The sequence below is a fragment of the Lepus europaeus genome, unplaced genomic scaffold (genome assembly GCF_033115175.1).
Source record: "Lepus europaeus isolate LE1 unplaced genomic scaffold, mLepTim1.pri SCAFFOLD_66, whole genome shotgun sequence".
NCBI lineage: Eukaryota > Metazoa > Chordata > Mammalia > Lagomorpha > Leporidae > Lepus > Lepus europaeus.
Genome location: NW_026909534.1, coordinates 692,330 through 763,433, shown reverse-complemented (window position 1 = coordinate 763,433; position 71,104 = coordinate 692,330). Strand labels below are relative to the sequence as shown.

Here is a 71,104-nt window from a genome sequence, read left to right as displayed (position 1 = left end):
GAGAACTTCAGAGGGGCCATGGCATCAAGTTGACATGATCATGTCTGTGAATGCCCCTAGCTGTGACACCAGTAGAAAGCTGCACATTTGGGAGACACTGCTGGAAGGAACCTCTCTGATCTTCATCTGTACTTGGGCTTCTTTTCTGATCTGCAAAGTTGGTGGGTTTTTTTTTTAAGATTTATTTATTTTATTTGAAAGATAGAGTGAGCGAGAAGGAGAGGGGGATCTTTATCTGCTGGTTCACTTCTCAGATGGCCACAATAGCTGGGGCTGGGCCAGGCCAAAGCCAGGAGCAAAGAGCTTCATCCAGGTTTCCCATGTGGGTGGCAGGGGCCCAAGCACCTGGGCCATCCTCTGCTGCTTTCTCAGGTGCATTAGCATGGGCTGGATCAGAAGCAGAGCAGCCGGCACATGAACACGTGTACATATGGGATGCTGGCACTGCAGGTGGTGCTACACCACAAGGCAGGGCCCACTTGCACACTTCTTGCTGGGGTCTCTGAATCTGCAGATGAAGGAAGTCTCCTCCCTGCAGCTCTACAAAGAGATCAGAGAGGTTCTCTGGGAACTGCTGACACTGCAGAGGTGGGAGCTATATGGAACGCTCCTCCTCAGAGCTCAGAGCCCAGCTGACTTATTAGCAGCTGAACACCTGAATGCTCGTGTCTTCCAGTAAAACTGGAATGCAAATAGTGTGTTGACTTGAATCTAAGTGACCCAAGGCCTTCAAACACAAAAAAGAGACTGGCATCTGGGAGGCATGAGTCAGGTTGGGAGCACTGGCAAGCCTTTTCAGTGGTGCTGTTCCCCCAGTGACACACATGAGCCTACCCTTCCCAAGATCCTCTCTCAGGAAACAAGGCCAGTGAGACAGGGATGGCCTCCCACCTGCCCGTGCATTTATTGGGAAGGCACAGCACCCATCCTACATGCACTGCCACACCAAAAGTGCCCTGGAGGCCAGCCTGTGGGAGAGTCCAACCTACTCAACACATCCTTGAAGGAGAGCAAACCCACTGTATTCCCAGGTGCACGTGCTTGTGCTCTTTGGGGTCGATCATTAACATGATGCCCAGCACATCCCTTTATGCAATCAAAACAGAAGAAAATATGCATCACTTCTTTCACATCATAAGGACTTGAAAACCTAAAGGGGAAATTTTTCACTGGGACTTTTTTTGACAGGCAGAGTTAGCGAGAAAGAGAGACAGAGAGAAAGGTTTTCCTTTTCCATTGGTTCACCCCCCAAATGGCCACTACAGCCAGCATGTTGAGACCAGTGCGCTATGCTGATCCGAAGCCAGGAGCCAGGTGCTTCCTCCTGGTCTCCCATGCAGGTGCAGGGCCCAAGTACTTGGGCCATCCTCCACTGCTCTCCTGGCAGTGAGCTGGACTGGAGGAGGAGCAACTGGGACAGGATCCGGCACCCCAACAAGGACTAGGACCCGGGGTTCCAGTGCTGCAAGCAGAGGATTAGCCTAGTGAGCCGTGGCACCAGCCGGAACATTTCTTAATGTCAGTTAGGAGTGCAGGGCCCATGGGTAGGGGAGCGCCACATAGATGAGGTGTGCCTCCTGGTCACAAACCCTGCTGATTTGGCCTTGCTGATCAGTTTCTGCCACCTGAAACTCAGGAAGGTAAATGGGGAAATGTGTGAGTGGTGCCATGCCTGGACCTGAGTCACTATCCCAGCATCTCCCAGACTCTTTCCTCCCCACTTTCCTCATCTGCCCTGTGCTGCCAAAGCCATCTGCATACTCACAGTCTGGGTTTCCCAGGAGGTATTTGCTGCTCTGCTTATTCCTACCTGAAGTCACATCTGGTGTCGCAGGACAGTCATTGCCACAGCAACCAACTGTGATGTCACAACAGAGGGGGAGCAGGGTCTAGTGGGAGGGAGGGAGGAAGAGACAGGGAGTGGAATCTGCAGGCCAGGGTTGCTGAGCTGTGAAGCCATGGCTCTGGCTTACAAGATTTCGCAGTGAGAAAACCCTAGGAGTAGGCTGCTCACTGCAGGGTCAGTGCTGCCACAGCCACAGTGTGGAGCTATTGTCAGGTGGGCTGTGGTGGGAGGTGGCCAAGGTTTTTATTCCAGTTCATTCTAAATCTGTGCCGTGAGTTTCTGCCAGAAAAATGCATTCAGTGCATTCCAGAAAGAACTGATTTAGGAGATGGGAAAACATGTCCTCCGAGACCAGAGAAGGCATGTTTTCAGCGTTGCCCTGGTGTCCATGTTAGAAACCATGTTTGTGTTTTTCCAGAGCTTCCATCGCCCGCAGAGCCACTAACATCCTCAGGCACTAAGTACTCCCGAGGCAGGAGGCCAGGCGTCAGACTTTTTTTTTTTTTTTTTTTTTTTTGGCTCAGACATCCAGCACACAAGACCTGGAAATTGTGACCTGTGGGAATCAAAAGCCCCAGCGTGCATCCTGATGGGTGCAGGGACTAACTGGGTGGGTGGGAGCAGGGAAGGTAGCATACCAGTTAATGCCATGCAAGGTATGTAATCCTGATTAAATGAAAGAGAGCACTCTCTGGTGCAAGCAGGCTCCAAGCATGGTAATAAAGAGAGCTGGCATTCCCTGGCCTTTTTTCTGAGCATTCTTGCCATTCTGAGAGGAAATGGCCACACTGGAGCATTAGTATATTACTGAACTTCAGTGTGGGCTATGTTTTGTATTTGGGAGGTGATAAAGACTCCCCATAAACCTTTATTATCTGTGAACCTAGTTGTTTGCATTTGCAGTAAATAACTGTTTTCTGTAACTTCTTGACATAAACATTTTTTTTCCCAGACGGTGGCCATGGTTTCCAGAAGGTGGTCAGAAAAGACCCCTACAGGAGCCTGCTATGCTTGTGATTTGTGCATTTAATGTCTTTCCCCAAAAACGTATCAGTTACCCCAGTCCTAAGAGGGAAGGCTGAAAGGAGAGAAACCAATGCCCATAGCCAAATCATGCCTTACCCGATGAAGCCAAACCAGTAGACGTGATGGGAGGGCACAGAGGATTCGATGCTGGGGCCCTGGATTTCTGTTACCCCATTATCAGTTGACCAACCACCCAGCAGCATTGAGCAGTCCTGTCCGCTCACTTCCTAACCTATTGTGCTGTGTATTACAGGACTGATGTGTGAGAGTTACCTTAAAGACCACTGCCAACTGGTTCACATGACCTTCCTGCCATCGCCGCCATCCTGGCATTCGTCATGGGAGCCATGTTTTCCAGCATCATTGTCTACTGCATGTGCAACCACTGGTACAAGGATGGGGCCTCAGGGCAGCGCAGGGACAAGGAGCTGGTGCATTCCCACCAGGCCTTCATGAGCAGCGTCACCAAGCTCAGTGGCCTCTTTGGGGACTCCCAGGCCAGGGAGCTGAAGCTGGAGGCCATCCTCATGCTGTTCTTGCACAATGGCAAGCTGGCCATGCCCAGCAGCATGGCCAAGGTGCTCATCAAGGCTGACCAACATCACCTGGACCTCACCGCCTTGCCACCCTGGAGTCCACACCCTTGCTGCAGCAGAAGAGGAAGCCAAGCTGGGGCAGCAGGGTGTGGGAGTGGAGCCAGAACCTCATTAACTCCTGTACCAAGGTCATGGCACCCCTAGGCTCACCTGTGATCCCTACAGACCTGCCACTATGGGCATCATCACCCAGCCTCATCCCCAGGGTGGCGGTGCTGCCCATTACTGCACAGCAAAACTACTAGCATGAGTTCATGGAGCAGCCCAAGATGAGTGAGGTGGTCCAGGGGGTGCTGGAGGAGCAGGGAGCCACACTGGAGTACAAGACCATCAAGGAGCACCTGGGCAGCAAGTGTCCTGGCCCCCTGGTGAGCCTCCTGGAGCACCTGGATAGCCTGCTTCTGAAGGGTCCCCAGCATGAAGCCTTGCTCAGCCTCCCAGGGGCATCTCTGTTCCAGAATGGGCTGAGCAACTGGCTAAAGATGCACCACTCCTCCTCCTATGGCTACCCCAACCAACTTGCTCATCTGCAGCCACCAACCTGCCCCTGGCTCCCTCCCCACCCCACAGAGGACAGACTCCATCCATGGTCAGCCCTGGGGGACAGTGGCTAGGCAGCCGGACCTCAGCAGCTACAGCTTGCTGAGCAAACCAGAGTTGAAGCGTATGCCCTCTTTAAAGCCTGATGTGCCCCCCAAACCCTCCCTGACCTCCATGAAGCCCAGTGATGTGTGTACATAATCCCAAGGGGAGGGGTCAGGAGTCCACCAGCAGGCCCAGAGGTGCCCCCAGCAGCCAGGAGGATGCACAGAGCTGAGGCCGCAGGGCCTGCCTCCCCAGAACATGGGTACACAGAGAGCAGGGCAACATGGCTTGGTGGTGAAGGTTTGCCACGGCAGGACTCACCTCAAACCTCCTCCTCATCTTTTCCCCACACCCTGCAGCAGGTGTCATCCACAAAGGATGCTGGCATCACAAACATGAGCCAAAAACATGCACCCACTCATGCTCTGTGCACACCACACAGTACACACACATGAACAGGAACTACAGAGTCTTGTCTGTGACTGCACAGGCTGTTTCCAACAGATACATTTTTTAATCATAAAAATCAGAAAAATACCAAGAAAAGAACTCCTTGATGATTCTAACTTAGACTTTAACCCTGGCAGAAGCTCCCTGTGCACAGATACTGTGAAAGGCCTCCCAGTGTTATAGCTCTCTGTTCTAGCTCATAAGTGCCTGCTGGGTATTGATGTCATATATTTCTGCTCCTCTCACTCTAATGAAATAATGTGACTGTTAATGCAAGTCACTATTTATTGTTGGCCCTTTTTCTTTTTCCCTAAGGAAAGGACTCTTCCACATATCATCCTATGAACAGCTCTTCTCAAGCTCAGTGAATGTTAAACTATTTAACATGAAATCCATTAATTGGAATAATTGAGTTTCTTTACTTTTACAATAAATTCACTGAGTAGATATGTTGTGGATTGAATTTGGAGGCTGTGTTTGGAATGTTTGGTCTGTAGCTACAGGAAAAAGTTAAGAAAGGAATAGTTGTTAAAACCTACCACTTAATTTGCTGGTCAGGTCTCCTCTGGCCTATAACATGCAAAAAACCCAAAATAATGAGTTGACAAGTCCTTCCAGATTCAGACTTCAAAAGCAAGCAGGAGAGAAACTGTTGGAGTGGCATCCAGTGCCCACTGCTGCCAGCCTTGCTTTGCCATGGGTCCCTGTCTCTGTGGAGGCACCAGCTTGTGGGTCACTGCTCATTGCACCATGCATTTGAGACAGCAAAGTCCACCGACAGTGTGAAGCAATGGTATACCAGCTGCTCTCTTGCATAAGCGAATGATCTGATCACACGGGATTCTTGTGGAGTGACATCTCTGAATAGTCTGTTTTCCACATGTAAATTTGTGCCTTATACCCTGAGTTGTGTTCACTGTGAACTGTCCATATGATCAGCATTCCCCACCACCACCAATAACCCTTTTGAAATAAATGCAGGTATTGACACTTCCTCATCCCTCCAGTCCCTTGGAAGACTGGAATCAGACAGAATAAAGGAGAATGCAGGGGTGGTGGTTGTGATGTGGCAGTCTGGGCATGCCAACTCACCCACCCCGAGACTGCCAAGCATGGGTCCCTGGGCTGTGGGTGACAGATCCCCCTCCCACCTCCAGAGCCCCCCCATCCCTTACATCCTCAGATCATTTCAATCAGGCCATGTTCTCATGAGCCAGCAAACCCCCCTACCAACTGGCTGGAGACCATGCCATGTACGGTTGGGCAGGTACCTGGGTGGTGTCTCCAAGCTGGGTGCCATGCATATACATGCAATGCACACAAGGCAGAGAAATGAAAATAGACATGGTGGGCCAGCCTCTGCTATGCTCACCAAGGGGCCCCAGTGCATGGCCAAGTACCACAGTGAGTGGGAGACATTGCTGGGAGAAAGAATTTGTTTTTTAGTGTGTGTGTGTGTTTATCTTTTTGTTGTGGTGGATAGAGGCACAGCATGGAGTGTGTTTCCATGCCACTTGATTTTCATTTGTTCAGCAGTGGGGCAGGGGGCTTTTGTAGTCTCTTACTAGGAACGAAGGGTGCTCTGCAGGCCCCAGGCACCACTGTGGCCTATAGTGTGTAGTTGATAGTCTTTGTCTTTTATCTCCATTTTCATCATCTGTGTTGTGGCACAGCAGCAGCTCACGGGCTGCATCTCTGCCTTGCTCAACATGCCTTTATCCTGGAAGCCCTTCAGCTCCTTCATCCCAGCCAAAGCTAGGCCATGGACAGGAGCTCCAAACTGTGCAGTACAAGCTGGCACTGACCATCTGGTGGCCTTTGGTACTGGTCTGTTGCAGAGGTGACAGGGCCTCCCAGGGAGGTGTCTGCTCAGATGGCACAGTACAACTTCTAACTGCCTTGTCTGTGGGGGACTAGGGTTGGAGTTTCTGCAGAGGTCTTTGCTGTTGCCCCTGCACGGTGGCTGTCCCTATGCTGGGCATTCTGGAGGCCCTGAGCTGACATATGGGTCCTGAGTGTTTTTTGCAAGTGCTGGGCCAAGTCACACTGTCTGGTCTCCATTGCTCAGCCTTTTAGTGCCCCAGAATCCCCTGCCCAGCTTTCACTGCAGAAGCAAAAGCTCTTCCAAAACAAACAGACATTCAACTGGTGCAAGAGTCAGAAAGACACCCAGTGTGCTAAGGAACTGAACCATGTGATTAAGAACAGCACGTCTCTGGACTGGGCTGTTGGCCCCAGGAGCTAGGGCCCCACTTGTCTCAGGACTAGGTGGCGGCAACCCTGATCCAGAAGTGGCGCAGGAGGGCTCCCATTTACTGATTGGGGCCACCAGACAGATGGGGTCTTTAGCATTGCACTGGGAGGATCACAAGTCCTTCTCACTGACTCCCCTGGGGGGTGGAGGTGGGCCCATGACCTCTCAGAGGGTGAAGGCTGAACTGATGGGCATTAAACGTGGCTGGACAGGAAGATGTGCAGATGTGCCTCCAGTGAATGGAAATGAAACCTGAGAAAATGAAGAGAGGCAGCTGCACACATACACACGTGCACCCACGGATGCCACTCAGTGCCAGCCCTGCTGTGGAGGTCAAAATGTGGGTTTGGCAGCTGCTATCCCTGGCAGCTGCAATCTTCAGCTAGGGTGGCCAATGACTTTCTTACTCATCCTAATCAGCCTCCCAAGAACCATTAGTATTTTTTTTGACAGGCAGAGTTAGACAGTGAGAGAGAGAGACAGAGAGAAAGGTCTTCCTTCCATTGGCTCACTCCCCAAATGGCTGCTATGGTCGGGGCGCTGCGCTGATCTGAAGCCAGGAGCCAGGTGCTTCCTCCTGGTCTCCCATGCGGGTGCAGGACCCAAGGACCTGGGCCATCCTCCACTGCCTTCCTGGGCCACAGCAGAGAGCTGGACTGGAAGAGGAGCAACCAGGACAGAACTGGCACCCCGACTGGGACTAGAACCTGGGGTGCTGGTGCCGCAGGTGGAGGATTAGCCTAGTGAGCCATGGCACCAGCCTGAACCATTAGTATTCTGAGAGCAGTCATTGCTCAGCTAGCGGTGATCTCTCTCGGCTGCAGCAGCAGGGAGAGCAGGTAACTGTGAAATCAGGAGCATTCTTGAAGGGTGGTTTCCAACAACAGGAGAAAAAAACAGATAAAGGTGACCTCAGACACAAATGCCAGGATACCAGCAGATAAGGGACACAGACACAATTTGACCCCCAGGGGTTTACTAGGACAGGAAAGAATAGATAGAAATCCAGGCTGGCATCCAGTCACTCTCTTTCCGATGCACAGGTCACAGAGTGGTGAGAATACAGGCCCAGCTCAAGGTCATTTCTCTGGTGCAAGGACTGGACACTTAGTACATGCAGTCCCAAGTCACTGCAAAAGCATGGATTTCAGAAAGAAAATGGAAAGGGGAACAGGCCCCTACACAGGGGGACAGGGCTTCCAGTTGTCACTAGCAACAACAGTTTACATCAACAGCACCTCCAGTTTGCATCTTAATCTGCTCCATGGCGCTAGTGCCAGTGGAGCAGGCAGCACAGACACGAATGTCCCCACATTTTTACCTTCACTGGAGGCCAAGCATCTCCAGCTGGGCAATCAGCACAAATAAACCCAAGATGTTGAGACACCAGAGTGAGAGGGTGACAGGAAGGACTACATGTGTGAAGCAGCTGCTGGCTTTTCATGCCAGCCCTCTAGGCCACTCTGCCCAAGGAGCACTCCGGCATCATTGCCGATGGACACGCTGAAAGATTGAGCCTGGAAGAGCCTCCAGTGGGAGATAGAGGCAGAGGTAGCTCCTCCCAGCTATTCCTCCTCCACATCTTGGCCCCACAATCCCTGTCACCACCCCACACTCACCCCCTGCAGTCTGTCAGCCGTGAGTGCCCATGGCAGAGATAGGCTGACCATCTCCTCCCTAGTGTCACCACATGGAGTTCCTGCTCAGATACCCCCCACCCAGCACTCAACACACGACCTCAAGAAGACAAAAGCCTTTCACAGTCCCAGATATGCCTGCTGGTCAGTATGGGGACATGGAGGGCATCTACCAAGGCAGCTGTGGGAAGGAGCACATGTGCACTCTGTGAAGAGAGGCACTGTGCAAACAGCTGCCTCCCTCCCATCTCATGGGTCACAGTCAAGAGCCTGCAGTTAAAAAGGAAGTTACATATTCCAAAGTGTGCACTGCATGGGCTGTACTGTTCTGAAGATCTGCCCTGCCTTTGCAGGGGACATGACAGTGATGTGTTGTGGGGGGTGGGGAGAAAGAGGCAGAGGAGCAACATGGTTGAAGGTTGATATAAGTGTGGCTGCTTTGAATTCTTACTGATGTTTAATTTTGTTGACGAACTGCAGCTTAATCCCATTCGGCTTCCATGGTGAAGGGAAGGGCTGTGGTGACCTCTCTTGCTTGGGGAGAGGAGATGATGTGAGACTGGTGTGTATGACTAGAAGCAGCTACATCTAGCCATGTTGTCTGACTCTAATTTAAACAGTATAAGTTAGTAGGGCAAGGTTGGCGCGGCAGCCAAAGTAAGCAAGGTGAAAATTACTATGTGTTGGAGCAACTGCATCTCATTTTAACTGGGTGCCTGCAAAGCAAGATCAAAACCTTTCCTTGTCACTCCATCTGCAGGGCTTTCCAAACAAAAACCAAAGGGATGCTCTTGTAATTGGGAGACAGTGACCCAGAACAGTCCTAATGACTCAACTGGGGCTCACAGAGCCAGCTCCGGCCCCAGCATGACTCACCGTAAGGTGGGGGCTCCTGGTGACCATCATCTCTAAGGTGGTAGCCTGGTGTGGCTTCCAAGACAGCAGGTCCTGTTGTGAGTCTGTGCGCCTGGGTTCCAGTTAGAGCTGGCCTGGCCATTTGGGCCAGCAAATCCAACTCTTGGCACCGTGTTGTCTACATCTGCAAAAAAGCCTTGGTGAGGAGAGGAAATATCAGCAGTGGGGAGCATTCTACCAGTGCTGGCAAAAATGTACTGCACCTGCCTTCACCACATAGTGCATGGACAAGCCCTCAACCTTTCAGACATCACGTTAAAGGATGTGAGCCCCCATCCTACTGACCATGAAATGTCTTTCTCTGTCCCCTATTCTCCTTATCTGTCAACAAAACATCAAGGCGGGCCTGGGGATACAGAAGCCTTGCTGGGCCTGATAAAGAATTCTGGTCTTTTCCACAGGGGTGGCCATCTCTACCTGATGCCCACTCCAGGCCTGGGATCTCTGAACACTGTCACTCAGTCCCCTTTGTTCCCAGATGTACAGGGTCTGGGGAGAACTGGCCATTCCCTCCCTGATCTCCATGTCCCCTACCCCTAGGGCTCTTCTGCCTGATTGGCCTCATCTGTGATCTCTGGGCAAGACCCTCAGGTCTTGAGAAGGTGGCAGAATGCACAGCAGAGAGCACAACTGGAAATCCACCTGCTACCTTATTTCATGGTGCCTGTGACCAGCAAATGGCACCTGCACTCCTGAGCTTATCTGTCTGCTATGGCAATTTACTATTTCCGTTTTTAGTTTATTTATTCACTTTTTTGTTGATTTGAAAAGGAGAGAGATAGAGATAGAGATAGAGAGAGAGAGAGAGAGAGAGAGAGAGAGAGAGCCTCCATTTGGTGCTTTGTTTCCCCAAACACCCACAACAGCAGGGGCAGGGGCAGGCCAAAGATAGGAGCCAGAAACTCAACTGGGATCTCCCATGTGGGTAACAGGGACCCATGCACTTGCGCTATCACCAGCAGCGTGTGCATTAGCAGAGAGCTGGAGTCAGAAGTCTGGAACTCCATGTGGGTCCCTCACATGGGTGACAGGTGCACAAGGATTTGAGCCATCACCTGCTGCCTCCCAGGGTGTCTACTGGCAGGAAGCTAGATCAGAAGCAGAGACAGAACTAAATCCCAGGCATTATGAGATACAAGTGTCATACTCTGCAGGTTCACCAACTGTACCACAATGCCAGAGCTGATTCCCTCACAACTGTTTCCCCAAATGCATCTGTGTGCTCCTCTGTCTGGGCCTGGAGAGTTTCCATCTTCAGCTGCAGGTGGCCCCAGGGGGGAAGTGCTGCTCCCTCCATCCTTAGCCTATTCCTGCCTCCTGCCGTGAGTTCTTGCCACTCCTTTCAACAGGAAGACTCTGTTTTCACTCCGAAGCAGCACATGGAATATAAGGGCACATCTCATGGTGCCCAGAGACCTGGTTCAATAGCTGTCTTTAAAGATGAAGAAATCACAACCTGAGAGTTGCTTGCCACACACTGGTGGCAAAAAGGAGGTGTCCCCATTTCTAATCCACCGCACTGCCAAGACCATCCTCTATTAGCTTCTGAAAAGAGTAACTCAGAACATGCAGTCTGAAATAGACAAATTCGGAGTGGGCACTGGGCACAATCAATAAGCTGCCGCTTGGGATGACCACCTCCCATGTCAGAGTGCCTGGCTGGAGTCCCATCTTGTTTCCTGCTGAAGTGCACCCTCAGAAGCAAATGGAATGGCTCAAGTCTTTGAGCCCCCTACCACCCATGTGGGAGACACAGATTCAATGCCAGGCTCCTAGCTTTGGCCTGGTCCAGCCCTGGCCATTGCAGGCATTTAGGGAATGAACCAGTGGGTGGAAGATCTCTATGTATCTGTACATCTGTCTCTTTCTCTCTCTTTCTGTCTTTTGGATAAAATGGGGGGAAAAAAGAGGAAAGAAAAAAATGAAAAGGAAAAAAGGTAGAATTTGATCTACCTCTCAGGTGACAGCCCCAAAGCATGTGGTGCAGTGTTGGCAGATGGCTCCACAGGCTCAGTTTGTGCCATCCAGCTTCAGACTCTAATTGGATTCCAGGAGCTTTTCTAATTGTGCCAGTCTCTCAGTGAACAGGAAGGGCAGAGAGGCAGTGGGTGCAACAGACCCAGTAATTTTTACTAACTAACCCAGGAGCCACACAGAAGGAACACTTTCACTCACATCCCACGGGAAGGCACAGAATCCCAGAGCCACACCAAACAGCCAGAGAAGCAGGGAAATGAAGACTTTGGGCCATGTGCACTGATAAAACTCAGCAGATTGTATTGCTTTTAAAAGGAATGCAGAGTAAAGATTACACATACAGTCTGAAGGTATAAAACCTCTAGAAGAAAACAGAAGGAGGAAGATTCCTTGACACTGACCTTGATGATAACTTTTTATATAGGACACTAAAAGAACAGGCAACAAGAGCAAGAATAAACACATGGGACATTCAATTGAAAAGCTTCTGTACAGCAATACAACCAGTGAAAAGAATGGAAAATCAACTGTGGAAGAGCAGAATATACTTGCAAACCATATTTCTGATTAATATCCAAAATTTATAAGGAATTCACAAGACTCAATAGCAAAAACTACAAATTGAATTTTTAAAACTGGTAAAGGATCTCATTCCAAAGGAAATCTAAAAATGGCCAACAGATCTATGAAAAGGCACTCTACATTGATACTGATCAGAAAAACTCAAGTCAAAATGGCACAGTGAGATGTCACTTCACATCTGTCAGATCACCACTGCTGGGAAGGACATGGAGAAGGTGACACTCCACACACTGTGGGTCAGAATGTACATTACTACAGCCATCATGGAAAACAGGATGGAGGACCTTCAAAAGTGACAAGCAGATCTGCCATCCAACCCAGCAGTCCTACCTCTGGGTCTGTATTCGTTAGCTTTTCACAACATTTCACAACACCTGACAGGAGCAGTTTCAGAGAGGTCAATTTCAGCTTACAGCTCAGGGGGCCACAGTCTGAGGTGCTGCACCTGGGGGAAGCTGAATAAAGCAGATGCGGGGCAGAAGCGCACTCATGGGGCAGGCCAGGGAGCAGGGGCTGGAGCAGGCTCTTCCTTCAAAGCACACGTCTCTCTCCAAAGAGCCACATAGAGTTGATCACAGGACTCCAGCCTCTCATCCTCACCCACTCTGATCACTTTCTAAGGCCTCCGCTTCTGAGATCGAAATTGGATTGAACACAGTGCCCGTAATGCATTCATATAAGTCTCTGGGGATCAAGAGTCCAACACATGGGTCTCTGGGGGACACCCAAATTACTCCTCAAACCACAACAGGGTAGGGGTCCCAAAGAAGTGAGATCAGGGTGTGGAAGACTTATCTGCATCCCATGTCCATTGCAGCACCATCCACAATAGCCACAACACAGAACAACATAAGCCTCCATAGATGGATGAATGGACAAATTGTGGTGTGTGTATAAAATGGACTATTACTCAACTATTAAAATAATGAAATGCAGTCACTTGAGACACAGGTGAATGTAGACGACATTATGCTAAATAAATTAGGCCAGACACAGAAGGACAAATACTGCATGACCTCACCTACACATGGAATCTAGCAAAGTAGCTGGCACAATAGCAGAGACTGGATTGGTGGTTGCTGGGGTGGGAGAGCCAGGGAGATGTTGGGCAGAGGACACAAACTCTGTTACAAGAGGAACACGATCTGGATGTGTCGACTTGGTCATAGTGACCAGTATGCCAGATCATCGTGTTGTGCACCTTGAGTGTAGTCAGCCTGTGTCAGGAAACCAGCATTGTACCTTCCTCTGTCTCACAGGAACACACAAGACATATGGTGCTCCTGACCTGCACATGGTCTGGGTGCCCTCTCCTGGCACATCACCACACATTGCAAAGCTCTGCTCCCTCTTTAGATTATAAGCATGACAAGAGCAGAAATGGTACCTTTTTCACCTCTATACTTCCATGTCTCTCTGAGCCTGCCAGGTTGGAGGTGCCCAGAGCACCATTTGCTACATCAAGCTCTCATTATCAGATGACACATGGTGAGGAGCAGTCTCCACATGGCACCAAAAGTGAGCCACTCCCCACGGAGTGTCAGCTGCACACTCAGCAGGGCCAGTCCCTGCGCCAGGTTTCCTGGGCACCAGGCCACTGTATCCTCCCAAGAACCACATCAGATAGGTTCCTCTGCCATGTCCATTCAATAGATGTGGCAGCTGCACTACAGAGATGTGAAAGCTGCCATTCCTACCATGAGGTCACCCCGCAGCCAGTCCTTTCCATCTCTGTCTCATCGGCTGGCTTGGGGCTCGGACATGTCAGAAGCGGCCTCGGTCATTCCCCCACCAGGGGTGGGATCCCACCAACACTCAGGGCCGTGTGCCCAGGAACAGCTGGGGCACAGGAAGCCAGGCTCTCATCCTGTTCTCTGGTGGCTCTCACTGATGAGGTGTGCAGGCTGCAATGCCCACATCTGAAACTCAGGGAAAACCTGCCTGTGCCCTTCACCTTCAGCAGATCCCCAGCCCAGTGCACACCCAATACCTCAGCCCTTTGCAAAACCACAAGATGAGCTGGCCATGCTGAGACCAGGACACCCATCAGAGGTGACCAAGACTCTGGTGGATTCCACCCTAGGGTAGCACTGGGGACCCCAGGCCCCTCGACTCTGTACAGACCAAGCACTCACACAAGCCTGATATGTGAGAGGGGAGGCAGGGATGGAGAAGAGGATGGACAACAGAGGGAGGGAAAGAGGGAAAGAGGATAGGAGAGAGAGGGGAGGGGAGAGAAAAGATTGTTTCCCTTCCTTAATGCTCTGTTGTGTAAACACTGATAAGAATCTCCTAAGACTACTTCAGCAGTCAATGCAATTTGTGTGTCTTGAAGGGAAAAGACTCAGGATTTGCAGGGAAAAAGACAGCAAGATTTGATTTCACAGACACTTCAGAAATGATTACATCGTCTCACCAGTTTTCAACAAATATAATCTGTGGCATTCAGCCTGTGAGACAGGTGCACTGCCTTGAGCGCAGCAAACTGCAAATTAAGTTTTTCTTAATGCTGTGCAAATCTCCTATGAAAAAATCTTTTGTGAGTTTTGATGTTTCAAACAATTTTACCAAGAGCAGAAGACAAAGAATATATTTTCACACTGAGCTAGTTTCCTAGGAAACACAGAAAATGTAATCGATATCTCTTAGAGGAAATTTAAGGACAAGGACTCCTCTTTGCTTATTTAATTTTTTCCAGCAGTGTTAATAACAGCCTCTGACTCCCCTGCAGTGGGAGCAGACCATGGTGCTGGTGCCCTGTGACTGGGGCAGAGGGTCCTTCAGTGAATCACGTGCCTGCACCACACAAAGAAAGAGCAGCTGAGTCTAAGGCAGCCCCCAGGATGGTCTAGGGGAGAAATTTCAAAACTAGGATCCGAACCTCTGGCTCTCCCATGGCGAAACACTCCTACACCACAGCTCAGATCCAGGAAGAAAACCTGATGACCGTGCCTTTTCCAATGGTAACCAAATTCATCTGCCTCCAGGTCCCCAAGTGCCCCTGCTGTTTATTTCAGCCTCTTTCATGAGCTGGTTCTTCCCTGTCTCTGTAATTTGCCTGCATGTGTGCGCTGATTCAGCAGCACTCATATTAACAGGGGTGCAGGAACACAGGGAGCCCAGGAACACAGGGAGCCCAGGACTGGTGGTAGGGAGCCTGAAGGCAGGAGAGAGGTCTGGGGGTGCATGGTTGCCTGCACCAACACCTGGGCTGGTCCTACTGGCCTGCACTCCGTTTTCCAGAGGAAATTAAAACCAGCAGGGGGAAGGAACATCTGGCAATGTGGGAAGCAGTTAAACCTGATTATAAAATAAATAAAGCATCAAAGCTTCAAGTTCTACTTATGCAGAAATCTGGGATAAAAAGTGAAATGTTGAATGAGAGAAGTCTGGGGCCCCTGTGTAGCTGGGCAAGGCTTGTCAGGGAAGGGGGCACAGCCTCATAGGGAGCTCCTGGCTCTGCAGGGACTTCAGCCAGGGTCACAATGTGGTGCTGGTGGTAGGCTTGCTCCTGGCATGAGTCCACCCCCTGACTCCATGGCCCAGAGATGGGGAGAGTCAGGGTGTTCACCACACAACTCTACAGGCACTACACTGCAATAGGTGCCCAGGATGAGGGGGAGCCAGCCCATCAGCAGTCCAGGTGGGAGCTGTGCCAGCCATACCAGCAGGGGCAGGGTGGGCTGCACTGTGTCCCTGCTGGAGGGACACCACAGCCCCTGCCCCAACACATTTTCCACACAGGTTGAATGGGGCTGAAGTGAACCCACAAGAGCTTGAGTAGACACAGCCTGGGGGGAACTGCAGGGTGGGGAGAGATGAGGCATCCTCCCCCATGCCCCCATCCCCCGGCCCTGGAACTGTGCTGTGCCCAGGAGCCTCAGGTGTGGAGGAAGTCTGGATGCTGAGTTCACTGGCCTTGTTCTCCACAGCATTATCTTCAGAAAGTTAAGGCTCCCTTTTGTGTATCCTTGATGGGACTACATGACAGTAGTTTTCCTGCCTTTAGCTAAGAGGTGACTGACCAGGTGACCCAAGACTTCTTCGAAAGTCTGGAGGACTGGAGAACTGAATGCAGGGGTTCCCTAGGCATGCCCTGCAAGGCAGCAGCCCGAGCTCCACAGCTAGAAGCTGCTCTGGAGAGACGCTCAGCTGCCCACAGCTGTCAGGAGTGGGAAGCACAGGGTGAGAGAGGATGCCCAGGTGGGAGCAAGCACCAGTCCAGGACAGGTGGGGGCATAGGCAGTGACATCTGGCAGGGAGTGCAGCCAGGGGCCCAAACTCTTGAGGCAGAGTCAAGATGCAAATGGTTAGATAACACAAAAACACTCAGACCTGGTGGGAGGAGGAAGCAGGTATCACCCAGGGACATCTCAACAAGCCCCTTGCAGGGCTCCATTGGCCTCATGGGGCCCTGGAGCCCAGAGCCAGAAAGTCAGAGAGCAGGGCCTTCTCTATGCATCCAAAAGCCCTTGGTCCCATGCAAGCTCAGGTCTGGAAAGTGCTGTTATTGACGTACTGCAGGTGACCACTACCAATGGCCCCTCCACAATCCCCACTCCTGCGGAGATGGCCCAGGCTCTGCACTCAGCCTAGGGACTCACAGTGGAGCCCAGGGCTTGGCTGCGGGGCCATCAGAGGAGGCCTGAGAGCTCCCCTCTGCTCCTGGAGGCCTGTGCAGGTGCAGGCCACACCTGCCTCTTCTGAAGCTCCACAGAGAGGGGCAGAGGCTGAAAGTGGGGCTGCTTGCAGCAACAACCTCACCTTCCTTTGCCTCAGTTTACCTGCTGGAAGAACAAGGAGAGGGCCAGAATTTGGCCCCCGGGGCCTGGAAGTCAGCACACTGCCTCGAGCTGGCTGTCACCTCCAGACTGCACACTTAGATATCAAACCAAAGGCAGTGCTGTGAGCAGTGGCCAGGAGTAGTGTGTTCAGAAAGAAAGGACACGGTGCACAGTTAGGGCAATGAAGCAGGTGCTCAATGCATTTTCATTCCTTGATGGTGACATTAAAATTCTGTTCTTCCCAGGCTAGCAGAGCCTCAGCTGACAGGCCAGGTGGGAGTCTCAGGCCATGGATGGTGTTTGGAGGAGGCTCCATAAGTCTCTGGTCTCTCTGGGTGCAAAGCTGACACAAATCCCAACACAATTCCAGTGGCCACAAAAAATGGGCCCATCTCCCCAAAATGCCTACCAGGAACCTAAAGCACAACCTTGGGGTTTGCAGGAGCATGACACGGGGCCTATGAAACCCTCAGGAGCCAGAGGAGAATCCCCCAGCAGGAGCGAGCAGAGGACCCCACATACTGGGGCCTGTGGGGGCTTTAATGAGGCTTTGGGGAGGACAGGGCCTGCCCAGCCTTGTGTTAGAGGTGGGGCTGAGGTCTGGGACTGTGGAAGGCATAGTCCTGAGGGAGACAGAGCACAGCAGTACAGCCCCAAGGGAGGCGGTTCCAGAATCTGGTCAGCAGCCAGGCGTCCATGTCATTGAGGAGCATGGCCATCCACAAGGAGGTCTGCACTCAGTGGTGATCCTGGGGTAGCCCACCTGTGCCTCTTCAAACGTGTGCATGCACACACACATACATGGACAGAGCCCTGTAATGCATGCACACACACACAGCCCCTTCACACACATGAACACACAAGTACACACTCAGAAATGTACGTACATACACAGATGTATGTACATAGCCCCATAAGACACACACACTCACACACGCATGGACACAACTCCATAACGTAAACAGCCCTGTCACCCTTGCACATGCATATACACAGCCCCATAATGAATACAAACACATATGCACACATGCAGCCTTTTCACACACAAACACACAGACAGATAAACACAGCCCATACACACCACCTGCCCGCCCTGCAGCACCCTGCCTCTCTGAGTTTGGCCAGGCTCAAGGATGCTGAAGCTCCTCATGGTTTTAGCTTCCCTGTTCTGAACATCACTAAAATTAAGCTCCTTCTTTGCTCATGAAAACAACAGGAGAACACTGTCTCTTCTGTCATGGGGCCATTGCCTTACTTCATGTTTGTATGTGCATCAGGCAAGGCTTTAATCTTGTCTTCCAAACAGACACACGTTGCTCCAATGCCATTTATTGAGTAAAGCAATGCTCCCCTCTTCCCCCCTGCCTGGTGACCCTAGTGACTTGACACAGCTCTGCCAAAGCAGCTGGTCTGCAGCTCTGTCTCCCAGAATCTTTTCCCAGTAAGGTTATGGGCAAGGGATGGCTACAGAACAGATCTGGAAGCTTGGGTGACAGCACAGCCTCTGTACCTCTAAGGGCACTGCAGGTGCAAGGTGCTGTTGGCAGCCCTTGCCTGCTGGCTGGGGGCAGCACTTGACCTGCACTCTTTTTCTCCCAGCAGACCTTGTCCCACAGCCTCTGTGAGCCCCGGGGCTCCATGGCATCAAGGGTGCAGGTGGAGAAAGACTGCTGAGGTTCAGGCATCCTCGTGGATTGCAGTCTGCCTTTTGCACCCGGGCTCCTAGTGCTTTCCTCACTGGCTTCTGACCAGGCTGACAGGAGCAGGCAGCCCTGCACAGCCTTCCCCATGGGCCCTAGCCCACTCTGTAGTGGCCAGTCACACCTTCCTGCTAGCTGTGGCTTTCAAAATTCTGCAAGCTCATGACAAGAGCCTTGGGTAATTACTGACATCATAAATAAGAGTGTCAATTGTTAAATCAACAACAGAAGTCACTGTGCACCTGCTCTCCATGTAGGATCTCTGTCCTTAATGTGTTGTACTATGCGAATTAATGGTAAAACTACTACTCAAACAGTACTCTGTACTTTGTGTGTCTGTGTGGGTGCAGTCTATTGAAATCTTTACTTAGTTGATCTTCTGTATATAAAGATAATTGAAAATGAATCATGATGAAGAATGGGATGGGAGGGAGTGTGGGAGATGGGATGGTTGTGGGTGGGATTGTGGTTATGGGGGGAAAGGCCGCTATAATCCAAAAGTTTTACTTTGGAAATTTTTATTTATTAAATAAAAGTTCAAAAAAAAGTCTGCAAACTTTCCCAAACATGCCCTGGGGGACGAAATCCCACCCACAGAGAACTTCCACTCTGCATCCCTGGTGGGGCTTCTGAGTGACATTGTGGCCTTTATCAAGCCACATCACCACAGTCATTCCTACCCACCCACGACTTTTCCCATTAGCACCAGTGCCGTGCCTTTCAGAACACAGTGGTTGCACCATGGGCAAAACCATGCCGCCCCTGCATCCACATGTTTCCCGGCATGGATTGCGTAGTCACACGCCCATGCTACCACGTCCCCTCACAGCCGTCCTGTACACTGAACCCCCAGTCCACATGGGAATGCAGTTAAGCTGGGTTGTGGGCAGGACTGTTGTGTAGGGTGGGCATCTCCCATCACTTTACATGTTCAGACTCTCCTTCTTAAGGGACTTTCAGCACCCAGCAGGCAAATCAGGGGAGTCTTTCTGGTAGCTTTGGGATCCACAAGGAGAAAAAGCCTATACTTCTGGGAATGGAGAGTCCCTACTCCCACATCCAGGGAAGAATAGTCCTTGTCAAGGTCCCTGCGGGTGCCTAAAGGTCAACCAATGAGGATAAGACCTGCCTTAACCTTTAACCCCCACACCCTGTATCTATAAAAGGAGCCCTCCCAACCTTTGACACGTGACTTCCCCAGCCCCCATGCTGTTGGGACCAGGGAACCTCGCCCAGGAGTGGAACCCCAATTAAAGCTTGTGAATTAATTGATCCATCTGCCTGGGAAGATTTGTTATGCACCGGACACCTTGCAGATGGTGCCAAAACCTGAGAAAGAAAGTTTTAAAGTAAGGACATAACTTTCCTGACGGGCATTATCTGCCTCAACATAAACCATTATATAACATGCCTGGGACTATAGACTTCTAGTTTAGTCCCCCAAAGATTAGAGATGGGACTTGAGCACCCCGTTGACTTGCATCCTCTGGTCTGCTTTAACAAAATTCAGGAGGAAATGAAAGCTAGGCATCAGAAGCAATGTAAAGATAGGTGGCAGGACTATTAAATGTAACTGTACAGAGATCTGCCCTCAAGAGACCCAACAGGCCAGTCTACTGCAATGGCTTTCAATGTGGCAAGCCTGGGCTTCAGCAGAAGTCAGCTTGTGAAGAGCCCTGGCAGCTCTGCCAGCCAAGAGTTGGATCACTGGAAATGGAACTGCCCTGGAGTCGAAGGATGCCCAGGTCAGAGCCACAGATCTTATTGGCTCTAATCTGAAAAGCCCTTCACTCAGCCCAGCTTCCAAAGTGACCACCACTGTTGAGGGGAGACGGCCAAGTAGGGTCAGCAACATTGCAGGCAGAACTGTAAATTTCCTGTTAGAGATGCCACCTGCCTTTACCTGGCCAGCTCTCCTCCCAGGCCAGGTAGGTAATGGAAGTCAACAGGGTGCCTTCTCCAAGGAAGTTCACACCTCCCTTAGGATGTACCCTATGTGAAGAGAGATAAGTCTAGGTCTCATAATTTACAAGGGCTTAAAGCCCACCTGATTAATTTATTAGGCCCCTTCTCTCAGTTTCTATTTGGCTAAGACAGCATCTTTCTTGGGTCCTCTAATAATGACTTTGTCCTTTGTTCCACACCCTGTCTAGCCCACTTGGGCCTCATTCCTTTGTAATCATAGCCTCTACTCTAACATCAATGGCTCTACTCCCAACCTGTGTACTGATGGTCCTCTCCTCCACTTAATGTTGTATGATTATTCAGAATTTCTCTACAGACAAACCCCTCTACCTGCAAAAGTTGAGTGGCCTTTCCCCCAGTCTTGGCTGGGATCAGATTTAAGCCACATCCATCAAACAATCCTCACAAGGTTCCAGAGACCCCCCATTTTCTCTCCTCTATGAAATCCTTTCATTACCTGGTTAATGCCACTCTTAGGATCATTGGTTGCTATTCTTACCCTGACTTATGTACTACAGTGTCTGTTTAAGTGTTTACAGCAGGTGATAATGGAATGAATCAAGGCCTTCAGCAACCAGGCAATCAACCAGGTGCTTCTCCATCCATACATGCCTATCCCTGCAGAGCCCCAAGATACCCCCAGCAGGCCCCTGTAGATGATGTCCCCAGTCAGCAGGAAGTAGTGAGAGACTCATCGTTGCCCCCTTTCCTATCATCAAAAGGTTGGGATGGTAGCTTTGGGATCCGCAAGGAGAAAAGGCCTATACTTCTGGGAATGGAGAGTCCCTACCTGTATTTCTGGGGAAGAAAAGTCCTTTTCAAGGTCCCTGTAGGGGCCTAAAGTTCAACCAATGAGGATAAGACCTGCCTCAACCTTTAACCCCCACACATATCTATAAAAGCAGCCCTCCCAACCTCTGAAGTGCGGCTTCCCCAGCCCCTGCTCTGTTGGGACCATGGAACCTCACCCAGGAGTGGAATCTCAATAAAAGCTTGTGAATTAATTGATCCATCTGCCTGGGAAGATTTGTTACACACCAGACACAGAGCCTGGTGCTGTGGCATAGAGGGTAAAGCTGCGTCCTGCAGTCCCAGCACCCCATAGGGGTGCTGGTTCAAATCCTAGCTGCTCCACTTCTGATCCATCTCCCTACTAATGTGCCTGGGAAAGCAGTGGAGAATGATCCAAGTGCTTTGGCCCCTGTGACCACGTGGAAGAACCAGAAGAAGATCCTGGCTCCTGGCTTCAGATAGGACCAGCTCTTGCCATTGCAGCCATTTGGGGAGTGAACCAGTGCATGGAAGATCCTCTTTCTCTGCCTCTTACTCTCTGTAACTCTGCCTTTCAAGTAAATAAGTAAATCTTTAAAAACAAAAAGAAACTAAATTAAATTATACTTCTTACAAATGAAATAAGGAACACTGCATCACATCTTTTATGCATTATTGTTCTTAGGTCAAAATTATACATGATTTTAAAGTATCTAAGAAAAACAAGTATACATTTTGCAAGCAAGAAAATGTTAATGACTCTGAAAACATCTTTAGTTTGTTTTTACCAACAAATGTGAAGCAATTTAAGGTGTCACATGAGCCAAAATATATTTGGATTAATTTAATAGTTTTAATTTATGTGAGTCATCACTGATATATATCACGTAAAATAGAGCTCTTAAGGAATTTTTACCATGTAGATGCAACATAGAACATATGCACACACACACACATATGAAACACATATATCATAAGACAGAATAATAAAGCAGTTTCTATCAGGGTTGGTGTTGTGGGCTAAGCCTCCGTCTGTGGCACCAGCATCCCATATGGGAACCAGGTTTGAGTTCAGCTGCTCCACTTCTGATCCAACTCTCTGCTACCTCGTGGGAAGGCATAGAAGATGACCCAAAGTGCTGGGCCCTGGCACCTACATGGGCGATCGGGAGGAAGCTCCTGGCTTTGGATTGACTTAGCTACAGCCCTAGTGGCCATTTGAAGGAGTGAACCACTGGATGGAAGATCTTTCTCTCTGTTTTTCCATCTCTCTGTCTGTAACTCTATCTCTTGAACAAATAAATAAATCTTTAAAAAAATAAAAAAGCAGTTTCTGTAATAGCTTTTTCAAATCTTAATCTTTAAATTTTAAAATTTATCTTTAAAAAAATCTTTAATTTTTAAAATTATTATTGATTGATTAGAATTATTTATTGCTCTTAGTAACCTTAATTATTCATAAATTTTCCTCAGTTGCAACCAGCAGGAAAAAAAATCACTTGTGCAGTTTAGAAAATAACTTTAGTGGCCGGCGCCATGGCTTAACAGGCTAATCCTCCGCCTTGCGGCACTGGTACACCAGGTTCTAGTCCCGGTTGGGGCGCCGCATTCTATCCCGGTTGCCCCTCTTCCAGGCCAGCTCTCTGCTATGGCCCGGGAAGGCAGTGGAGGATGGCCCAAGTCCTTGGGCCCTGCATCTGCATGGGAGACCAGGAGAAGCACCTGGCTCCTGGCTTCGGATCAGCGAGATGCGCCAGCCGCAGCGGCCATTGGAGGATGAACAAATGGCAAAAAGGAAGACCTTTCTCTCTGTCTCTCTCTCTCACTATCCACTCTGCCTGTCAAAAAAAAAAAAAAAGAAAAGAAAAGAAAAGAAAAGAAAAGAGCTTTAGTTTCAGTAAAGGAGCTGAACTTTTTTTTTTTTTTTTTGACAGGCAGAGTGGACAGTGAGAGAGAGAGAGAGACAGAGAGAAAGGTCTTCCTTTGCCGCTGGTTCACCCTCTAATGGCCGCCGCGGTAGCGCGCTGCGCCCGGCGCACCGTGCTGTTCCGATGGCAGGAGCCAGGTGCTTATCCTGGTCTCCCATGGGGTGCAGAGCCCAAACACTTGGGCCATCCTCCACTGCACTCCCTAGCCACAGCAGAGAGCTGGCCTGGAAGAGGGGCAACCGGGAAGAGCTGAACATTTTTACCTGTACAGAAAATTATGTATTCATTTCAGATTCAGCTGTCACTCTAATAGTTACAGAAATGCTTTGTGTTGCATTATTTTTGATTCTTATTCCCCACTGTCATTTACCTCAGGGGCTCTTGTGGAAATGAAATTGGACATGACCCCCTAAAACCTACACTGAAATGTGGCTCTTTAAAGTTTCCCAGAAGTGCTATCTGGGGTGCCACATGTGCTACCAGAATTTGGGGTGCCATATGATTTCACCATGGGCTTATTACTAAATCCCCAATATTAATAAGCCCAAGAGGGTTCTTGCCTAATATTTAGAGAAGAATTCTAAATATCGGCACAGGTAAATGAGGCAGCATCGTATATTTTAAGCCTTTATTTAGTGAGAAAGATGCATAGGAGAGTGAGAGCTTTATTTAAGAGAAAGAGGTAAATAGGGGTTCATACTGAGCACCAGGATCCAGCCACATGGAAGAGCATCTAGGCCTGTATCAGACAGGAAGCCTAGGGCATGTGGCCCAAAGGCCATGTGCCCTGGAGTCCTGGGGCCACAGCAAGCCTGCCTCCTGGCAAGAGTCCAGGAAAGAATAGCAGGCCGGGCCACACTGAGTCCTGGTTTTTAACCCACTCCAAAGGGGAGTGGTCAATTAACCTGATTGGCCGGTGGGCACTCAGGTGTGGCCAGATAGGGGAATGAGGCCACACAGGGGCACAGTGAAGACCTCAGGTAGGGGCTTAAGGTCACACAGGGGCGTGGCAAAGGCGTGATCTTCCAGTTCACAAATCTAATCAATTTTAGCTTGTATGCCTGCCTACTTCAGAAAGTTATAACTGTTTTTAAGAGATCATAGGGGGCTGGCACCACAGCTCAATAGGCTAATCCTCTGCCTGTGGTGCTGGCACACCAGGTTCTAATCACGGTTGGGGCACCGGATTCCGGATTCTGTCCCAGTTGCTCCTCTTCCAGTCCAGCTCTCTGCTGTGGCCCCGGAAGGCAGTGGAGGATGGCCCAAGTCCTTGGGCCCTACACCTGCATGGGAGACCAGGAGAAGCACCTGGCTCCTGGCTTCGGATCAGCGTGGTGCGCCGGCCATGGCGAGCTGGCTGCAGCAGCCATTGGGGGGTGAACCAATGGAAAAGGAAGACCTTTCTTTCTGTCTCTCTCTCTCACAGTCCACTCTAACTGTCAAAAACAAAAAGAGAGAGAGAGAGAGAGAGAGAGAGAGAGAGAGAGAGAGAGAGAGAGAGATCGAGAGATCATAGGGAACCCTTGGGCCACCTCATTCTCTAGAATATAACATGAGCAGTATCATCAGTTTCTCATAGTCAGTAGGGACATAACTATATACTACCCTAATCAGTTAGGATTTTGGATGCAATTACATTTGATTCTCCCATATGTCACCAAAGAGAAAGAAATTTTCACACAAACATAGCCATCTGCAAGCCCAAATCTTCTTGTGGAGGGCCTGAGGTAATGGTCTTAGAATCCTATCCCCACTGACTGGTACCAGAACAATCAAGCTAGGTACAAATGAAGTGAAGCCCAAATGATAGAAAAAGCGGGTCCTTACCCAGTCTCACATCCTGTTGACTCCGTCACAAGCACAGTTTCCCTGTACCAAGAAGCTTTTCCAAGACTCCAAGGCAGGGAGAGAATGGAGAATCCCCAAGAGAAAGACTTTGTAGCTCCTTGGCTGCCTCAGAGTCAGCTCACCTCAAGCAGCCTGCACACATCAGAAATGAGAGGTGATGCAGGAGGCAGGACATTTATTAGCATGGCCAGCAGAGACCGCAAACTCTGTGGTGCCAAAGACCTCTTCCTGCTTGCATGTTAACTACAGGGCCTTTACAAGAAAAGAGAGAGTTTGGGAACACAATTAACAGGTTTCTGGGTGCTCTGAGTTCTCTTTCATATGAGATCAAGTGCAAACCCAAAGGCCTGTCACAAAGTCTTTTCTTATCTGGGCTCTTTTGTTTGGTCAGCTCCTTGAAACTTAGTTTTTGTTAATTACAGATGTGTAAATGTGTGGCTTGTCCCAAGGTCAGAAAGGAAGAAAGGAAAGTACAGTGCTGTTGTATGTAAATGTAGAAAAAGAGTAGATGCCCTACCCCCTCAGTCTTAGGGGATCAGGTGCTCCCCTGAAAGGACTTTTTTTTTTTTTTTTTTTTTGGACAGGCAGAGTGGACAGCAGAGGGAGACAGAGAGAAAGGTCTTCCTTTTGCCGTTGGTTCACCCTCCAATGGCCGCCGCGGTAGGCGCGCTGCAGCCAGTGCACCGCACTGTTCCAATGGCAGGAGCCAGGTGCTTCTCCTGGTCTCCCATGGGGTGCAGGGCCCAAGAACTTGGGCCATCCTCCACTGCACTCCCGGGCCACAGCAGAGAGCTGGCCTGGAAGAGGGGCAACCGGGACAGGATCGGTGCCCCGACCGGGACTAGAACCCGGTGTGCCGGCGACGCAAGGCGGAGGATTAGCCTAGTGAGCCACGGCGCCGGCTTGAAAGGACTTTCTTAACCCTGCTGTCTCCAATGAAGAAAGACCCAGTGAAGTAGGCAGGCATACAGGTTAAAATTGGTCAGATTTGTGAACTGGAAGACCACATCCCTGTGTGACCTCATGCCCCTACCTGAGGCCTTTACCATGCCCCTGTGTGGCCTCATTCCCTTACCTGGCCACACCTGGGTGCCCACCAGCCAATCAGGTTAATTGACCACTCCCCTTTGGAGTGGGTTAAAAGCCAGTATCAGTGTGGCCCGGCTGGCTCTTTTTCCCTGGTCTCTTGTCAGGAAGGGGCTTGCTGTAGCCCCGTGCCTCCAGGGCACATGGCCTTCGGGCCATGTGCTCCAGGCTTCCTGGCCTAGATACTCTTCCACTTGACTGGTTCCTGGTGCTTGGTATGAACCCCTATTTACCTCTCTCCCCTAAATAAAGCTCTCACTCTCTTATGCATCTTTCTTACTAAATAAAAGCTTAAAATATACGATGCTGCCTCATTTATCTGTGCCGATATTTAGAATTCTTCTCTAAATATTAGGCAAGAACCCTCTTGGGCTTATTAATATTGGGGATTTCGTACTAAGCCCATGGTGAAATCGTAAGGCACCCCAAATTCTGATAGTATATGTGGCACCCCAGATAGCATTTCTAGGGAACTTTAAGGGGCCATATTTCTGGGTAAATTTTAGGGGGTCTTGTCCGATTTCATCAAGAGAGTAATTCAGGGGCTGATATTCACTTCACACTACAAAAGACTTGGCCACTGTGGGAATCTTGGGTTATCACCTACAGGCAGTTATGAAGCCCAGGACAAGGAGTAGATTGAAGGGTGTGTTGAGAAGACAGCATTCTGTAAAATTTCCCAGGGGAACCTAAAACAAAAGACATTCTGATAAAATGTCTACTGTTAAAATAAGTAAAAGGAGATGTGCAAAGATTTGAAAAAGTAATTTATTTTATTTATTTCAAAGCCGAGAGAGAGAGAGAGAGAGAGAGAGAGAGAGAGAGAGAGAGAATCCATTCATTGGTTTGTTTCCCAAATGCCTGCAAGAACTGTTAGGTAGCAAGTCAGAAATTTAGCCTATGTGTGTATGAGAAAGGCCTGAAGACCAGCACCTACTGCAGAAGTTCCAGAAGCCCAGCATTTTGCACTTCAAAGTCCTGCTCAGACATTGATAAACCTTCCTCCAAGGAAAGCTTCTAGGAGAATTCCCTCTCTTCAGGACCAAAGGGTATCCAAGTGGCATCTTAACCCCTTCTACATGCATGCACTCCAATACAAAGTGTTTTAAGACCGGTGTGTCAGATAGGGATTGTCTGTTTTCCTCTAATGTGAAATGTTCACAAACAGAAAAACAACTTTTAAAGAGTTACTGATTGTCCTGTGGGAAAATGACAAGTATATTTTAGCAAAGATGAGTGGGAAATGTTCTTGTTCTCATGAAAGAAAGAATTCAGATGTGGTACAGAAGAGTTGTAAGCAATGTAGCATATTTGTTGGGGTAGAATGGGGATGGACAGCTCTCCAGAAAGAATCTGAGAGGGTGCCCAGTAATTCAGACTGGAAAAGCAAGGTTGCATAGATTAGTGTGGAGAATACAACTTATAGGCCAGACAGGTGGCTCAGCCAAGAGTTGAGCACCAAGTATGTATTCAGACTGGGGCTTATAAGGGAATGAGGTCCCGTTATTTTTTCCTTTTTTCTTTTCTTAAAGAATATTTTAATTTTTTGAAAGGCCGAATTACAAAGAGAGGAAAGATAGATCTTCCATCTGCTGGTTCATTCGCAAATGGCCACAAGGATGGGTCTGCTCCAGCTTAAACCCAGGATCCAGGAGCCAGGAGCTTCACGTGGGTCTCTCACATAGGTTCAGAGGCACAAGGACTTGGACCATCTTCTGCTGCTTTCCCAGGTTGCATTAGCAGGAAGCTGGATTGGGAATGGAGCAGCTGGGACCCAAACTGGTGCTCCTATAGGATGCTGGCATTACAGGAGGAAGCTTAACCTGCTACACCACAACACTGGTCCCTGGGGCCCAGTTCTTCCCAACACTTTTCTTTCCCCTTCCCTCTTCTGGGCAAAGGACTTGCCAGGTATGAAATAGGTAAACTAGCCCCCAAGGTTTTATTACTGAATGTTATTAGGTTGGTAGCCCAGATGGTACCAGGAGATTCCTCTGGGGAGCTTATCTTGGGAGAAGGCTAGGACCACCAGTAATGTTATCAGGGTAGGAGCAGTATTCTATGGTGGAAAATACTAGGCAGCTTCCAATGTGTGCTTCTGAGGCTGCTAAGGGCTGCTGCATTGCTTCCCCTTCTGTGGTGCCTTGTGTTCCTTAGGTCTCTCTTACATGCATAGGCTAATTGTTATTTCCTACCTAACACATTGAAGCTGAATGAAGTGTGTCATAGAGAAAAATAGTTGATAGTTTTGGAAGTATTAGGGGAGAAAGTTGCCAATTGGTAATGTGGAAAAAGATCTGGAAATATAGGCATTTATTGCCAGGCTTATTGCTTGGATTGATCATGTTTTGTCCACTATGACAGTAATTGGGAGATCGAATCCTAATAATGAGTTATTAAGAAATAGAACTAGATGACATCTTATAATGTTATGGGCTAGGTTTAGGGCCTAAATTAACTTTCCAGGTTCTTGCCTTTACTTAGAGAAGAATACTAAACACAGACCCAAACACAGCATGCCATGTGATAAACTATTTACAAAGTGAAAAACACACACACAAACGGGCTTATTTAGGAAGAAAGGGGGCCAAAGAAAGGGAATTATTATAACCTGCTCTGCTCCTCCTGAGTCTAGGTGGAGGACAGAGAGTTTCTGTTCTTCCTATCTTGTTATACTCTTAGAAAAATGGAAGTGTTGGTGCCCACACGATGGCGTAGTGGGTAAAGCCGCTGGCATCCTATTTGGGTGCCAGTTCATATCCTGGCTGCTCCACTTTCAATCCAGCTCTCTGCCATGGCCTGGGAAAGCAGTAGAAGATGGCCCAAATCCTTGGGTCCCTGCACCTGTGTGGGAGTCCTGGAAGAAGCTCTCAGCTCCTGGCTTCAGATCAGCACAGCTCTGGCCATTGTGGCCAACTGGGACATTAACCATCGGATGGAAAACCTCTCTCTCTCTTTCTTTCTCTGCCTCTCCTTCTCTCTATATATAACTTTGGCTTTCAAATAAATAAATGAAACTTAAAAAAAGAAAGAAAAACGGAAGTGTTTACATGGTACAACCCCCATGTCCTGGGTAAAAGGAGGTACTTCTGGGGAGAAGTCCCCTGATTGACAGGTAGATGAATATGACAACACAAAGTGAATTAGGTGTGGCTTCCAGCTCATGAACTTAAAATTACCAATATAATCTTCACCACATCAATAAGAGGTGATTAGGATAAGTCTGTTCATGTGATTAATGAGTTATCGCCAGAGGTCTGCTATAGAAATTACTTTGGGGGACTGGCTTTGTGGTATAATGGGTTAAGTTGCAACCTGCAATGCCAGCAAGCCATATGGGTGCCAGTTCAAGTCCTGACCACTCCAATTCTGATCTAGTTCCTTGCTAATGTGAGGGTGGTAGGGGATGTCCCAAGTGCTTGCCTCCCTGCACCCATGTGGAGATGGGGTTGGCATTCCAGACTCAGCACTGGCCTCATCCAGATCTGATCATTTTGACCACTTGGGGCATGAACCAGTGGATAGAGGATCACTCTGTATGTGTGTGTGTGTGTGTGTATCTCTTAACTCTTCCTCTCAAGTAAATAAATATATCTTTATTTAAATATTTTGTTTATTTGAGAGGCAGAGTTACAGATAGAGGGAGAAACAGGGAGAAAGGTCTTCCATCCACTGGTTCACTCCCCATGTGGCCACAATGACCACAGCTGCACCAATCCAACACTAGGATCTTCTTCCAAGGTCTCCCATGCAGGTGCAAGGGCCCAAGCACTTGGGCCATCTTCTACTGTTTTCCCAAGCTATAGCAGAGGGGTGGATGGGAAGAGGAGCAGCTGGGACATGAACCAGCACCCATATGGGATTCCAGCACCACAGGTGGAGGCTTAGCTCCTTACTCTTCAGCGCCAGCTCAGCAAATATATATATATATATATATATATATATATATATATATATATATATATATATATATATTTTGACAGGCAGAGTTAGACAGTGAGAGAGAGAGACAGAGAGAAAGGTCTTCCTTTACCATTGGTTCACCCTCCAATGGCTGCTACGGCCAGTGCGCTGTGGCCAGTGCACCGCACTGATCCGAAGCCAGGAGCCAGCTGCTTCCTCCTGGTCTCCCATGCGGGTGCAGGGCCCAAGGACTTGGGCCATCCTCCACTGCACTCCCTGGCCACAGCAGAGGGCTGGACAGGAAGAGGAGCAACTGGGACAGAATCTGGCGCCCTGACCGGGACTAGAACCTGGTGTGCCGGTGCCGCAGGTGGAGGATTAGCCTATTGAGCTGCGGTGCCAGCCTCAGCAAATATATTTTTAAAAAGCCACTTTGTATTGGCCTCTCCTGCATTCCCTTTTTAGGGCCACATAGCCTCTGTGCCACATCTAGACCTCTGCCAAAAAGAACACTGCAACCATAGGCTGCTCCCAACCTTGGATTTGAGCCAAATAAAGCTACTTTTTTATCACTTACACTATAACTCTATAGTATTGTGTTATTAGCAAGAGAAAACAGCATCGGATCCTGAGGAAGGGCTATGCTAAGAGAATTGGGTTGTGGGCTTGATGACCTGTTTCCCAACTAAGAGGAGTCAGGTCACCCCTGGAGAGAAAGGAGGGAGAGAGGACCCTATATGTCACAGCTTCTCTTCCATACATGATGAAGTCTGTATTCTCCCTGAGGATTCTCTCATCCTCACAACACAATTTGGCAAGATTGGCTCTAGGACTGAGCCAAGGAAACTAAATGCAGGGACAAGAGAGGATACTCACAGTCCCAGCTGCCAGCCCTGCTCACATCCTGCAAGCTTGATGGAATTCTTTCCATATACTCTCTATTTTTCAGCTTCTGAGGTGTTTGGGAATCCTTCTGAAGGCTCCTGTGGTGAGGGGAATTCACAGAGCAGCAAAGACTGAGCCACCTAGAGCCTCTCTTGGGAGCAGACTAGAGAAGCTGTGTTTGGCAACACCAAGATCAAAGATCCCATATAGTACTGCAGTGTTGTCTCAGCATACCTGATTGTACACAGTTTGTTCAGCTGGTGATTATGCATGACATCAGAAAAGATTCAACCAATGAGAATTGCCCTGGCATAGGGGTAGTCCTTTGGGCAGTTTCTGATGGGGGACATTCAGCTCAAGTCTAACGCCACCTCATCCTCCTGGGGGCTGGCTCTCGACAGCAGCCTGTACTGTCATGTCCCTGATGATTCCACCTGAGATCCCTCAATCCCCACCATGTCTGTGATCCTGCTGGGATCTTGTGACCTAGAACTGAGCATCACAGTCACAATTTACTAACATTTAATAAATCTAGCCTTTCAGTTTCTTTTTCTTTTTCTTTTCTTTTCTTTCTTTCTTTTTTTTTTTTTTTTTTTTTTTTTTTTTTTTTTGACAGGCAGAGTTAGGCAGCGAGAGAAAGACAGAGAGAAAGGTCTTCCTTTTTCCGTTGGTTCACACCCCAAGTGGCCACTACGGCCAGCGCACTCTGTGGATCTGAAGCCAGGAGCCAGGTGCTTCCTCCTGGTCTCACATGCGGGTGCAGGGCCCAAGGACCTGGGCCATCCTCCACTGCCTTCCCAGGCCACAGTAGAGAGCTGGCCTGAAAGAGGAGCAACTGGGACAGAATCAGGCACCCCAACCAGGACTAGAACCTGGGGTGCCGGCGCCGCAGGCCAAGAATTAGCCTAATGAGCTGTGGTACCGGCCAGAGCCTTTCAGTTTCATCAGGTTCTTGGCATACTTCTCTTTAATGTTACTTCAGTGTTTTTTTATTGTTTTGAAGAATATTTAAAGATACTGCAAAGACTTATTTGCTTCTAGTCTGTATCTTTTTCCTTTAAAATAGATTTCTATTTGTTTCTTGGTGATATATAGTAACCCCATTGATGGTATAAGTTGATCTTGTACCCAGGATTCTTGTTTGGTTCTCCTATCAGTTTGTTTTAGGATTATCTCTGTATAGATAGTTTTGTTACTTAAAAATTAATCTTTGAGGCCAGCTGCTGTGGCACAACAGGTTAACACCCTGGCCTGAAGCGCTGGCATCCCATATGGTCGTGCCAGTTCAACCCGGCTGCTCCACTTCTGATCCAGCTCTCTGCTATGGCCTGGAAAAGCATTGGAGAATGGCTCAAGTCCTTGGGCCTCTGCACTGGTGTGGGAGACGAGGGGGAAGCTCCTGGTTCCTGGCTTCGGATTGGCACAGTGCCGGCCATTGTAGCCAATTGGGGGAGTGAACCATCAGATGGAAGACCTCTCTCTCTCTCTAACTCTCCTCTGTGTAACTCCGACTTTCAAATAAAAATAAATAAATCTAAAAAATTTTTATACTCAGTGTTCAAATTTTATTGTTTCATTTCCCTGATTATACTTTTAGTACAATATTGAAAAGAGAGACTGGAAGGAGGCCATCTCATATGGGTCTGCTGCCAGAGAAAAGAGCTTTCTTTCTTTTTTTAAAAGAAGATTTATTGATTTATTTGAAAGGCAGAGTTACAGAGAGGCAGAGACATAAGAGAGAAGTCTTCTGTCTGCTGGTTCACTCCCTAAATGACCACAACAGCAAGAGCTGGGCCAATCTGAAGCCAGTAGCCAGGAGCTTCTTCTAAGTCTCTCACTCAGGTACATGGACCCAAGTGCTTGGGCCATCTTCTGCTTTCCCAGGCCATAGCAGAGAGCTGGATCAGAAGTGGAGCAGCCAGGACTCGAATCTGGTGCCCATATGGGATGCTGGCACTGCAGGTGGTGGCAATACCTGCTAAACCACACTGCTGGCCCTTGAGAAAAGAGCTTTCAATGTTCCATGTTAACTTTCCTGTTTATGTTCATTATAGACAATCTTAACTATAATAGGGACATTCCTATATTTTACTGCTCTGCTACCAGTTGCTTTTTTATGGTCAGATGCTCAACTTAATTAATGCTTTTAAGCATTTAGTTTAAATAATTGTGATTTTTCTTTTTGTATTTTTTAATGGTTTATTTGAAAGAGTGACAGAGAGAGTGAATTGGAGAGAGAGAGAGAGAGAGAGAGAGAGAGCTTCATCAACTAGTTCACTCCTCAAATGGCTACAACAACCAGAGCTGGGCCGGGTTGAAACCAGGAGCCAGGAACTTCATCTGGATCTCCCATATGAGTGGCAGGGATCCAAGTTCTTGGTTCATCTTCCACTGCTTCCCCAGGTGCATTAGCAGGGAGCTAGGTCAAGTATAGAACATCCAGGATTCAACCCTGGCCGACCTGGCATGCTGGTGGTGTGACTCGGCGCAGCCTGGACAAGTGGTTAAGCGGCCACAGGGAGAGATCTGTTCTAGAACATTGATGACACAGAAGTTCATTTCCACCGCTGCCATGTGGCACGGGGTCAGGGAGGCCGCTGCTTCCTGCCCCTTGGCGCTGCCTTCAGTGTGTGCCGAGGTGATCCTGTGCCATGTCCAGGGAGGAAACATCACCCACCGGGTGTCAGGTGTAGGGCCACTGTTGGCGTCCAGGCTCCTGGCAGTGTGGTTTGCTGCGTGCCTCCTTCCCAGTGAAGCCCCCAGCTGGAAGGGGGCCACCTTGGCCCGCCAGGGGCATGGGAGGCACCTGTGGACTCCAGGTGGGGGCTCACCTATGCAGGCCATTCTCACAGCCCACTGGACATGTGTGAGCCATGATGGCCTGAGGCCTCCACTTGGGGTCGTCTCAGCCTCAGGCCAACTCATGCAAGTGGGGGCTTCTCCTTCGAGTTCACATCTCTCTTCTCGATTATCGCAAAACAACCAGACAAACTGAACTTCCTGGTCAGTTGGCCTGGGCTCCTGTTCCTGCCCAGCCCTGAATTCCTGCAACTTCAAAATGAGGTCAATGTCACCCATATTCAGAGGTCACTTCCCAGAAGTCTCAGGCTAGAGCTCCCAGGGATGGCCAGGAGCATTCCCTTAGGGTGAGGAGGGTAGGGGAAGTGAGGAACCTGAGAGGGGGGACCTCGGCCTTGGGGAGGCAGAGCTGGCCTCAGATGGTGCCATGTGCAGTAGGAGCAGCAGTGTTGTGTGTAGCTGATGGTGCCATGTGCAGCAGATGGTGCCGCGTGCAGCAGGGGCAGCAGGTGGGGCCATGTGCAGCTGCCTCTGCCACCTTCTCCAGGGCTCTATCTCCTCAGCCCAAAGCTGGGTGCCCACTTGTCAGTGACTCCCTGGCCCCACCCCTGGCAGTCCTGCTCTGCTTCCTGTCTCTCTGGGGCCCTCCTGTGAGTAAGGGTTACAGGCATCCTTTGGCATCCACTAATGTCACTCACACAACACCCCAGGCCCGAGCACAGGAACTTCTCTGCTCTGTCCATCTGTCCATCCATTGGGGGACAGCTGCCTTGTTCTGCATGGTGGGGGCCAGGTCTCGGGGAGACTTGGACTTAGCTCTGGGGTGGGCACTCTGCTCGGCCCTCGTCTGCTGAGATGTGGCCCTTGCTTGCTCGTATCTGAGTGATGGTGATGTCTGGAGTGGAGTCTGGCTGTTCTCTGGGTTCCTGGGCAAGAATCCCTGAGGTCAGAATGCACCCGCATTTCCTCACCTGCCAGAGGTGGCCACTGTCTCCTGGTGCTGCATGTTTGACTTAACTAACTTACTTGAAAGACAGATAGCTCCACCTGCTGGTTTACTCCCTGAACACCAAGTCACGTGGGTGCCTGGGATCCAGGTCCTTGAACCACCTCCCTGGTGGCTGTCAGCAGGAGGCTGGAACTGGGGGTGGAGCTGGGACTCGAACCCAGGCCCTCCGGAGTGGGCTGTGGGCCCCATACCCCCGGGGCCAAACAACCATCTTGATGTTGTCTTTGGACTGCAAAAAATTCCCATCAATGTGGTTCTCGCGGAGCACACACAGGGCACAACCAGGGGGCCTGACAGACACTGCGGGCCAAGTTCAGTAGTGTACACACACACACAAGCACACGTACACGTGTGCACACATGCACACACCACACAAACATGTGCACACATGCATGCACACATACACATAAAGCACATTACACATGTGCCCACACACAAGCACACATGTGCATATGTATTGCAACATACGTGCATACACACATGTACACAGCACATGTAAACACATGCGTGCGCACACACGTGTGCACAGTTCTGTCAGGTCTGGAGCTGGACATACATGGACGACGGAGCTCCTGCGTTTGGCTAAGCTTGCTGAGAGCCCAAGGTGGGCAGATCCAGGGACAGCAGCCAGTCTGTGATGGATCGGTCACTCAGCTGCAAGGTGGCCTGGCCCTGCCTGGCTCCACAGGTGCTGCCCGCACACGCTGGGGCTCCTGGGCAGCCGCAGGCTGGGAGGGCCACCAGGCTGGCACTGTGCAGCCCCTACGCGGCCCCCCTGGAAGGGGACCTGCCCTGACTGGTGCTGCCTCCCCAGGGGCCTTCATGATCCCATTCCTCATCCTGCTGGTCCTCCAGGGCATCCCCCTGCTGTACCTAGAGTTTGCCATCGGGCAGAGGCTGTGCAAGGGGCCTGTGGGCGTGTGGAGCGCCGTGCACCCGGCCCTCAAGGGCGTAGGTAGGCCCCTCCATGGGCACCTGGGGGGCATGGGCAGTGTTGGCACAGAGTGGAGGGGCACAGCCTGACTGCTCAGAGGAAGGTCCCGGCAGGGGGCACTGGCCACCTGCTCAGGCAGCCTCCATCCATTCCCACACCTTGCCAGCCCTGGGGGTCACTCATTGACCAGCTCTGTGACCAGGGCACTGGCTCACTCAGACCTCCGGCCAGGGCACCAGGCAGGGTCCACTGATCAGAACTCCTGGGGCAGGAGGCCCCAGCCCTGAAGGCCATGATCCAGTCCTCCCCGGCTGCCTCTCTTGGTCCCCTCACGCTTGGTTCTGTTAGAGGCAAGCACCTGTAGGAGCTCCTGCCCCACCATGCATGGAAACTCCCCTGAAGCCCCCCTCCCACCCAGGCAGGCATCACCTCCATGCTGGCATCCTTCATGGTTGGGCTGTACTACAACACCATCATTGCCTGGATACTGTGGTACTTCTTCAACTCCTTCCAGGACCCGCTGCCCTGGAGCCAGTGCCTGCTGGGCCAGAACCTCACGGGTGAGCAGCGCCACCTGGGGCCAGAGCCAGGGTCCTAGAGGGGTTGGGGGCAGGGAGCCCCGAGACTCCGCTCCCCTCAGGGCAGCCGAGGGAGAGGGAGGCGTCAGGGGCCAGGGAGCACGCAAGCCTGGCATGGGTGTGTGCACATGTGCTGCTCCCGCCGACACGCGTCACGGCCATGTCCCCGCAGGCTACACTAATGAGTGCACGCGCAGCTCCTCCGTGGACTACTTCTGGTAGTGCTCTGGGCTCCCATGCTGGGCACAGCCCTCCAGCCGTCTGAGTTCTTGGTGCCCACTCCTGCTTGGAGGGGCACAGGTGGACTCCTGCCCAGCCCACTTCCCAGCAGGCCCTGGGTCCTCAGTCCTGGGCCCAGCAGTGGGGTGACGCCTGTGAGGTGACGCCGCTCTCGCCACAGCAATTCACTTCCATCAATGGCTTCACGTCCGTGTACACGGCCACAGTGATCTATTCCACCATTGGTTCCACGCCACCTAGCGCTACGGACGACTGCTTCAGCACGTGAGTGGCCCCGCCCCACCACACCCCCTGCCCGGCGTCATCCTGGCTCTGCTCCAAGGGACCTCCTGACCCTCATGAACGCCTTCGACCTGCCGGAGGGCAACGTGACCCAGGAGAACTTCGCGGAGATGCAGCGCTGGTGGAACGCCACGGACCCCGTGGCCTACGCCCAGCTCACGTTCCAGACCTGCGACATGAACTCCTTCTTCTCGGAGGCAGGTCCCGGCACCCCGGCGGGCGGGAGGCAGGGGAGCCCCCGCTGGCCCCTCAGGTCGCTCCTTGGGGCTGCCGTCCACTTCCCCTCGGTCTCGACGACGCTGGCCGTGGCACGTCCTGTGGCTGCTCGGCTCCCCACACACTGCTTCCTTTCTGTTCAGGAGACCCCACGTTGTGGGGGTGTCACCACTTCCGGACCAGTGGCTCCCACAGCAACGAGCATGGTGCCAGGACGTGGCATCACCTGTTGTCAACTGTGTGCCACCTCCTGGGCCCCAGGTAGCTGCTGGCGTTGCCCACCCCAGCCCAGGGGCCCTCAGCTGCTCCTGGCTCTGCCAGGACTGGGTGCACCTGCAGAAGGGGCCTGGGCCCCGCGCATCCTCACCTCCCGGCCTGCAGCTCCGCTTTACCCATGTATCTGGAGCCAACAGGCAGCCTGGGATTGGCCGCATTCTTGCTTGGTGTGGCTCAGTCGGTGAGCCGTGCGCTGACAGGGTGACCACTGTGGCTGTCAGGGACCGACAGGCCCTGGGTGACTGGGTGCCATCATGCAGGGCATGGAGGGCATGGGCCTGGCCTTCATTGTCTTCGCCGAGGCCATCACCAAGATGCCGGTGTCCCCACTGTGGTCCGTGCTATTCTTCCTCATGCTCTTCTGCCTGGGCCTGTTGTCTATGTTTGGGAACATGGAGGGCATGGCCGTGCCACTGCAGGACCTCAAGCTTATCTCCACCAAGTGCCCTAACGAGCTGCTTACAGGTCCGTGTGCCATGGGGGCCCAGCTGCACATCCCCTTCCTGCCGAGCTGCAGGTTGGGACCTGCCCAGCTCTATTTCCCTGCAGGCCTCATCTGCCTGGGGACCTATCCTGGCCCTCATCTTCATGCTGAACTCCGGCCAGTACTGGCTCTTCCTGCTGGACAGATATGTGGGCTCCATCCCCCTGCTCATCATTGCATTCTGCAAGATGTTCGGGATCCTCTATGTGTATGGCATTGACAGGTACGAGGGAGGAGGTGGTGGGGAGCCGTGCCAGGGCTGGCCTTGGGGGTACAGGGCAGACAGCAGAGCAGCAGCCCTGAGTCCCAGGAGGGAGCTCCACAGGGCCCCCCAGGGGCAGTCCATGCCCCTCTGGCTTCCGGATTCTCCTACACCTAGCTGTGCAGAGCAAGCACTGACAGCAGTTTTGTTAGACCGCCCAGAACTTGGGGTGTATGAGCATGGAGGCCACGGTGTGAGCAGACCCTCTGCCACTCAGCCAAGCAAGAGCCTTGGTCTGGGTCCCCCACAGCAGCCTGGGTGCAGGTGCAGCAGAGGAACGAGGGTGGGTGGGTAGTGGGGCTGGGGCCCTCGGCCTGGGGTACCTATGTTGTAGTGGGGGGCTATTATCTCCCTGGAGCTCCAGGCCTTTCCAGAGGGGGGCCTTCAGCCCCCACTGGCCAGACATCTGGGTACTCACCTTGCTGGGTGGGGTGGCCACCAGAGAGCAGCCTGAGAAGCTATCAAGGCGAGCTGCTTCTGAGACCAGGTGTGCAGGCACAGGTGTGCAGGTACAGGTGCACAGGTACAGATGTGCAGGCACAGGTGTGTGTGGGCCAGGTGTGTGCAGGCCAGGTGTGCAGGCACAGGTGTATGCAGGCCAGGTGTGTGCAGGCCAGGTGTACAGGCACATGTGCACAGGTACAGGTGTGCAGGCACAGGTATGTGCAGGCCAGATGTGTGTGTGCCAGGTGTGCAGGCACAGGTGTGTGTAGGCCAGGTGTTCAGGCTCAGATGTGCTGGTACAGGTGTGCAGGCACAGGTGTGTGCAGGCCAAGTGTGCAGAGGCCATCTGTGCAAGTACAGGTGTGCAGCTGAGGGGCAGACCAAGGTACACAGGGTTGGCCATGCTCTGGTAATATCATGCAGTGCGGGTTTGGCCATGTGCCTGGCCCCACAGCTGTGCAGCTGTGCTTGGCACTGTATGTGTCCACATGTCCATCTGTGAAAGGCCCAGAGTGCAGGGTGAGGCAGGTGGTCAGTGTCTCACCCAGGTCAGTCGACACCGTACCAGCCTCTGCCTCCAGGTTCAACAAGGACATTGAGTTCATGATTGGGCACAAGCCCAACATCTTCTGGCAGCTCATGTGGCGGGTGGTCAGCCCCCTGATCATGCTGGTCATCTTCCTCTTCTACTTTGTGGTCAAAGTCAGCAAGGAGCTAACCTACAGCATCTGGGACCCCAGCTATGTGAGTGCCCAGGGCCACCATGCCAGGGAGGGTCACAGGTCATGCTGGAGGCCCTGCATGTGCTCAGGGCAGGGTCGTAGGTCAGGGTGGAGGCTGTGTGTGTGCTCAGGGGAAGGTCGCAGGTCAGGGCAGAGGCCTTGCGTGTGCTCAGGAGAAGGTCGCAGGTCAGGGCAGAGGCCTTGCGTGTGCTCAGGCGAGGGTCGCAGGTCAGGGTGGAGGCCCTGCATGTGCTCAGGGGAGGGTCACAGGTCAGGGCGGAGGCCGTGAGTGTGTTCAGGGGAGGGTCGCAGGTCAGAGCGGAGGCCATGTGTGTGCTCACCTCAGGCCTGGTTCTCCCCCAGGAGTTCCCCAAATCCCGGCAGGTCGGGTACCTGCCCTGGGTGTACGTGATGGTGGTGGTCATGGCTGGTGTGCCCAGCCTCGTTATCCCATGCTTCGCCATCTACAAGCTCATCAGGAGCCACTGCCAGTAGCCAGAGGAGCAGCAGGGCCTGGTCAGCACACAGTCCACAGCCTCTGTGAACAGGGACCTACTGAGGGGCCCAGCCCCAGGCTACATGTGTCTGCATGTGAGTGCATGTGTGCAGACATTCATGTGTATGTGTGAGCATTGCATACATGTGTGCACTAACCTGAATGTGTAGACATGTATCTTGTACATGTGTATATTCATTTATGTGTATGTGATGTTTCTCCATATGCATGCATGTCTATGCACACGTGTGTGTACATGTGAGTTATGTCAGCATTGTGTGCATGCCTGGACATGTATGTATTGTGTGCACGTATGCCTGTGTGCATACATGTGTATGTTTTATGGGTGTGTGCATATGCATGCATATGTGTGTACGTGCATCTGTACATATGTAGGTGTATATTTTGTGCACATGTGGACATGTGCATCGTGCTTACACGTATACACACACTGCTTGTATGCACATACATGTGTGCATCTCCAGGTGCACACGTGTTCACATACATGTGTGCATCTGTGTTTACATGTTCATGGCACACACGTCCACCATGTGGGCCCAGTCTCCTAGTCATGAACACGGTGCAGTATGCCACACAGCCCTGGGTATGTCCACCAAAGTCAAGAGCTGAGGGGTGGGGAGGCTGCACCTGCTGCACCCCAGGTTGTCATGGATGGCCGTGGAGCCTGGAGCGTGGGCTGCTGACTCGGCCCCTACAGCCATTCTCATTTCCCAGCCCCCACCCTGTGCCCTCCCCTTAGCTACAGACCCTTGACCTAGAGACCCCCGAGGTCAGGGTTTGGGCCCTTTTACCAGAAGCCCATAGAGCCTGTGGTGACATGGCCACACCCCCCATGCCCTGGCCCCTCCGCCCCTGGCTTAATGAATACTCACCATTTAATCATTGCTTCTGCCTGGCATGGACAGACACCCTGAGTGCAGCTCAGTGTGGCCCAGCCAGAGAAAGACAACAGCTGTTTTCTTACAGGGGCATTAACTGTGAATTGTTAGCCAGATGTTGGGAGAGAGGGTTACAGGGTAACTTGGCCCTGGCCCCTGCCACCAAGGATGCTGCATGCCTCCTGGCCCCCCTGGAGCCCAGGGCTGGGTTGGAGTGGATGGCCCTGGGACTTGGCACCAGCCTCAGCCCCACGCTAGCTGTACCTGTGGCACCCGCTTCCACAAATGGCCACCTTCATGTTCTGCAGAAAAGCTTGGGTGCTTCCCTCCAAGCAGACTTTCTAGAATTCTCACAAGTTGGGCTGGGATGCTGGGGGGTACCCTTCCTCCCAGACACCCCGGCCTCAAGCTCCAGTCCTGCAGTTCCAGCCACCCAGCCCACCGCAGACATGGAGCAGGGCAGAGCTGGGACGTGTTCTGACCACTCAGCACTCACCCCTCCATTGCCCTGTGGTGCCCCTGGCAAGGCCTGGCCAGGTGTGCCATCCAGGAGGCTGGTGGTCATGTGACACCTCTGGAGCACAGTGCTGCTGCTTGGCATCCTTGTCAACGTGACAGACAGGCAGGTTCACGGACATCAAGTGTCCCCGTCTAAATAAACCACTGCATCTGCCGTTCTCTGTGTATGTCTAGACAGGCAAGTGTGTCCCCAGGATCGGTGTGGCTGGCAGTTAGGTCCACTCCCCTGTGGGCTGCAATCGGGATGCTGTCCACAAGGCCACGTGTTGTGGCCGAGACAGGCTGGGCATTGGGCAGGACTGTCTGCCTCCCAAAGGCCCTGTCCCTGTTGTGCTCAGTGGGGGTCACCTCAGGGACTCCTGTAGCTCTGGGGAGGGTGTGGGCTCCACTCTGAGGGCCCCAGGCTGGGCTAGGGAGCAGGTGCAGCCCCTGGTACAGGCCACATGGGACTGGCCAGGAAGCCATGTTCAGACTCCCGAGGTGTCAGGAGACAGGTGTGGCCTGAGGACTAAGCCCCCTCCTATGCTGCCCCAGAAGCAGGGAAGCCACAGCCACCACAGACTCATGTGGCCAGGCAACAGCCTTTATCTGCTGACCCTGTCGGGAACTGCATGGCATGGGGAGGTCAGGGGCTGCCAGGGTCCTGGGTGGAGGGTGGGGCTCCCTGGTGATGGATGTTCTGGGTCTTGAGGTGTCCACATCCTTGACTCAGCTTCACAGGCCACCTTGGCAAACCGAGGGTGGGGGAGGGGAGCGGGGACCTCTGACCCTGTCACCAATGAGCATGAGTCTGCATTACCTCAACATCAAAACACTTGTTACAGATAAATAACTAAAACCAATTCACCATGCCCCTGAACATCCCCAACAAGAGCACACGGCTGTCACAGGGACAGCTCTCTCCATGGTGGTACCAGCCTGCAGCTGACATTGGACATGCTTGTGGGAGAAGGGCTGGGGATGCGGGCATGGCCAGGCCCCAGGTTACCAATTAACCGGGCTCCACCGGCTTTCCTGTAAAAAAACCAGAGGACGCAATGGAGGGAACGCTCTGGCTCCAGGACAGCAGAGGGTGCAGGTGCCGTGTGGTCTGGATGCTCCCTGAGCCACTGGACCGCTATGGCCCAGGACCTCAGCCCAGACCTAGCCATGGATGTGCAGGAGGATGAGAGGCCCTGGTGGGACAACAAGCTCCAGTACCTGCTCAGCTGCATGGGGTTTGCTGTGGGGCTGGGGAACATCTGTAGGTTCCCATACCTGTGCCAGACCCATGGCGGAGGTGAGCCCGCCAGCCACATCTGGGTAGCCAAGGGGCTTGCCTTCCCCACCCCTGACCCCTGGGCAGCACCACCATCCCAGGAAACCAGACACATGGGGCCCCAGGAAGAGCCTGGCCTTGGTGTCAGCCCTGGGGACTTCAGGGGGCTGCACACGAGGTCCCAGGCCAGCACGTAGCTCCATTCCCAGTGGCGCTGCCCCTTGGTGTGGAGCCAGTCTCCAGGGGGCAATCACCCTGGTGTCCACGTTCATGGGGGCTGGCATATCCCAAGGCTCCTTGTGGGGTGACAGGAGCCCCAGGCTCACCAGCAACATGGATGCACCTGTGCTGCCACATGTGTGCATCAGCCAGGGGCTGCTGCCCTCAGGGCTGTCGTTGCCCAAGTGCCCCCGTTTAACGAGCAGGCCTGGGATGCCCATGCCTGACCCTCTCCAGTGAGGAACCTGGGGAGATCCCCTCAGGGGCCAGGGCCTTGGGGACACAGAGGTCAGGGGAGGGGGCCTCTCATCAGGGATGCAGGTGAGGGAGGAGCAGCCGCCCCAACGCGCTGCTATGGCACCTGTTTCCAGATGCAGCAAGCACAGCTGAACATGCCGGAACATTCTGTCTTCTTACTCCCCTTCCTCCCCAGGCTGTGCTGAGGGGCGGTCTCACCCCAGCCACTCAGTGCCCATCATCCGTCACTTGGAATTTTGTAAAGAATACCTCCACATCTTGCATGGCTGCACTCACCCTCCTCACTCCTGGGCAGTTCCAGGGTCTTCTGAGCTGGTGGCCCTTCCTCGTCCTCATGCCAGCTCCTGTTCCAGGTGTCTGCTTGCCTGTTCCACCTGTCCACACTGGCTGTACACACTCTGCCTGTCCACACTGGCCATGCCCACTCCACCTGTCCACACTGGCCACATACACTCTGCCTGTCCACACTGGCCATGACCACTCTGCCTGTCCACACTGGCCACATACACTCCACCTGTCCACACTGGCCGTGCCCACTCTGCCTATCCACACTGGCCATGACCACTCCACCTGTCCACACTGGCCACATACACTCTGCCTGTCCACACTGGCCATGACCACTCTGCCTGTCCACACTGGCCATGACCACTCTGCCTGTCCACACTGGCCACATACACTCTGCCTGTCCACACTGGCCATGACCACTCTGCCTGTCCACACTGGCTGTACACACTCTGCCTGTCCACACTGGCCATGCCCACTCCACCTGTCCACACTGGCCACATACACTCTGCCGGTCCACACTGGCAGTGCCTGCTCTGCCTGTCCACACTGGCCACTTACGCACTGTCCACACTGGCTGCGCACACTCCTGTCTACACTGGCCACACACACTCTGCCTGTCCACACTGACCACACAGACAGCCTCTGAGTCTGCCCCACAGTGCCACCCGGCTGGTTTATTCTCCCACGAGGCTGAGTATGCAGCTGGCAGCTATGCCAACCACACTCGGCCAGAACTAGGGCTGGCTGCCTGCAACACACCAGGTGCCCCAGTGGGGAGCAGAGGGTGGCCATCCCCTGACCTCTGTGTCCTGGCAGGGGCCTTCCTCATCCCCTACTTCATTGCCCTGGTCTTTGAGGGGATCCTGCTCTTCCACATCGAGCTCGCCATTGGCCAGCACCTGCGCAGGGGCAGCACTGGGGTGTGGATGGCCATCTCCCCCTACCTGGGCGGCGTAGGTAGGCCACCCCCTCCTCAGCTCCCCAGGAGGACCTGCTCTGCACGTGGTGGCACCGCTCCTCCCCTGCCATGGGATGCATTGTCCTTGCTGTCCGCAGAGCTGGGCTGCTTCAAGGTGTCCTCTTGGTCAGCCTGTACTACAGCACCTGGGTGCTGTGGTACTTCCTCAACTCCTTCCAGCACCCATTGCCCTGGAGCTGCTGCCCTCTGGATGGCAACAAGATGGTTGAGGGCACGGCCAGTGTGGACAGGTGACTTCTCCTGGTCACTGGTCCTCTCTGGACCCAGGGGCCACCCAGATCCCCATCCGTTCACACACCAGGCCCTGGGCCTCATTTCCCCATCTCAGCCTCATAGGGAAGTGAGAGAGCATGGCTCGGCTGAAGGGTGGGGGCCACTCCATTGCAGGGTCAACTGTGCTGGCACCTATGGCCCTGCTGGCTCTTGGGGCAGGGTGTGCATGCCACATATGGGCTCTGCTACCTGTTCACCCCCTAACATAAGCGGAAGGGGGCAGGGGGCACCCACTGGGCAAAGGATGAGGGCCTCAGGGTCTCAGCAGTGTCGGGGCAGGGACTTTGGTCTGGGGTGTGTGGACTTGTGCACCTGCAGGAAATCCAGGTGCTGACAAGGTGGGAGTGTGGGGGAGGGGCCAACTGGAATCAGCTGTCACCTGGGGCAGAAGCGTCCAGCAGGTGTGGCACACAGGACCAAGGGGCTTCTCCTTGGAGTCTGCAGCGCTTCTAGACCATTCCATTGGTCCAGGATCCCAAGGGGGTTTCCAGGGCTGCTGACCACCACCAGGAGTCAGCTGCACACCTGGGCATGAGGCTGTCTCCCCAGACACCCAGCAGTGGGCAAATGGGGCAGTGGGTGCAAATGCCCCTGCCCAGGGGCCTCACACAGCCAAAGCCACACATGGGAGAGGGCAGGGAGCATACCCTGGTTGGAGTCAGCTCAGATCTGGTTCTAGGCCCCACCACCGAGTGCCAGCCATGCTCTGCTGTGGGCCTGATGAAGCCACAGCTTGCTGGCTGCATCACAGAACAGGGGAGCCATGTCAGCTGCAACGCCAAGCAAGCTCCCTCCTGGCACAAAGTCCTGAACGGTTCTTGGAATCTGTACAGGTCACACCTGGTTGTGGTGTGACCCAAAAGGGCCAGGGAACGTTCTGAAACAGCATCTGCTGTGTTCACATTCCAGATGCAGATTCTCCAGAATGTGCGGGTGTGGCTGGATGCAGCCACCCAGATCTTCTCTCTGTCCCTGGACTTCGGTGGACACATCGCCTTTGCCAGCTACAACCCGCCCAGGTGGGTGGCTGCCCCAGGATGCTTGGCACCCTGGCGCTGCAGTGCCAGCCAGCAAGGGCTGAGCTGGGGACGGTGCTGTGGGACCTGCTGGCCTGGGGTGGGATCCACCTGGCTTGTCCGTTCCAGGAGCTGCTGTGTGTGCCCAGCCTGACTGTGGCCTGGGGCAGGTCTGGGGCCCACAGGGTGCTGAGTGCAGCTCTGAGCCTTTCCACAAATGGTGAAGGAATAGAGCGAGGCAGTGGGGTGTGGCCCAGGCTCAGTGGGGCCCTAGGGGAAGGCCCCCATGTGAGGGTCCCAGGCTTGATGGGCGGGGGGCCCTGAATGCAGCCCCTGTGTGAGGGGCCCAGGCTCAGTGGGCAGGGGGCCCTCCCGAGGCCCTGAGTGCCCCCAAGGCCCTGAGTGCCCCCATGTGCAGGAACAACTGTGAGAAGGACGCCATGGTCATCTCTCTGGTGAAAAGCACGACTTCCCTGTAAGCCTCTGTTGCCATCTTCTCTGTCATGGGCTTCAAGGCCACCACGGACCACAGGCAGTGCCTGGACAGGTGAGGCCAGGCCACGCCGTGGGCAGGGGTGGAGCAGGCATGCCACCATTCCTGAGGACCCTCACTGGAAAAAGGGTCTCAGCAGATGAAACTCAGGAGTGGATGGAGCTGAGGTTGCCCTGGGGGACGTGGGCCCCGAGTCAGGGACAGAGGGGTGCCCCCTGGAACCTCTGGGGGGCTGCCACTGAACCCCGTGCGCCCGGGGCCTCCAGGATCACAGGAGGCCTCTTCCACTCTGAGATGTGCACAGTGCATGGCCCTAAGGCAGCCCCAGTATGCCGATGCCGCCCGAGCAACCCTGAGGCCCTCTGCCCAGCCATCCAGACATGTCTCATTTGGGGTGTTGGATGGGCTGCAGCCTCTGGCACAGGGAGCCCTGCTCCCGCAGAGTATGCATTCCCAAGAGGGGACTCTAGGCACCCAGGGGGTGAGGCAGGGGTCCTGCTGAACCCGTCGGCACCCAGGACGGCCCCCACATGCAGAGCCAATGGGTGGTGCCTGTGCCAACCCCACACCGCTCAGAGGGAGGAGGTAGAGGACAGGCCAGCCATGGGCAGTGCTGCTGGAGCTGGTGCCCCAGGAGCACTGAGCATGTGTGTGCTTCATGTGTGTGTGCCTCATGTGCACCTGTGTGCTTCCCATGTGTGCCTCATGTGTGTGTGCCTCACCTCAGCACCACCCTCACCAGTGTAGAAGGAGCTTCTCCAGCTCCTCCACCCAGACCCCAAGGACAGGGTCCTGTCACGTCTCAGCCTGACTCCTGGGGTTCCATGGAGCATAGCAAGTGGCGGACATGCTGCACCATGCAAAGATGCTTCTCTCTGTTCCAGGGCTCCCACTCCCAGGGTCTCTGCCAACACTGGGTGAGGGGACGCTGGGCCGGGGCTCCCACTCCCTGGATCTCTGCCAGCACTGGGTGAGGGGACGCTGGGCCGGGGCTCCCACTCCGGCGGCTGTGCCCACACTGGGGGCGCTGGGCTGGGTGCCTGGGGCATCAGGATGGGGCTCGTACTTCCTCCCCTGGCCGCACTTGGCCCTACTCTGCGTGGCTGCGTGAGACCCTGCTTCATACAAGGCACCGACGCCCCCGCACTGAGCGTGGTCAATGGCGCTGTCATGCCTGGCGCCCACCTGACACGCGGCTTCCTCCGTGAGGCACATCATGGCCTCCCGCATTTAGGACACTGGACACGGGGCCTTCTGAGCAGCCAGACCGGCTGCCGACAGAACACAGCAAACCTGCGGAAGACATGGCGCTTGAGCGACCCAGAAAGCTGACAAAGGAGGGCTGGGCTCTGCTGGACCCCCAGCCGGGAGCCTCAATGCCCAGATCAGGGCTCAGTGGACTGTGCGGGAGGGCAACAGTAGCAGCTGTGTGGACAGCGAGCCCCAAAGCCGACCTCGGGATCTGCGCGACGCCGGGTGTGGGCAGATGGGGGCTCTCAGGTCACGGGGCGGGGGTTGTCAGCCCCTGAATGCTGACCCGCGAGTTCTGAAAATGGGAGGCTGGGCCCCTCAGCTGAGCTGCAGAAGACAATGCCCCTGTGCCAGCCCGGGGCTTGCAGGATGAGGCCGCCCCCTCCCGGAGCAATAGTGCACACAGGTTCCCCTCAGGAGCAGAGACGTGGGCGGGCTGGGCCCCCAGGGTGCCATGGGCCCTGTGCCTGGACACATCTGCTGGCTCAGGCAGTGGGTGGCAGCACAGGCCCCACAGCCCCACCCTGTGTCCCCGCAAAAACATCCTGGGCTTCATTGATGAGTTCAACTTCCTGGAACAGAGCATCTACAGGGCTAGCTAGGAGGCCGTCCTCACACAGCTCAACGCCACACAGCCAGAGAGGCTGCCCCTGCTGCCCCTGAGGGTCTGCCACCTGGAGGACTTCCTGGACAAGGTAGTGCACGCAGGGCTGCAGGGCCACCCCGGGAACCCCAGGCACTGGGCCAGGCCAAAGGGCTGTGAGCCTGCCGGAGTCCAGTGGAGCCCTTGTCCAGTGGGGTGGCTTCAGGGCTGGGCTGATGGGCAGCCGGGCACAGATCCTGGCTCCAGGCACCTAGAGCCTCCTGGAGGGATGGTGGGCATGGCATCCCTGCAGGCACACCCCTGGACCACACACGTGACCCACCTCCAGGTTGCAGAGTGCCTGGGGCCCCGGCCTTCATCGTCTTCATGGAGGCCTGCTGCCCATGCCGGGGGCGCCCATGTGAGCCGTGTTCTTCTTCGGGATGCTCTTCACCCTGGGGCTCTTGTCCATGTTCAGCAACATGGAGGGGATCATCACGCCACTCTTGGACATGGGGGTCGTCCCCACGGGGGTCCCCAAGGAGGCCCTCATGGGTGAGTGCACAGCTCAGCCATAGGGATGCCTGCTGCCTCCCCTACAGAGTTCAGGGGCACCAGGCCAGCCTGCTCCCTGAGGACAGCCCAGCAGCTCTGGGCAGGATGCAGGTGGACCTGCCCTGACTGTGGCCAGCTGAGGCCAAGCCCTCGCCCACCTCTGGCAGGCAGGGCAGGGTGGGGGAGAGGGGTAGGTGCAGGACTCCCATCCAGCCCCCTGCACCCCAGGGCTGGTCTGCCTGGCCTGCCTGCTCTCGGCCACCTGCTTCACGCTGCAGTCCAGAAGCTACTGCCTTGAGATCTTCGACAGCTACACGGCCTCCCTCAACCTCATCATCTTTACCTTCGTCAAGGTGGTGGGGTCATTTACGTCTACGGCCTACAGTGGTGAGCTGAGGTCCATGAGGAGCCTGGGGGTGGGGATGGCTCAGCAGTGCCACTGAGCCCAGCATCTGTGCAGGTTCTGTGATGACATCATGTGGATGATAGGGCGGTGAGCAGGCCTCTACTGGTGTGTGGCGTGGCTTGTGGCCAGCCCTCTGCTCCTCCTGAGCATCTTCCTGGCCTACCTCATCCTGCTGGCCCACAGGCTGCCCAGTTACTGGGCCTGGAACCCCCAGCATGTAGGTCCTCCCATGGTGATCAAGGGGCCACAGTGACCTGCAGGGTGACCCTGGTGGGACCGGAGCCTCTCGAGGGCCTCAGAGAAGTGTCCAGACCCTGGAGACATCGGTCCTTCCAGCCCACACTTTCCACTTGCTGTGGGGACAGGCAGCCAGGGAAGCAACAATTCCAGTGTCTGGGAGAGGTCGGGAGGCAGACTGGAGAAGGGTCACTCCCTGCCCGGTCCACATAGGGGACCATGCAACACCTGGCCTGGGCCACCCCTCCCAGAGTGAGCACCGAAATCCCTCAGGGTCTGCCTGGGGGAAGTGAGAATTTTCTGCTTTATCCCTGGGGTCTCAGACCACACCTCACCTGTCCACAAGTGTTGGAGGCCAGTGGGTGGGGACCACATGCCCCTGCCTGCCCTGAGGGCTTCTACCCAGAGGGAGACTCAAGCCCCAGCTCCCTCATCCCTGAGCACCCACCCAGGATGCTGCCCTCCTGTAGTCCCAGGGAGGAGTTGGGGCTGCCTCCACGCACAGGTGGTTGGGTCAGCCTCGCTCTGCCCAAGGCCTGGGGTCTGGAGCCCGGGGTCTGCCCCCTCCAGGCTGAGCTCTCTCTCTCTCTTGTGCCCCCTGCAGGAGCAGTTCCCCTCCAGACAGGAGAAACTCTACTCTGGCTGGGTGCAAGCCATCTGTGTGCTCGTGTCCCTGCTGCCCGCACTGTGGGTCCCAGGCATCACACTAGCCCGGCTGGTGGCCAAGTGCAGGAGGCAGCAGCAGGACACATGGCTGGACAGGAGCCTGAGGCTGCAAGACAGCAGGGCCCACTGAGGGGCAGGGATGGCCGTGGGTGACCTCATCATGTCCTCCCACTGACTCTGCAGGACTCTTGGCTCCCCATGTCTTGAGCCTGCTCTGTCTGGGGTCCACTCTGCCCTCAAATGGGAGGCCAAGTCCACTCAGGGGCACCCCAGGTCCTGGCTGCCATGGGAGGCCCTCTGTGTCAGTGCCACCCACACAGTCCCACAGGGCATGGCCCACACAGCCTCAAGCTGCAGCAGTGGACAAAGGGCAGGTGTGCTGATGGCAGGCCAGGCCCTGCACAGCTTCCCTGCCGGGAATCCAGCCCCAGGCTGACCCCCAAGTCCAGCTCAGGATAGGTGGCAGGGGTCATCTGCACACACGTGAGGGGGACGCACAGGTGCTGGGAGCCCAGCCAGGGAGGACTCTGGGAGACACCGCCAGTGTCAGCACCCATGCTTGAGGGCAGAGGCTGCTGAAGTCAGAGTTCCTACCATGGGGCCTCACCAGCCGCCCTCCCCCACCAAGCACCCAGGCAGTCAGCCCCCACCTGCCCACCCCACCCCTGCTTCCTTCTGACCACAGACCCTGGCCTCACACTGCCAGACCAGTACCCACAGAGCCCCTAGCCTTTTCCCAGTGCCGTGCAGAAACACACAGCTGGCCATGCCCCCTGTGGCACCCGAGAAGGCATGTGTGTGTTATCACCCAAGGAGCGTCTGTGCTGGGAGCAGCTCTCACCGCCACAGGTGTGACCAAGGCCCGGCTGCAGAGGAGCTGAGAGCTAAACACCCCCTCAGCCCCAGCACTCCATGCACATCTGAGCCCACAGTGGGGGAGGCAGGCACTTAGCCCTCCTTCGTGACACCTCCTCCCCACGCCATTCTGAGACAGGTGGCGGTGAGCATGGGGTGTCACACAGGGGAGCCCATACCACAGGTGGCATCCCAGGGCTCAGCCCCATCCTGCTCACTTGAATGTCACTGCTGACAGCAGCTCTGAGCAGACAGCTGAGGGGACAGGAGCTCGTGGGACCCACAGGCATCTGCCCTACCCTCAGCTCTGCCCTGCAGTGTCCCTTCAGTCGGCCCTCCCCTCACATGCTGTAGAGACCTCGTGGTTTACGACCTGCCCTCTGCACAGTGGACAGTGCAGGCAGGGGCCCCCCCACAGGGCTGGGAAGTGAGGGCAACGCTGTCCCAACACTGCCCTGTGGCCTGCAAACCCTACCATTGCATTGAACGGCTCCAGATCTGCCCTTCCTGACCACACCTCGCCTGGCCACTCCATGCCCAGGAGCTTGGCCTGGAGGGGCCCTCAGGGGCTGGTGGTAGTGTTGGAGCCAAGAGTGGTGGTGGTTCAGTGGCCAAGAGGGAAGGGGTGGGGCATGGGGACAGAGACCCAGTGGACACCTAGCCTCCAGAAAACTCAGCCATGGATGTGTGGGCAGATGGACACTCACACGTGAATGTGGACATGGCCTAGGGGCTACAGAGGGCAATGGCCGACCCATGTGACACCCCCATGGGCACAAGCCCTCGATGTGACATCTCTGACTGGCAGGGGCTGGCACAGGAGCAAATGCTGCCCTCATGTGGCCAGATGTGGCTGGAAGAGAGGAGTCCACAGAGGGCCCCTCCCTCCTGGGCACCGTGTCCACAGGCAACAGCCCCCAGGGGCAGACAGGGCCACCACTGCCACAAGGTCAGCTGATGGGGACTACAGTTAGCACAACCAGCAGGGGGCACTGGAGAGCAGGGCACAGGCATCTTGGTTTTGGGGGGCGCTATCCCTCACAGTCACAGCAGCCTCCACAGGTGACAGCAGTGAGCCCACCCCCTGGGGGTTCTGCCTCTGCCCCCCCCCCCCATCAGGAGCTGCTCATTGCTAAGGGCAGAGCTCGGGCAGCAAAGAGGCTCATGCTGTTTCACCTGTGGGGATCCCGCAAAGCAGCCACTCGACATTGCATCCCCTGTTGGCACTGGCTGGAGTCCTGGCTGCCCTGCTCCCATCCAGCTCCCTAATGGCCCTAGAAGGCAGCAGAGGGTGCCCAAGCACCTGGGCCCCTGCTACCCATGTGGGAGACCCGGATGGAGCTCCGGGCTCCAGCCTGGTTCAGCATTGGCTGTGACAGCCACCAGGGGAGCCAGTGGATGGAAGCTCTCTCCCCCCCCCGCCCTGTCGCTCTCAAATGAACCAATAAACCTTTGAATTATGAAAGCTCAGTTTTTTCAAAGTTTGGCATTTGGTGAAGCCTGAGAACCTGAGTGACAGCACAGCAGGGCCTGGGGTTCCCCATGGGCACATTGGCTTAGTCACAGGACAGTCTGGGGTCCCCTGGGCATGTCAGCTTAGTCACCAGGACAGTCTGGGGTCCCCTGGGCACATCAGCTTAGTCACCAGGATGTCTTTTGGAAGCAGCAGCAAAGGGGCACATCCTGTGCCATAAAACCCGGCATGAGGCACCAGGAGCCCTGTCTAAGGTCCATGTCCATGGCCCCAGCTGTGACATCCTGGTAGGTTCTGGAATTGCTCACAGCAGCTGGCATGTCACACAGGTGCCAGCTTGGCCAGGCTTCAGGCTGCCCAAGCCACCCCTGCAGTGGGGACCACTCCTTCACCAAGATCCAGCCCTGATGCTGCCCTTCCTGTTCTCAGTTGGGTCCTTGGGACACATCCGGTCCCCTGCACGCTGGGGCCTGCCTGGGGAAGGGGGCTCCCTGCTCATCCTTGCCAGGCACTAGGCAGCGCCACACTGCCTGAGATGCGTGACTCCAGCACATGAACAAGACTCCCCCACGGCGGCCATGCCTCCACCTGCCCTGGCATCTGAGGACGGGAGGGGAGCCCACATGCACTGCTGCTTCCCTCGGCAGCCCTGGATCACGTGGGGGTGATGAGTGGGCCTGGGGTGAGACACATGCTCACAGGCCCATGCCCCACAGCCAGGTCTCCCATGAGCTGCCTTCTGGCTGTTAGTGGTAGGGTCGTGAGAGGTCTCAGTGGTGGACTCTGCTCCCCTGAGGACAGCAGGGAGGGGACTGACCTGAAGGAAGAAGGCCCCAAGGACAGGCCCTGCCCTGTGTCACAGATGACCCCTCCCCCAACAGCGATGTGCCCAGCTCCTCCAGCCTCAGTCCAGTAAGGTCTTGAAGTCTGCATCAGGGCTGGGTCAGCTGCGGTCTCCAGGGACTCCTGGTGGAGCCCAGCACAGAGGCACCCAGCAGGCCGGGCCACTGCGCCTGCTCATAGTTGAGCATGCTGAACAGTGTCTGGATGCACGAGGTCCAGGGCTGGGCCTGGGGCACACAGGATGCAGCCTCAGCGGGGCTGCAGAGTGGCAGACAGCCCCAAGCCCACCCAGCTTCCCAAGGTCCTGGGAAAGCCCAATGTAGAGTCAGCCCTCAGCCCACAGGCTGGGACCTTGGGGTTCCTGTCACTGTACCCCAGGAACCCTCGCCTGGCAATACACGTGACCCTCAGGGATGCTAGGCACCCATCCACCTCCACCTGAGCAGCTGCCTGGGGCTGGGGTCTGCAGCACCCCCACCCACAGAGGCCAGGTCCTTGGAGTGACCACAGCGACATTAACTGATGACAAAATCACACCACCGTGGCAGAGGCACCAGCAGCCATGGGGGCAAAACCACAGAAAGAGCCACGGGGAGCAAGGGGAGCCACAGGACAAGTCCCGGGGTCCTCAGGGGGCAGCAACAGCTGTTTTTCCCACCCCTCCACGTGATGCCATGGCAGAATTCTGAGGGCCCTAGCCAGCTGCCCCCTGTGGGCTCCCAGGTCCAGCTGGGCACCTCCCTCAGCTCCTCGTCCACTCACAGTAGGACCCATCTTTGGGCACACAGGCACGAGCCCGTGAGCTTTTGTATGGAGTGAGATGGAGGCCAGGTCACCTTCTCCCTGCAGAATGTTCTGGCTCTCACCATGGAGTCTGTGTTCACGATGGGCTGCAGGCCTCTGGGCTTGGGGATGAAGTGCAGTCTGGCCGAGGTCAGGGCCAACCTGGCCTGCTGCTGGACCTCTGCGTCCGACAGCTCCCACAGCTGCACCCGCTCCAGGCACTGCCTGCAACATGCTCGGGCCCGTGGTCAGGGCCAGGGTCAGGGCCGACCTGGCCTGCTGCTGGACCTCTGCGTCCGACAGCTCCCACAGCTGCACCTGCTCCAGGCACTGCCTGCAACATGCCCGGGGCCAGGGTCAGGGCTGGGGTCACGGCCAACCTGGCCTGCTGCTGGACCTCTGTGTCTGACAGCTCCCACAGCCGCACCTGCTCCAGGTGCCACCTGCAACACGCTCGGGCCCGTGGTCAGGGCCGGGGTCAGGGCCGACCTGGCCTGCTGCTGGACCTCTGCGTCCGACAGCTCCCACAGCTGCACCTGCTCCAGGCACTGCCTGCAACATGCCCGGGGCCGGGGTCAGGCCGGGGTCACGGCCGACCTGGCCTGCTGCTGGACCTCTGTGTCTGACAGCTCCCACAGCTGCACCCGCTCCAGGTGCCGCCTGTAACACGCTCGGGCCCGTGGTCAGGGCCGGGGTCACGGCCGACCTGGCCTGCTGCTGGACCTCTGTGTCCGACAGCTCCCACAGCCGCACCCGCTCCAGGCACTGCCTGCAACACGCCCGGAGCCAGGGTCAGGGCCGGGGTCAGGGCCGACCTGGCCTGCTGCTGGACCTCTGTGTCCGACAGCTCCCACAGCCGCACCTGCTCCAGGCACTGCCTGCAACACGCCCAGGGCCGGGGTCAGGGAACCTCGGTCCCTGTGGACACAGCACACTCTGCAGTGTGGGGTTGGGGCTACAGACGCCCTTGCCCACCACAGACACCTCCCAGGAACCCCCACACGGGGGCCCAGGGCTCCCATCCCACACCCGGCACAACTTGGTGTAATCAGTCCTGATCCCTCAGTCTGACTCAGCAGAATCAGGAGCCAGCATCTCCGCCACTCAGGCCCCATCCCCCGATGCCACCCCACCAAGGTCATCCAGAGAGGATGCCTGTTCCCCCAGGTGTCCCTGCAGTGACCCAAGTCCCTCAGAAGTGCCCTGAGGGGACTGAGCCCAAGCATGAGCATACAGGGCCACCGTGGGCCAGCACAGGGCCTCGCCGCTGTGGACCAGCATGGGGCCTCCCCTCCACAGGCCAGCACAGGGCCTCCCCTCCACAGGCCAGCACAGGGCCTCCCCGCTGTGGACCAGCATGGGGCCTCCCCTCCACAGGCCAGCACAGGGCCTCCCCTCCGCGGGCCAGCATGGGGCCTCCCCTCCACAGGCCAACACAGGGCCGCTCAGCCTGTGGGGATCTGAGACACGGACACCACACACGTACCTGAGGCCCACACTTTGCAGCCTGCTCCAGACGCTCCTGCAGTAGAAGAGGAGCCGGTTCTTCTGGAACGTGGTCTCCTCAACATAGAAGAAGGACCTGAGCAGCCCCACCATGCAGGCGTCCAGCAGCCACAACAGGAACCTGGCCAGGATCCCCTCCCTCAGTCGATGCTCCATGGCCCGGGATGTTGCCACGCCCTGGAACGAGGCAGACCCCACAAGTGCACCCTCACAGGGCAGCCACGGCGGGAGTGCAGGGCACAAGGGACCCCTCACAGGAAGTCTTTATCCCTGCTCCTCTCCCCTGCCCAGCACATGACCCAACGTCCCCCACCCCACCCTGTCAGCACGGGACCTTCCAGTCCAGTGAGCGCGGGGCAGCCTCACTCACCACCCCCTCACCTCCTGGCTTGGCATTGGCCGACGCCCACTCACCTGGGCTCCGCACCCTCACCTTCCAGGTCAGCTCCTGCAGCAAGAGCTTGGAGTGCTTCCCCAGCGAGATGAACTTCGTGTTCCTCAGGAAGCAGCGCTCCTTGTGCCTGGAGCCCCAGAGGCCAGGGAGCACCAGGCGGCGTACGCCCGCTGTGCTGCTGCAGGAACCGCACCAGGCGCCAGGAGCCCGCGTCCTTCCGGGGGTCGGCGGCCGGCCTCGGGGACCACACCTGCGTAGCCGGCCCCCGCAGCATCCGGAAGAGCGCGCCGTATGGGCACCATGCGTGGTTCGCAAGCAGCTTTTGGAACAGGGTCCGCATCCTCCAGTAGCGCGGGGACAGCCAGCGCAGCCTGAGGCTACCCCCGGACCTCGGCGTCCAGCCCAGGAAGATGCCCGGAGGCGCCGGGCTCCCGCTTGCAGTCCACTCCCTCAGATGCCCTGGAGGGCGTGGTCTCCGAACACTCGGCAGGTGTCACCGCGCAGGCCGCAAAAGGCCCGCGCCCCGAACTGTAGGCGGGTGAGCCCAGGGGCGCCCAGGCCTCGCCACCGCTGCTGTTCCGAACCCGTCGCGTGGCCGCGGGGCCCGTCTGGATCCCACGCGCGCGGTGCAGGGGGCCGGGTCTCGGCTACGGTGCCGAGCTCGTACAAAGGCTGCCCGCACACCTGGTAGGCTCAGCTCGGGCCACCAGCAGGTAGAGCGCGCAGCGCGCCAGCAGGTGCACGAGCACGTCGTCGCCTACGCGGTGCAGCAGCAGCCCCCACGCGCCGCTGCCGCACCGCATCTCGGTCACCGTGTTGGGCAGGTAGCTGCGCACGCAGGTGGTGAAAGCCCAGGGCGGGCCGCCGCGGGCGCCGTCCAGCAGCGCGAAGCCGAAGACCAGCACGTTTTTCGCGCCGCACTCGCAGAGCCTCTGCACGAACCTGGCCACCAGCTCCTTCAGAGAGGACACCTGCAGGGAAGGGGCCTGAGTCCCAGGGCGCCGCTCTGCCTCCGCCTCCCCGAAGCGGGTCCCCTGGGCGGCCCACCTGGCGGAAGGAGAGGGCAGCGAGGGGCGGCTGTGCGTCCCAGGGCACGCACACTAGGCACTGGGCCACCAGAGCGCGGAAGGCCGCCGGGTCCCGGCGCCGCACGAACGTGGTCAGCGGCAGCACCTCGAGGTAGCGGCTGCGCAGGAGCGCGCGCACGGCTCGGCACTGGGGCGCGCGTGGCATCGAGGGGCCGGAGCCCGGCGGCCGGGCCTGGAGATCCGGCCGCCCGCGCGGGGGCTCTGGCAAGCTGTGCGCGGGCTGTTAGAGCCCCACGTGCCAGGACCCTATCGAGTGGCTCGCGCACGCCGGGCGGCCAGGCTCCCGCCGGTGCGCTAGCGCAGGGTGCAGAGGCGGCGGGCCTGGGCGGGGTCCCCGTGGAGGAGGCGGGGCGCGGAGGGGAAGGGGCTGGGCCCTGCTGGGCGGGGGCCAGGGTCGCGGAGCAGGGTCCTGAGCCGGTGCCTGCGCTCCGCCCACTGCCCTCCTTTTGCTACGCGGGGAGGGGCGCCCTGGAGGCCGTTCGCCCTTCTGGAGCTCAGGCGCTGAGTGTCCCGTGGCTCTGGGGTCATCAACCACGAGGCGGGGGCCCTGGCGGGCGTCTGGGTCCTACCCCGCGGCTCCGCACCTTCCCAGATGCGTCGGGGCCTAGCGAGATCAGGAGGGCGTGGACGGACCCAAGGGCTCCAGACCGTGACTCACTGCCAAGGGTCTGGGAACCTCGCCAGTCTCCGTGCCCGCGAGCACCGCGGGGTCGACCTAGCAAAGACGCCAAGCCTGTGCTCAGCCAGGACACCTGCAGGCGGCCGGGAGTGGTCGCAGAGAGCAGCATGACCCACGGGCTGTTGGCGTTTGAATCTCTGGAAAGCAGGAGACACATGGGGCTCCAAGGCCCCTCCACGCTGGGTGTGCAAGCACTAAGTGCTCATAAACTAGCCCTAGCTGGCCGGGATTGCTGTTACGGTGGTGGTGGCGGTGGTGGGCGCCTGCGGGGCCACCCTTGCGGGCGCTTTCTGCTTCTCCTGGGTGCCCGCTGCCCCCGATGGCCTCTCTCCCGGTGCACGCTATCTCCTCTCCCCCGTGTGTCCGCTGTCCCCCGACGCCTCTGCCCCGGGTGCCCGCTGTCCCCCGACGGCCTCTCCGCTGTGTGCTCATTGTCCCCCAATGGTGCCCGCTGTCCCTCGACGGCCTCTCCCCTGGTTCCCCATTGCCCCCTACGGCCTCTCTCCCAGGTGCCCGCTGTCCCCCGAAGGCCTTCCCCAAGGTGCCCTCTGTCCACCGACGGCCTTTCCCCCGGGTGCCCGCTGTCCCCCGACGGTTGTCCCCCGATGGTGCCCGCTGTACCCTGAAGGCCTCTCTACCGGGTGCTGGCTGTCTGCTTTCTCCGAAGTGCCCGCTGTGCCTGATGGCCTCTCCTCCAGGTGCCGGCTGTCCCCTGATGGCCTCTCCCCGCCCCACCCCGGGTGCCCGCTGTCCCCCGACGGAATGTCGCCCAACGGCCTCTCCCCTGGGCGCTCGCTGTCCTATGATTGAGCCCGTTGTCCTGCAATGGCCTCTCCCCCGGGTGCTCGCTGTCCCCCAACGGCTTCCCCCGGGTGCCCGCTGTCCCCAGAAGGCCTCTCCCCTGGTGTCCGCTGTCCCCGACGGCCTCTCCCTCAGGTGCCAGCTATCTCCTCTCCCCTGGGTGCCCGCTGTTCCCCCACAGTTGTCCTCCGATGGTGCCCGCTGTCCCCTGATGGCCTGTCCCTCGGGTGCCCACTGTTCCCCGACAGCATCTTGCCCGGGTGCCCACAGCCCTCAATGGCCTCTCAACCGGGTGCCCACTGTCCCCCAACGGCCTCTCCCCTAGGTGCCCACTGTCCCCAATGGCCTTCTTGCCCGGGTGCCCACAGTCCCCAACAGTCTCTCCCCTGGATGCTGGCTGTCCCCCAATGGCCTCTCCCTCAGGTGCCAGCTATCTCCTCTCCCCCAGGTGTCCGCTGTCCCCCGACAACCTCTCCCCCAGGTGTCCGCTGTCCCCCGACAACCTCTCCCCTGGGTGTCCGCTGTCCCCCAATGGCCTCTCCCCCTGGTCCCCTCTGCCCCCGACGGCCTCTCCCCCGGGTGCCCGCTATCCCCAGATGGCCTGTTGCCCAACAGCTTCTCCACTGGGTGCTTGCTGTCCCATGATGCAGCCCATTGTCCCGCGATGGCCTCTCCCTCAGGTGCCCACTGTCCTGATGGCCTCTCTCCCAGGTGCCCTCTGTCCCTCAACAGCCTCTCCCCTAAGTGCTTACTGTCCCACGATGGCGCCCACTGTCCCCCAACATCCTCTCCCTCGGGTGCCCACTGTCTCCCCGATGGCCTATCCCCTGGGTGCTTGCCGTCCCCCAGTGTCACCCGCTGTCCCCCGACAGCCTTTCCCCCAATGCTTCTTTCCTGGGTGCTCCCTCCCCCAACTGCTTCTCTCTGGGGTAACCACTGTCCCCCAATGGCCTCTTCCCCAGTTGTCCACTGTCCCCAGACGGCCTCTCCCCCGGGTGCCCGCTGTCCCCCAACGGTTGTCCCTTGATGGTGCCCGCTGTCCCCTGATGGCCTCTCCCCCAGGTGCCAGCTATCTCCTCTCACCTGGGTGCCTGTTGTCCCCTGACGACCTCTCCCCTGGGTGCCTGCTGTCCCCAGATGGCCAGTCACCCAACGGCCTCTCCACTGGATGCTTGCTGTCCCATGATTGAACCTATTGTCCCGCGATGGCCTCTCCCCCGGGTGCCCACCGCCCCCGACGGCCTCTCCCCTGGGTGTCCGCTGTTCTCACATGGCCTCTCCCCCAGGTGCACACTGTCCCTGCACGGCCTCTCCCCTGGGTGCCCACTGTCCTCCGATGGTTGTCCCCCGATGGTGCCTGCTGTCCCCTGATGGCCCCTCTTCTGGGTGCCGGCTATCTCCTCTCTCCCGGGTGCCTGCTGTCCCCCGCAGGACTCTCCCCCAATGGTGTCCACTGTCTCACGTTGGTCTCTCTCCCAGGTGCCCACTGTCCCCTGACGGCCTCTCCCCTGGGTGCCAGATGTCCCCCAATGGTTGTCCCCCTATGGTACCTGCTGTCCCCCAATGTCCTTCCCACAGGTGCCCACTGTCCCCCAATAGCCTCTCCCCCAATGGTGTCTGCTGTCCCATGATGGCCTGTCCTCTGATGCTTCTCCCCTGGGTGCTCCCTCCCCTGACTGCCTCTCTCCCAGGTGCCCGCTGTCCCCCGATGGCCTGTCCCCCAGTGGTGTCTGTTGTCTCCAAACGGCCTCTCCCCTGAGTGCTCGCTGTCACCCGATGGCACCCGCTGTCCCCCGATGGTCTCTCCCTCGGGTGCCCATCCTCCACCGACAGCCTCTCCCCAGGTTTCCCGCTGTTCCCCAATGGCCTGTCCCCCCATGGCCTCTCCTCTGGGTGCTCGCTGTCCCATGATGACGCCCGTTTCCCCCAATGGTTGTTCCCCCATGGTGCCCGCTGTCCCGACAGCCCCTTTCCTGGGTGCCAGCTGTCTCCTCTCTCCTGGGTGGCCGCTGTCCCCCGACGGTGCCCACTGTCCCCCGACAGCCTCTCTCCCGGGTGCCCACTGTTCCCCAATTGCCTCTCCCCTGGGTGCCTGTTGCACCCAACGGCATCTAACCCGGGTGCCCACTGTTCCCCGACGGCCTCTCCCCCAGTGGTGCCCGCTGTCCCCCAATGGCCTCTCCCCCGGGTGCCTGAGTCCCTCAATGGCCTCTCCTCTGGGTGCCAACTGTCCCCCAATGGTTGTCCCCCGATGGTGCCCACTGTCCCCCTATGGCATTCCCACAGGTGCCCACTGTCCCCAGACAGCCTCTACCCAATGGTGTCTGCTGTCCCCCGACGGCCTGTTCCCCGATTCTTCTCCCCTGGGTGCTCGCTCCCCTGACCACCTCTCTCCCGGGTGCCCACTGTCCCCCAATGGCCTGTTCCCCAGTGATGCCCACTGTCCCCCAACGGCCTCTTCCCCGGGTGACCGCTGTCACGACAGCCTCTCCCTGGGTGCCTGCTGTCCCCCCACGGTTGTTCCCCAATGGTGCCTGCTGTCCTTTGAAGGCCTTCCCACAGGTGTCTGCTATCCCCCAATGGCCTCTCCCCTGATGGTGTCTGCTGTCCCCCGATGGCCTGTCCTCTGACGTCTTCTCCCCCGGGTGCTCATTCCCCCAGTGGCCTCTCTCCTGGGTGCCCACTGTCCCCCGATGGCCTCTCCCCCTGGTGCCTGCTGCCCCCCGACGGTTGTCCCTTGATGGTGCCTGCTGTCCCCCAATGGCCTCTCCGCCAGGTGCCCGAGTCCCCTGATGGCCTCTCCCCTGGGTGCATGCTGTCCCACGATGGTGCCCATTTTCCTCCAATGGCCTGTCCCTAGAGAGGCCCGCTGTCCCCCAACGGCCTCTCCCCCAATGGTGCCCACTCTCCCCTCCCTGATGGCCTCTCCCCCAGGTGCCCGCTGTCCCCCAATGGTTGACCCCAATGGTGCCCACTGTCTCCTCTCTCCTGGGCACCCACTGTCCCCCTATAGCCTCTCCCTCCCCCAAGGGTGCCTGCTGTCCCGACGGCCTCTCTCCCAGGTGCCCATTGCCCCCAGTGGCCTCTCTCCTGGGTGCCCGCTGTCTCCTCTCTCCTGGATTCCCACCATTGCCTGACAGCCTCTTCCCCCAATGGTGCCCGCTGTCCCCCATGGCCTCTCTTCCAGGTGCTCGCTGTCCCCCATGGCCTTTCCCCTGACTGGGCCTGCTGTCCCCCCACGAACTCTCTCTCAGGTGCCTGCCGTCCCCTGACAGTCTGTCCCCTGGGTGCACACTGTCCCCTGATGGGCCTGTCCCCAGGTGCCCTCTGTCCCCCGATGGCCTTCCCACAGGTGCCCACCATCCCCAACAGCCTCTCCCCTGGGTACTCGCTGTCCCCGATGGCGCCCACTGTCTCCCGACGGCCTCTCCCCCAATGATGTCTGCTGTCCCCCGACGGCCTCTCCCCCGGATGCCCAAGTCCCCAATGGCCTCTCCCTCAGGTGTCTGCTGTCACCTGGCCAGTAAAAATGCCTGCTTTCAACAGCTTAACTGTAACCACCTCTGTGAGTCTTATCCTTGTGTTGAATACTGTCACTCTTTCAGATAAATAGCTCTTTATAAAAATCTCTCCTGGGGCTGGTGTTGTGGTGCAGCGGGTAAAGCCACCATCTGTTATACCAGCTGCACTTTGGCTGCTCCACTTCTGATCCAGCTCCCTGCTAATATGCCCAGGAGAGAACTGGAAGATGACCCAAGTGCTTAGACCCCTGCACTCATGTGGGAGACCCAGAAGAAGCTCTTGGCTCCTGGCTTCAGCCAGGCCCAGCCCTAGTCCTTGTGCTCATGTGGGCAGTGAACCAAAAAATGGAAGAGCTCTCTGTCTTTCATTCTCTCACTGTGTAACTCTGCCTTTCAAATAAATAAAAATAAATCATTAAAAAAGAAACATCTAGAAAGAAAGAGAGAGAGAGAGAGAGAGAGAGAGAGAGAGAGAGAGAAACCTCTCCTTGCTAAATAAACCATTTGGAAATATCCCACTTTACAGGGAAGTTAACTTTGGCAGACTTCTTTGTCAAATGAAGTGTGTCGGAAGTAGCATAAAAAGTACAAGAGGATATTGGTACAAATATTGCTGCACATGCCCACTGTAACCAATACACACTGGTATTCAGGCATGTGATGAAGACATGAAAGTGTTAGTTAAGATGGACACCAATGGTGCTAAATGGTGGTGATTATATTCAGGGTTAGAGTGTAAATCTAGGACTTATTTTATGTTATAGGTGCTTACACTGCAAGCATGCAGATTGTATAGGTTCATGAGGCAGGATTATGTATGCCCAAGATCTTTGTCTGAACTCCTTTAGCTGAATAATATACATAAAAGTGGAAAACTGCGATTATTTCAACTTTATCATTCAGCATTGCTTAGGGTTTATAAATCATGTGTTTACAAACCATTTATTGTTTGTTTATAAACAATCTGTGCAAAACAGTTTAATGGAAATCTTAATGGAATTGGCCTAATAATCAAGTTGACATGAAATAAATGGATACCTAATATTCAACTTAACAGATCATAAAATTCAGTATATATACAATAATTATATTTTATTTGACTTTTTTCAATACTGTTAAATAGCTTTCTGAGTATATTTTCTGCACATATTTTGTTTGATTTGTGTTTTTACTTTTGAATGATACTGCAGGTGGCAATTTTAATATTCAACTTCTTTTTAGGACTTATGAATTTATTTGAAAGGCAAAATTATAGAAAGGGGGAGAAAGAGAGAGGAATCTTTCATCTGCTGGTTCACTCCTCAAATGGCCACAATGGCCAGGACTCAGCCAGGTTATAGTCAGGAGCCAGAAAGTTTATCTGGGTATCCCATATGGGTTAAGGGGCCCATGCACTTGGGCCATCTCCCGCTGCTTTCCCAGGCACATTAGCAGGGAGCTGAGTCAGAAGTGGAGAAACTGGTTTTGAATTGGCACACATATGGGATGTCAGCATTGCTGGCAGCAGCTTAATCCACTGTGCCACAATGCTAGCTCCCACATTCAAATTCTAATTCTTCACTGGCAGCCTAGACCTTTGTCTACCCACAATATACCTTGGTTGCTATTGCCTCCCTCTACTGTCATCAGTACATGAGATACTGCACTCCATCTTTTTCATTTCCAAAATTATGACATTAAATATCTAAACACCACCTTTCTATTCAGTCAGGGACCTAGCAGGGGGAAGCCAGAACCATGAAACATGGTTCTCTTAAGTAGCAACCAAAATGTTCTCATTTTCTAGAAAATTCCTGCATAGGTTATTAAATACATCCTCACATTGATTTAATAAAACTTATTTTCCAAAATTATGCAACATGAGGGGTTTAATGTGTACAAATCATGCATGGTATGGTGGTTTTATTATTTTGCAGATTAAGAGTTGTTCAAGGAAAGAAATCCCAGCACAGTTTTGGTAAGGGGCCAGCACAGTGTGACAGATTTTATGGAATATTGGGAGTTTACTCTCCTGAATGGGAGATAGGTCACAGCCAGCTGGGCAACAATGAAACCTTAAGTAAAGATAAAGATATAAACTCCTATCTATATGCTGTCAATAGTTTTAAATTGTTCCTGAAAACAAAATGGTCCTATAAAGCTACAAAGCATTTCAGAGAAACACCTACTGGGACCAGCCTGAAGAATGTCTCACAGAGCTACTTTTTTAAAAAAGACTTATTTATTTATTTGAAAGTCAGAATTACACACAGAGAAAAGGAGAGGCAGAGAGGTCTTCTATCCTCTGGTTCACTCCCCAGTTGTATATTTAGGATAATTCTTTGGTGACTCTCATTTTCATTTGAGTTACCATGTTTGGTTTATCATTCTTGTCAAAGAGTGGTCAGTTTCCCTATATGTAGTGCAGCAGAAGTTTCAGCAAAGTAAATATAATTCAAAGTCATTATTTCTTTTTTTTTTTTTTAGAAGATTTATTTACTTGAAAGTTGGAGTTACACAAAGAGAAAAGGAGAGGCAGAGAAAGAGGACTTCCATCCTCTGGTTCACTCCCCAGTTGGCTGCAATGGCCAGAGTTGTGCCCATCTGAAGCCAGCAGCCAAGGTCTTCTTATGGGTCTCCCATGTGGGTGCAGGGGCCCAAGGACTTGGGCCATCTACTACTGTTTTCCCAGGCCATAGCAGAGAGCTGAATCAGAAGTGAAGCAATTGGGTCCTGAACTGGCCCTCAATATGGGATTCCGGCACTGCAGGCAGTGGCTTTACCTGCTACACCACAGAGCCGGCCCCCAAAAGTCATTATTTCTAAAGCATCCTGAAGTTATTCATAAAAACCTAATATGCATACTATAGAATATTGGTTCTTCAACATAATGTATAATTACATGTGATATATAATATTACAAATAATTGATTCATGCCTTGATTATTTTGTGTACTAGAAGAAAAGAAATATTTATTGATGGATTGTGATTTAACTGCTTTCCTCATTTTAGAGATAACAGAAGAAATTTGAATAATTAAAGAAGAACATGGGTTCTTTTTTTTATTAATTTATTTATTTGGAAGTCATAGTTACACAGAGAGAGGAGAGGCAGAGAGAAAGGGAGAGAGAGAGAGAGGTCCTCTATCTGATGGCTCACTCCCCAATTGGCCGCAATGGCCAGAGCTGTGCTGATCCAAAGCAAGGGGCCAGAAGCTCCTTCCAGGTTTCCCACGCAGGTGCAGGGGCCCAAGGACTTGGGCCATCTTCTACTGCTTTCCCAGGCCATAGCAGAGCTGGATCAGAAGTGGAGCAGCTAGGACATGAACTGTCACCAATATGGGATGCCAGTGCTTCAGGCCAGGGTGTTAACCCTCTGTGCTAAAACACCAGCCCCAATACATGAGTTCTAACAAAGTAAATAGTAAAAAAGAGATACAGTGCTGAGATGAATGGCCACCAAATATATATATATATATATATATATATATATATATGTAAATATGTCCAACAATAAGAGAAATGAAAATTAAATCCTAAAAGAAGTATGATTTCTTACCCATTACTGTGATATAAAAAGTACAGCAATTACATATTTTGGTGATAATACAGAGATTTTCAAATACATGTTTACTATGAGTGGAAATGTAAAATGGTACAATGATTATGGAAAACAGTATGTAGGTTATTTTTTTTAAATGCTTATTTACTTATTTGAAGGGCAGAGTTAGAGAGAGACAGAGACAGAGACAGAGCAAGTAAGATCTTCCATCTTCTTGTTAACTCCCCAAATAACCTCATGGCTGGAGCTGAACCAGACTGAAGCTAGGAACCAGCAACTTCCTCCATGTCTCCCACATGGGTGTAGAGGCCCAAGTACTTGGGCCATCTTCTGCTGATTTTCCAGGCAATTAGCAGGGAGCTGAATTGGAAATGGAGCAGCTGGGACCTGAACTGATGCCCATATGGGATGCTGGTGCTGCAGGTGGTGGCTTTATCAGCTACACAACAGTGCCAGCTCCCAGTATATAGGTTCTCAATAAAATTAAAGACAGAAATTTTATATGATCTTATGATCTCATTTCTGAGTATATATCTAAAAGTATTCAAAGCACAACATAAAAGATGTGTGAGTTTTATTCACCATAGCATGACTCACCATAGCCAAGGTTTAGAAGAAGGGTAGATGTTTGTAGAAGGGCAGTTATAATTTGGAAGGAGAGTAGTGAGTTTATAGAGGAAATGTGGCATATACTCACAGTTTGATGTTATACAGCTATGGAAGAGATGGGAATTCTGGGACATGGATGGACTTTGAGGACATTGTGCTAAGCAAAATTTCTACTAAAATAAGTCACAAAAGGACAAATACTGAGATTCCACTCATATGAAGTATTTAAAGCAGTAAGAATACTAGAAATAGAAAGTAGAAAGGTAGTTATGGGTGGTAGGAGGGATTTGCTATCCAGTAACAATGGAGTTTGTTAGATGATATTCTAGCAAATTATTGTTGTGTGTGTGTGTGTGTGTATGTCTCTTTGTGTAACACTACTGAGCTGCATATTCAGTCTTTTTTTTTTTAAAAAAGATTTATTTATTTATTTGAAAGGCAGAGTTACAGAGAGAAGGAGAGACAGAGACAGAGATCTTCCATCTCTGGTTCATTCCCCAAATGATTGCAGTGACTAGGGCTGGACCAGGCTAAAGCCCATAGCCAGGAGCTTCCTCTGGGTCTCCTACATGGGTGCAGAGGCCAGTGGAGAGGCAGACACTTCCTCCACAAGTTCAATCAAGCTAGTGTTAGAGGTACTTGGAGAAGGCTGAGCAGCCTTGAGTAGGGAGAGAAATCAGAGAGTTGGACAGAAGAGCAAGAAAGAATCACTATTTGTGTTCACTTATTTAAACTTACAGAATTTTTTATGGGGTCCATCAGAACATTTTGGTAAATTCTTTAAAGGACAAACTCACTTTATCTCCATTGTCTTTTACAAAAAGTTACACTATTAGTAATTAACATGTTATGATTTTTAATTATACTTTTCACTTATTTGAGGGGAGAGCATGCACATGAGAGACAGAGAGAGGGAGAGAGAGGGAGACAGAGAGACAGAGAGAGAAAGATGGGGGAAGGGAGAAAGAGAGAGAAAAAGAAAGAGAGAGTGAGAAGATGAGCTCCTTTTCACTGGTTTTCACTCACCAAATGTCTGTAATGTTCAGGACTGTGATCCAGAAACTCAATAAAGGTTGGGTGAATAACCATGGCTTCTACCAAGGGACCAGAAAGAGGGCCACCAAAAAGTTGGGGGTTAATCAGTATGCTTTTTAAAAAAAATCATACAGAAACAGGGTCAGCATCCTGGCAGAGTGGGCTAAGCTGTCAACTGCAATGCCAGCATCTCATATTACAGCATTGGTTTGAGTCCCAGCTGCTCTGCTTATGATCCAACCCTCAGCTGATGTGCCCAAGAAGGCAGCAGCAGGTTGCCCAAGTACTTGGGCCTCTGTCACCAACATGGGAAACCTGGATGGAGTTCCAGACTGCTGACTTTGCCCTGGTCAACCTTTGGTTATTGTGACCATTTGGGGAGTGAATAAGCAGATGGAAGATCTCTTCCCTTCTCTGCCCCTATGCCTCAGTCACCCTTTCAAATAAATAAAATAATAAAATACATACAGAGCTGTATTACAAAGTATGTAGACAATGCTCTGATAGCCACTCCTACTAAGGAAACCTCTTATGAGAACACTGATAACCAGGTTAAACTTCTTAGCTAGTGAAGATTATAAATTGTCTAATGAAATGGCACAATTATCTAAAGACACTATAAAATATCAGGGCTCATTTTATAAGTGCAAACTCCCTTTCTCAATAGAAAAACAATGATAGTATGCCAACTTGCTCTGCCAAAAAATTATGAGCAACTAAGAATTCTTGCGAATCCCTGGCTTTTTTGACAATTGCATCCTTTAACTGATTGTTAAGCCTTACCATGACAAACTACAGGGACCACACTGAATCTTTTTTTTTTTTTAAGATTTATTTATTTATTTGAAAGTCAGAGTTACATAGAGAGAGAAGGAAAGGCAGAGAGAGGTCTTCAATCCACTGGTTCACTCCACAACTGGCTGCAAAGGGCAGAGCACCGATCCGAAGCCAGGAGACAGGAGCTTCTTCCAGGTCTCCCACATGGGTGCAGTGGCCCAAGGACCTGGGCCATCTTCTATTGCTTTCCCAGGCCATATCACAGAGCTGGATCAGAAGTGGAGCAGCCAGGACTGAAACCAGTGCCCATACGGGATGCCAGCACTGCAAGAGGTGACTTAACTCCTTACGCCATAGCACGGGCCCCACAAATGAATCCTTTTAAATGGGATAAGCTGAGTCACCAAGGTTTCACTGTGCTAAAAGTCTGCTTTTGGAAGCATCTGCATCATTGGACTTGAATAAACTATTTGATTTTATATCCATGAGAGGCAGGAAATAGCTGTAGGGATATTAACCCAAATATTGGGACCTTTAAAAACAGTAGTACCCTCCTTCTCAAAGCAGTCAGACATCAGGACAAAACCATAGCTCTGGTGTTTGTCACTTATCTGTTAATTAAATGAATGGGGAAGCTGGCTATTGGCAACCAATGCTAATAAGGACTTGCCATCAGCTTTCCAGTTCACTAGAGTCTAACAGTTATCCAAAAATGAGGACTACAAAATCCAGCCATGCCACTGGACTACACTAAGATCTCTTTAAACACTGCCATGACCTGCTACCCTATTCCCTGATTCCAATGGGTATATCTTACCCATGTCTTCCCAGAGGTACTCAACAAAATGTACTCTATCTAACCAGAAAGATGTTGAATGAACCATTATCTAATGCTAAGGATATATGGTTTATGGATGGGAACTGTTTTATGAATACTGAACAGAGAAGTATAGCTTAGGCAATAGTGCCCCTGCATTAAGCCATAGAAGCCAAGGCATTCACACCAGGCATTCGGTGTAAAAAACAAACAAACAAAAAAAAAAAAAAAAAAAAACTTGCATTAACTAGAGATTCAGAATTAGAAAGAAAAAAACTAATAATAGATAGTTTCCAAGTATGAGTTTTCTGTCAATCATGCTCACAGAGACAAAGAGGCTCCTCAAGAGCAACAGTAAACAAATTAAAAATGAAAACCAGGGACCAGCACTGTGGCATTATAGGATAAGTCTCTGCCTGCGGTGCCAGTATCCCATATGGACACTGGTTCATGTCCCGGCTACTCCATTTCAGATCTAGCTCTCTGTTAATGGCCTGGGAAAACAGTGGAGGATGGCCAAATACTTGGGCCCCTGCACCTGCGTGGGAGACCTGGAAGAAGCTCCTGATTCCTGGTTTTGGATTGGCCCAGTTCTGGCCATTGTGGTCAACTGGAGAGTGAGCCAGCAAATAGAAGACCTAGTCTGTCAATAATTTTACCTCTCAAATAAATAAATAAATCTTAAAAAAATTAAAAATGGAACAGAGATGGCCACAACAGAATGTTCTAGGCTAGGCCAAAGCCAGGTGCTCTATCCAGGTCTCCCACATGTGTGGCACAGGTCCAACATTTGGGCCACTTTCCAAACTTGGACCAGAATTATAGAGGGGACATAAATCAACACTCCAATATGGGATGTCAGCACTGCAAGCAGTAGCTTAACCACCGTGCCTCAAAGCTAGCCCCAAAACGATTCCATTTAAAATCAAATGTACAACATCATAAGATAACTATACAGATCTAGTTGAAATTTAGGCAATTCTTGTACAAAATAACTACCCTGGACTTAACACAAATTTATCAGCCTGGAAGTAATGAGGAACAGTTGCCTCAGATTTTGCCCCCTCACCTTTCTGTTCATATATTGAGGCTGTCCTGTAACAGCCCTCCTCCCAAAGATGTCCTTATCTCCTGAACCTGTGAATGTGTTAGCTTACATGGCAAAACAGACTGCAAGTGCGATTGTGTCTAAGTTCTTAGGATAAGAAAATTAACCCGGATAAAGTAGGTGAGACCATTCTCAGTACATGAAGTCTTGTGAAGAAGCTTTGCTAGCTGTGGTCAGAGGAACATTGGACTGCAGAAGGACAATGAGATGGTGAAAAGAGCCTCTAGTTAAGGAACGCAGGCATCTTCCAGGGGCTCACAAAAGCAAGCAAACAGATTCTCCCATGGAATCTGTGAAGAACTGTGGCCAGCAAAAGGAAACTCAGGCAGTGAGGACTGCCTTGAGCACTAATAATGAGCATTTGGTGCCAGGAGTGCTCCCCAGACACTACCATAACTGAAAAGGCCCCCCAAACTTTCAATGTCCCTGAGGTAGTGCAACCCAGTCCTAGCTGAGAATCATTGCATTCATGAACAGCGGCTTGTCAGAAACATTGAGAATGAAATAATCAGATTCTAAGACAGAAACTAAAATATTCTGATTGATGTTAATAATTACTTTTAATGTACTTGTAGGCCTTATTTTCTATTATAAATAAAATATTCAAAATTAACACACATCATATTATTTATGTATTTCAATGAAATACATGTGGCAAGCAATTTTATTCCTTTCTGGTCAATTTCCTTTCCAGGTCAGCCATTCATAACCCATCACTAGAATGGAATCTACACTTATCTTAGCCAAAAGGCTGAGAAGCAATTAGAATGGAATCTAATGGAAGCCAAAGGGAAATATATTTTTTGACTCTAAAAGAGTATATGGGAGGAAATGTGGCACAGCAGGTAAAGCCACCATTTGGGACACCTGGTCTGTCACATATATTCCTTCTACACCTAATTTGGTGAGGGTTTTTATAATAAAGGGGTTTTATATTTTTTAAGGTTTATTTTTTATTTATTTGAAAGCCAGAGTTAGAGAGAGCGAGACAGAGAGAGACAGAGGGGTCCTCCATCTGCTGGTTCACTCCCCAAATGGCTGCAACACCTGGGGCTGGGCCAGGCTAAAGCCAGAAGCCAGGAGCTTCATCCAGGTCTCCCAGGTCAGTGCAGAGGTCCGAGCAAAACTAGGCCATTTTGGAGTGCTGGCTCAAAGTCCTAGCTGCTCTGCTTCTGATATAGGTTTGTGCTGATGCACCTTTAGAGGCAGCAGGTGTTGCCTCAAATGTTTGTGACCTGACCCTGACACCCACTGCCAAAACCCAGATGGAATTCCAGGCTTCTATCTCTGGCCTGGCCCAGCAGAAGCAGTTACAGTCATTCGTGGACTGAAGAAGAAGTTGGAAAATCTGTCACTCTGCCTTTCAATTAGATTAAAATAAACATTTTTTTTTAAAAAGAAACACACTCATTTAAAACCATTTAAAAATAAATTCAGTATGATGAACTTCACTCTCAACAATTTGATTTTGGTATTGTGCTGAATTATAATTTCACATATGAAATATGAAGTGGAAGATTTTACTGTAGGGGCTGGCGCTGTTGTGTGGTGGGTTAAGCTGCTACCTGAGACACCAGCATCCCATATAGGCACCAGTTCAATTCCAGGCTGCTCTGCTTCTGATCCAGCTTCCTGCTAATGCACCTGGGAAGGAAAGGAAGATGAATTTGGTCTAGCCCAACTCCTGCTATTGCAGCCATTTGGGGAGTGAACCAGTTGATAGAAGATCTCTCTGCCTCTCCTTCTGTAATTCTGCCTTTCAAATAAAATAAATAAATCTTTAAAAAAATAGATTTTGTTGTACACACCTAAGGAGTTAAAAAGGAATAATATTTTGATATTTCAAAGTTAAATAGCTTTTTTTAAATATTAAGTGACATAATATATGTGAGGGCT

The 71,104-nt window shown here is 53.5% G+C and overlaps 1 protein-coding gene and 2 pseudogenes across 1 annotated transcript; 2 read left to right on the top strand and 1 right to left on the bottom strand.

Moving 5' to 3' along the window:
- The first annotated feature begins 15,959 nt into the window (after positions 1–15,959).
- On the top strand, positions 15,960–40,254 carry LOC133755635 (sodium-dependent neutral amino acid transporter B(0)AT1-like). The gene is given in 12 exon segments (XM_062185699.1): positions 15,960–16,053; positions 35,361–35,501; positions 35,903–36,040; positions 36,231–36,276; positions 36,359–36,562; positions 36,621–36,777; positions 37,333–37,537; positions 37,622–37,643; positions 37,645–37,779; positions 38,844–39,006; positions 39,348–39,546; positions 40,241–40,254. Coding segments are annotated over 12 exon segments (1,518 nt in total).
- Positions 40,255–42,017: 1,763 nt separating this feature from the next.
- LOC133755634 (sodium-dependent neutral amino acid transporter B(0)AT3-like) lies at positions 42,018–49,507 on the top strand (annotated as a pseudogene).
- A 3,131-nt stretch (positions 49,508–52,638) lies between these two features.
- On the bottom strand, positions 52,639–56,465 carry LOC133755632 (telomerase reverse transcriptase-like; annotated as a pseudogene).
- Positions 56,466–71,104: the final 14,639 nt, after the last annotated feature.